The sequence below is a fragment of the Strongylocentrotus purpuratus genome, unplaced genomic scaffold (genome assembly GCF_000002235.5).
Source record: "Strongylocentrotus purpuratus isolate Spur 01 unplaced genomic scaffold, Spur_5.0 spur5_scaffold_20, whole genome shotgun sequence".
Classification (NCBI taxonomy): Eukaryota; Metazoa; Echinodermata; class Echinoidea; order Camarodonta; family Strongylocentrotidae; genus Strongylocentrotus; species Strongylocentrotus purpuratus.
This window is the reverse complement of record NW_022145606.1, coordinates 35,828,164-35,900,252: the sequence shown is the minus strand read 5'-3', so window position 1 is coordinate 35,900,252 and position 72,089 is coordinate 35,828,164. Positions and strand designations below refer to the sequence as shown.

General features: G+C 37.7%; 4 protein-coding genes and 1 long non-coding RNA gene across 5 annotated transcripts; all 5 read right to left on the bottom strand.

The window, feature by feature from the left end:
• Window positions 1-3,020: 3,020 nt before the first annotated feature.
• LOC105446335 lies at window positions 3,021-4,119 on the bottom strand. The gene is made up of 3 exons (XM_030993899.1): window positions 3,940-4,119; window positions 3,509-3,677; window positions 3,021-3,283 (listed from the first exon to the last, which is right to left on the bottom strand). Exons 1-3 carry the CDS (start codon window positions 4,078-4,080, stop codon window positions 3,021-3,023), a joined length of 573 nt encoding a protein of 190 aa, XP_030849759.1. The 5' UTR covers window positions 4,081-4,119.
• A 9,282-nt stretch (window positions 4,120-13,401) lies between these two features.
• Window positions 13,402-15,898, bottom strand: LOC105444619. The gene is made up of 3 exons (XM_011679103.2): window positions 15,803-15,898; window positions 14,670-14,796; window positions 13,402-13,580 (listed from the first exon to the last, which is right to left on the bottom strand). Exons 1-3 carry the CDS (start codon window positions 15,896-15,898, stop codon window positions 13,414-13,416), a joined length of 390 nt encoding a protein of 129 aa, XP_011677405.1. The 3' UTR covers window positions 13,402-13,413.
• Window positions 15,899-15,916: 18 nt separating this feature from the next.
• LOC587525 (thrombospondin-1) lies at window positions 15,917-52,369 on the bottom strand. The gene is made up of 31 exons (XM_030993898.1): window positions 52,358-52,369; window positions 51,226-51,451; window positions 50,519-50,662; window positions 49,443-49,612; window positions 48,758-48,930; window positions 48,170-48,387; window positions 47,588-47,728; window positions 47,021-47,226; window positions 46,409-46,562; window positions 42,441-42,707; window positions 36,170-36,333; window positions 35,540-35,602; window positions 34,918-35,020; window positions 31,181-31,360; window positions 30,136-30,272; window positions 29,330-29,470; window positions 27,347-27,421; window positions 26,690-26,842; window positions 26,084-26,305; window positions 25,086-25,224; window positions 24,032-24,206; window positions 23,287-23,372; window positions 21,986-22,081; window positions 21,162-21,331; window positions 20,539-20,781; window positions 20,157-20,329; window positions 19,369-19,512; window positions 18,820-19,005; window positions 18,245-18,345; window positions 16,238-16,308; window positions 15,917-15,934 (listed from the first exon to the last, which is right to left on the bottom strand). Exons 2-31 carry the CDS (start codon window positions 51,404-51,406, stop codon window positions 15,917-15,919), a joined length of 4,494 nt encoding a protein of 1,497 aa, XP_030849758.1. The 5' UTR covers window positions 51,407-51,451; window positions 52,358-52,369.
• A 9-nt stretch (window positions 52,370-52,378) lies between these two features.
• On the bottom strand, window positions 52,379-54,280 carry LOC115927115. The gene is made up of 3 exons (XR_004065424.1): window positions 54,174-54,280; window positions 53,231-53,400; window positions 52,379-52,455 (listed from the first exon to the last, which is right to left on the bottom strand). It is a non-coding gene; the product is annotated as an uncharacterized LOC115927115 (long non-coding RNA).
• Window positions 54,281-54,686: 406 nt separating this feature from the next.
• Window positions 54,687-70,567, bottom strand: LOC105437952. Its single transcript, XM_030993897.1, has 6 exons — window positions 70,542-70,567; window positions 68,712-68,896; window positions 59,727-59,838; window positions 58,459-58,661; window positions 56,618-56,684; window positions 54,687-54,915 (listed from the first exon to the last, which is right to left on the bottom strand). Exons 1-6 carry the CDS (start codon window positions 70,565-70,567, stop codon window positions 54,687-54,689), a joined length of 822 nt encoding a protein of 273 aa, XP_030849757.1.
• Window positions 70,568-72,089: the final 1,522 nt, after the last annotated feature.

Sequence of the window (72,089 nt, the reverse complement as noted above, 5' to 3'; positions counted from 1 at the left end):
TCATGAAAATATGATACTAGAAGATCAAAGAAAGTCAACACAAAGTCGCTCACACATGTGCGAGGTTACACTTAGATACAGGGGTTGTAACATATGAAACCCACATGAAATGATACCACCGGGATTTGATTTTTTTTTTATCGTAAGAATCTGAAAGATTTTGTATGTGTGTCGAGATATTGAGAAATTGGTGGATTTTCAGGGAGTCTCCCGACAAATCCGGGAGGGTTGGCAGCTCTGTTATTACTATTAAACTTATCATTGCAGTTCTTGTTGTTATTATCATCATTATTATCATCATCATCATCACCATCATTTATACTATTAAAGGCATCGTTTAACAATGTTAAATCTGAGATGCATGGCCCTACGTGTTATCAGTGTCTTTGATATGGTGTAATATTGAAGCTCTATAAAATTGTGCTTAAAAATGATCATGTGCCTCAAAAAATAAAAACCTTTGAGTTTTACCAAACTCTTTTCCCCCAATAGACTGTAGTGTTATAAAAACTGTTAGGAAACGGAAAATTTGATTTCGATTTCCAATCATAAATATCTTGATAATCAGACATGCGACCGGCTTGTAAAAGTCATGGGGTTCCTGACTGACCTAAAGGTTTATAATTATCATTGCAGCATAAGCTAAATCCACGATTTCGTTTCAAAATCTAAGACAATTTTACCGAGTCCCTTTAATGATAAATGCTTACCAGAGCATGCCCCTCCATGTCCTGTTTCATCACGAACACTATGAGGCTCTGAACGTATCGACCCTAAGTCCCCATGATTTTGATATGTCTCGATTTCTCTCGGTTTTTCTAGAGAAATACACTCAGTTTGGTCGGGGAGAATTTGGCGAGGTTCCTCTGATAATTGCTGTGGAAAAAAAAATCAAGATGATAAAACGGGTGAAATACAAAAAAGTCATGTCAATGGACATACATGTTGTAATATTTACACATACTGTAGATGTATGGTAGAAAATGTATACAAGCTGTATAAAATGAACAGTGCACATTAACACTGGTAAAAAAAAAAATGATGTCAGCTTGACCACGGCTGTCGGGTTTAGCCAAAGCCCCCCCCCCCAAAAAAAAAGGAACAAAAAAGAAAGAAAAAAAAGAAAAGAGAAACATTCCACAAAGCTGGGTCACTTTCACTCCTTCCAGCCAATGAACCAAAATTTGTCAGTAGGAAGTTTTGACAACACAAAAAATGTATTTGGTATTATTAAATCGGAAGGGGGTGTTTAATTTCCTCTATGTACACAAAACACTGAAAGGGAATCCAACCTTTAATGATAGCAAACAACTCTAAAAGAAAACAGACTGGTGAACGTTTGAACTAACTTGGACAAAAATTCAGAAAGTTATGAATAATAATAATAATAATAATAGTGGGTTCTTGTATAGCGCTCATGTCAGTCAGATTTGACCCTCCTGGCGCTCCCGATTATTACCCTGGCTTTAGCACGGCTGCCATACGGCGCTCTAGCATATCAAGGAATGAATTCCTACCAGGTACCCAGTTACTTCACCTGGGTGGAGTGTGGCAAATGTAGATCAATGTCTTGCCAAAGGACATTAGTGCGGCGGCGGGACTCGAACCGCGAACTTTGTGATCGACAGTCCGGCGACGTATCCACTCGACCACAACACCTCTACTATTTGAAAGTTGTAAATAATATAATGTACATACGGAAACTCCAAATTGGCTGAATCGGCAATGCCACTGCGATGTAGAGCCGGACAACTTTCCAATTTGTTCCCAAACACAAAATGACTTAAATGTCCATGAAAGAGGATCCATAAAGGTAGAAGGCAGTTGGGAGAACAAAAGAAACAAACGGGAGAGTTGTCTACTAAAGCCCCACTGCACGACTTATAGCTACTTGCGCCCTCTATAGCAAACCATGCCGGTGACCATTGGTCCCCCACGATCCTCTTTTTCTTGTTAATTGAGAGCTGAGTTGATGAGATAACCACATGTAATGTGACCTTGCAGGATGGTCTAATCACTCCTTTACACTAGTACAGATGGGCTTTAATACATGACAATCCACTGACAAAAATGCCATCTTGAGATTCGCATAGCCATATAGTGATCTCATATTTCAAACATTCATAACTCTCTGATTATTAGTCTGTTCTATTGAAAACTTTCGCCATTCAGTTTCTCTTATTTTTCTGCTTTCATAGAAAGAACTTATCACAAGGGTTGGATTGCCCTATGACTTACTTTCTCCTTTACCAGACCCCAAACTTCTCTTTAAATGCCCATATAAAACATGGTGGGGAGCTAAGCTTGGAATTCAACTGGCTATATACAAACCGAGTCTGAGCTCATAGACTACACCCCTAACATGTACCTCCCATGTTAATAGAGTACCGAAGCTGTGACATCATAAAAATGTATTTTTTGAATTTCTCAATTTTTTCTTCATTTTCCGAAAGAGCATAAAAATGATGAACCACAGCAATATAACACTGAGTTCCTATAGGAAATCTATTTATTCAGATGGTAATATATCAGCCAATACTCGACATTTGGACATTATTTTGGATGCTCTTTCGGAAAATGAAGAAAAAATTTGAGAAATGCCAAATATAGATTTTTGATGACGTCACACTTCACTACTCTATGCAAAGGGAAATATGAACAAAACAAAATCACTGTGTGTAGTTGTGGCAAACTGGCAAAGGACTTTGGACCTTGTCTTGACAATAAAACTTTACAAATATTGACTAAAAAAATAATGACATTGTATACACAGCTCTGCCTACGCATAAGGCAGACTCTGTTTGTATATAGCCAATTGAATTCCAAGTTTATACTGCCATGTTTTATGTAAGTGTAAAATCTGGTCAAACCTGTCTACTGAGGCCACCCAAGGGAACAAAAAAGTGGCCACTATGGGCAGATGGCTTTTCTAGAGGGATAACACATGGGGATAACCACTTTAGACCAATGGCCTTTATATGGAGGTAGCAACTATTGCATGTTTAATATTGTAAATAAAATCAGCTTACCGCTCTTGTTGACTTCCTAAAATTCTTTGGACTGTTTGATCCTGGAGTGCTGTCCATGGAGCCGCCACCCCAGCTCTGATCGCCTGAAGTAGATAAATCCGTTCTTATTACCGGCTCCGGATCCAATTTTCTCTTCTCTTGCAGCTGAAAATCTCGTACATTGTACCCTTTTCCGACAAGTAGAACTTCTCCATCACCAAGTGGTATTCGACCAATGGTTCTGGGATAGGACCTGGATTCAACCAATTCTATACCTATAATATCAGACATTGAAGAAAAAAAGGAAGAGGTAGAATTTACAAATATGAAAGGAATTTGTTTGACTTAAGAGGCTACGCATGACATCAAATGGTGAAAAGTTAGCAAATATTAGTTTCATTTTGGGATGAAATGAATGTAAACATGTAATTGTCATTCACCGTACAAAGCACATTGGTCTAAAAATGCCTTGAGTTAATTCTTAAATTCTATTAGCATACCTTGATTTTCATATTCAGCCCTGAGGTCCCAAAGAATATCGTTTCGGCCAATTTCCGCCAAGCTCTTCTTGAGTAGCTCCACGTTGCATCCACCTTCTCGACACTCCCAATTACGCAGGAGAAGTTTAACAGATGACTGGTCTATTTTCAACCCGTCAGACTCCAATTTCTGAAATAAAAGCACAGTAACAAGTAGTAAAGATACTTCATCTCTGTGCCATGTTTCAATTGTTTTCGTCAATCCATGGCAAAGACCCCGGATATGGGGGGGGGGGGATGAGGTTGATGGGGGCAGGGGGGGGGGGGTTTCAGGGAGAGCAGGGGGATCCAACTCCTTGTGCTCATACAGTACCAAAATAACCCAGTCTTTTTTAGGATTAAGATTATTAAAAAGTATTTTTTTGTCGACACCCAGTAAACGCAATACTTACTTCAACATCCATAGAGGTGAAGTCTAATTGTTTACCTAACTGCCTCCATGATACTAAACCACCGGCCAGACGACGATCAAAGAAGTCGAGAACCTTGACCTTCAGGTATCTTCCCTCACTCTCTTCCCTTGGTGCAGTCATGGTGCCTGTGCTTTCAGAGACTCAATGAGCACCACAAGCATTTCCTGTAACAAAAATAATCATGAAATCATTCAGCTCTCATATATTTCCTCAACTATGAAATTTAGGAAAGTTCTAGTTTTTAATACCTGCCGTAGACCTTACGCATCGTAGGAATTGCCTGAAATGTGATACCGGCGTTGATTTTGTTAGTTAAATTGCAAAGGAAAGACTTATTGATGTTAGATCTACATGCAATAATATGGATATTTATATAGCGCCGGTATCCGCCAGGCTCTAACGCTCATGGCGCTGTACATAATTATTACAACCTCGAACATATATCACTTTCTTAACTAAAATACAGGTAAACTAAAACAACACAAAGCATTTACATGTACAGTTTAAAGCTGTTATTTTCTTGAGGGTTATATTTTCGTGAATTATGCGATCGAAAGAACAAAAGCGAATTTAACGCGACGTGAAAATATCCTCACAAATTTTTATACTAGTTTCCTTTAATAGTTGAGGGAGCGTTGGTCACTTGTGTGTACGCTGGTTATTGGGAGCGCAAATTTAACGACACACGAACATGCGAATGGCTGCAGCCTCAATTTCCTAAATTGGCTCCTAAAAGAACCCTTCTGATTTGATATCGCTGGTTGCCATTCGCTCAACGTTATACACTGTCGCTCATACAGTTGGAATGTTTTTTTTTACCCCAATTTATGGAATTATTTTGACAATGATTTATTCCTAATAGATCTAGATAATAGTATACATTCTCAGATTTTATTGAATAATAATTTGCCAGTGTTTGTTTTGCGTGACTGCTAAATTATGTGTATGCTAATATGCTTATCAACTAGGGGACCTACGCCCTTAAGTCATAAATGACAGTAATGAGGATTAATGCCCCCCAAAAGGGCACTAATATAGCACATCGACACGGTTTTGATCCTGGGGCCTCACAGGTACGAGGCCATTGCTTTGTCATTGAACCATGACTGTACGCAGCGGGGGCTAGGGTAGGAGGCAGTTTCCACACATACAAAAAGATAATGCAATAATTAAAAAAAAATTAATTGCATTTTACCCAGGTCCCCAACATAAACAAATCCTCTTTGTGCCCATGCCTTGAGCCATAATGCATTTTTCCCGACAGCAGCACAATATTTTACCCCCATTGAGGTCAGCCAGTGATCAGGGGCGTCGCCAAAGGGGGGGGGGGGGTGTGGGGGGATGCGACACCCCCCCACCTGTCAGGATATTGTCGGTAAAATTGCGCTGCCGTCGGGAAAAAGAGAAAAGGGGGAGGGGAAAAAAGAGAGGGGAAAAAGAGAGGGAAAAAAGAGAGGGAAAAAAGAGAAGGAAAGGGAAAGAAAAGAAAAAAAGAAAAGAAAAGAAAGAAAGGAAAAGAAAGGAAAGAAAGGAAAAGATAGGAAAGAAAAGAGAAGAAAGAAAGAAAAAAAGAAAAAGAAGGAGGAGAGGAAAAAAAGGAAAAGAAAGAAAAGAAAGAAAAGGAAAAAAAAAGAAAAAAGAGTGAAAGGGAAACAAAAGAAATGGGGGTGAAAGAGAGGAGAGACAGGGGAGGTAAGAGTCTGAGAGAGGAGGAGTGGGAGTAAAAGAGAGAAGGGGGTTGTTGGGTGGAGTCGTCTTGTCGAGGGAGCAAGAAAGACACGGGTAAATATGTTGCTGCGTCGGGTCAGCTGTGTCGGTATTCTTGCTCGATCCTCGTGTACTATATCAATGCAGAAGTTTGAAGTCGGTGAGATGTATTGTCGGTCGGCCGACAAGTTTTTTTCCCTACGAACTGTGACTTCTTATCCGCTGTGACGACTTCGAGAGTGACTACAACTACAATACTTGTATTTTCTCGAAGTTTCACTTTCCTATAATATCAGCTAAAGAAATCAGAGGTTTAAAAATTTTCGGGGAAACTAAATTCAAACAAGGTTTAAGAGTCAACAACGGTACGACGAATCGTCTTCCTTTCTTTATATTGTGATGAAACGCCAAAAATTCCGCGCTTTGCGCGGAAGGGGAAACTTCATTTAGACGAGTCGAGAACGGTACAACGAATCGTCTGCTTTCTCTAATAATGTAAGGAAACGTCAAAGCTTCCGCGCTTCGCGCGAAAGTGGGAAACTGAATTCAGACAAATAGGGCTTACTAAAAGTCGAAAACGGTACAACAAATTGTGTTCTTTCTCTAATAATTTGAGGAAACGTCAAAGGGGGAACTGAATTCAGATGAATAGAGCTTAATAAGATCGAAAACGGTACGAGGAATCGTCTTCCTTTCTCTATATATTGTGATGAAACGCCAAAAATTCCGCGCTTCGCGCAGAAGTGGAAAACTTCATCTAGACGAGTCGAGAACGGTACAACGATTCGTGTTCTTTCTCTAATAATTTGAGGAAACGTCAAAGCTTTCGCGCTTCGCGCGAGAGGGGTTAACTGAATTCAGATGAATAGGGCTTAATAAGATTCGAAAACGGTACGAGGAATCGTCTTCCTTTCTCTATATTGTGATGAAACGCCAAAAATTTAGAAGGGTAAAACTTCATTTAGACGAGTCGAGAACGGTACAATGAATCGTCTTCTTTCTCTAATAGTTTAAGGAAACGTCAAAGCTTCCGCGCTTCGCGCGAGAGGGGGAAACTGAATTCAGACAAAATCAATAGGGCTTATTTAGAGTCGAAAACGGAACAACGAATCTTGTTCTTTCTCTAATAATTTAAGTAAACGTCAAAGCTTCCGCGCTTCGCGCGAGAGGGGGAAACTAAATTCAAACAAAATTAATAGGGCTTATTTAGAGTCGAAAACGGTACAACGAATCGTGTTTTTTCTCTAATGATATGAGGAAACGTCAAAGCTTTCGCGCGGGAGGGGATAGCTTCATTCAGATAAGGATTAAGAGTCGAGAACAGTACACCGAATCGTCTGCTTTTCTCATAATTTAATGGAACGTCAAAGCTTCCGCGCTTTGCTCGGGAGGGGGAAACTAAATTCAGATGAACAGGGCTTATTGAGAGTCAAAAACTGGACGACGAATCGTCTTCTTTCTCTAATAATTTAATGAAACGTCAATACTTCCGCGCTTCGCGCGGGAGGGGGATAGCTTTATTCAGATAAGGATTAAGAGTCGAGAACATTACACCGAATCGTCTGCTTTTCTCATAATTTAATGAAACGTCAAAGCTTCCGCGCTTTGCTCGGGAGGAGGGGGGATACTGAATTCAGAAAAGGATATACAGTCGAGAACGGTACAGCAAATCGTCTTCTTTGTTTATAATAATTGAATGAAACGTCAAAGCTTTCGCGCTTTGCGCGGGAGGGAGTGGGGGGGGGGGGAACTTTATCAGCCAAGGATTACCAGTTGAAAGGGTACACTTAATCGTCTTCTTTTCCTAATAATTTAAGGAAACGTCTAAGCTTCCGCGCTTCGCGCGGGAGGCCCATCACCCACCCCCCTCTAATGAGCGCGCTTTTAAGTGATTCTCTTGCTCACTACCGCCCCTCCCTAGAATAAGATCCTAGCTCCGCGCCTGCATTAAAATGTATAGCTATGATGCTGACTAAATTGAAGAAATAATTCGTATATTTATGTCGTCGAGGAAAATGACCATTTTGCGCATATGCAAGTACTATAGATAGTCCATTGGAAAAACAATTTTGCCTTCGGCCCCAGGTTTATAGGGTTGAATTTGTAGATATTGGAAATTTAATTTTGTCGGTAATTGGTGGATAGTTTTGTCGGTAATCGTTGGCCTCTACACCCCCCAACTGAAAAAGGTCTAGCGACGCCCCTGCCAGTGATCCTCTCCGTCTCACATATTCCTAATTCCATATCACTGATTATCACTCACCTAATAAATTCCTTGAGGGTATATCGTCCATAGAAGTGATTCAGGCAGTGTTTGCAGTGGTAGTGTGGTGCTAGCCTATAGTACTCGGGGTGTTAACTTTGGTGGAGCTGGTTGGAAGTTGGAGGGAGTTTTTTTTCTTTTCAGACGAACCAGCGTACCGTATCGTATGCAAACAATTTTCGCTCAATGGGGGGTGTGATAGCAGTGGCGTACGCAGGATTTTTACAATGTTATAATCGCGCCGAAATTTCGCAAAGACTCAGCCAGGCGCTGAATAAGCGAGGGGGGGGGGGGGGGTAAGAGCACATTTGTTTTGGTCCATTTTTTGAGGAAAAATTTCGCAACGACTTCGGGGGTGGGGGGTGTTGAGTAAAAAACAAAACAAAACAACTAAAGTGCTCACTAACCCCCCCCCCCTCCCCCCTCCACGTTGAGCAAAACAAAATTCCATACGATACGATACGCTGGTTCATTTTACGCGTTTGGCGGGAGGTTTATCATAAACCGGGATATTGCGATCATTTTTTATGCAATAATGCCATCTACGGGCCGAATCTCTTTGAAAGAAAAAGTGTTGAGAGACAGCGCTGAAGGGGGGGGGGGGGAAAGCATATGAAAACAACATGAAAACAAAAAAACATGAGGTACCAAAATCTTGTCTCATCCACTATCTTTGACAAAAACTCCCTGGCCTAGGCGCCCCGGCCCCCTACGAAATAATTGAAGTACAATAAATTGTTGTTCACTATAAGCAGCTCGGTACTGATTAAGAGTATCATTTTCAATTCCTTTCTTTTTACCTCGGTCGCCGCGTACTCCTTGCTTGATCCCATAATGTACTGCCCTAATGAGTGCTCCCCAGCATCGAATCTACTATTATTTTCCTGGCCGCGGTAACCCCCCTGCCTGGCCCCCATCGTACTTGTGTTCCCCTGTGCCCCCACATCTTCAAATGCAAACAATAAAAAATCTAGCTCTGCCGCTGCATAAAGGGTGTAACTATATACAACAGGGGTGAATCCAGCCGGCGGCGGGAGCCCAAGAGCGGTCTAATTCGTAAGAAAATCTTTAGCGGCGACTCATCCGACGAGACGAATAAGCAGGGAGGAGGAGGGGGGGGGGGGGGGTAGTGAGCTAAATATTTTATTCAACACCCCCACCCCCTCCCCTTGAGGGAATATATACCTTTCTTTTCTTTTCCAGGGGGGGGGGGGGCGTCTTCTTTTCTTCCCTTTCATCGGAAGGGGGGGGGGGGCGATTAGTATCTGTACTTAACAAATTCAGCTACATTGTTAGGATTTACTTTGTAGGTCAGTTTATCGATGCGGAAACAGGGTAGGGGAATGGGGAGTGGGGAGTGGGGAGGGGTCTATATGAATTACGAGGGCTTACTTACACGGTGATTTCCCGAATTCCAATGTAAGATTTTGACAGTTGACAGATCTTGACAAATAAGAAGGCTAAATATATTACGGAGAAAGAACTAAAGATGACTCTGGTGAGAGGGAGTGAGAGATAGAGAGAGAGAGAGAGAGAGGGGGAGGGAGCGAGAGAGCGAGAGAGAGAGAGAGAGAGAGAGAGAGAGAGAGAGCAAAAGATTTAAATAGAATGATGAAAAAGAGAACGAGATAAAGTGGAAGATTGGGAGGGACTGAGGGAGAGATATAGAATATAGAATGCACCATAAAATGAGAGAACGAAATAAAGTGGAAGATATTGAGAGAGCAGAGATATAACATGAATGATAAAATGAGGGAACGAGAAAAGGTAGAAGATTGAGATAGAGAGGGAGAGAGAGAGAGAGGGAGCAAAAGGTTTAAAATGAATGATAAAATGAGAGAACAAGATAAAGTGGAAGATATTGAGACTTGATGATTGATCGATGTAAGGACTAGACTAGATCTAGTCCATAATCCAAACTAAGTTCAGCGATACGTCCATATCTACCCCCGATTTAGTTGGAACTTATATTCAGGACACTAGCTCCAGTCTACTTCGAAGAGATTGAACGGTTTTAATATTGTACTGGACTGGACAGTAATCGGCTATTCTAAGACTGAGCTGAATCTAAGGACTAAAGGTCAAATGTGGAATTGTTTTGATTATTGTTGATAAGCAATAAACCTTGTTCTGTACAGTACCTGTATAGGTTTGAGAGAGATCTTGCATGATACATTCAACCTATTTTCTGACTAGTAGTACAGATCTATGAAACCTAGATCTAGTTTGATCATTGTCTTCTGTTAGAAGTTTAATAGTCATGTAGAAGAAGTGAGATAGACTTGAATTAGGCCTAAAATAAAAACTTACTGTATTGCCCTTTGGGTGCCAAAACATGGGTCGGTCGGTCGGAATTTTTAATTTAATTTTTTTTTGTCGCCCTCTTTGGGCCGATATTTTTCAGTTTTTAATGTTTTTTTTTTCTTTTCCCGCCCTCTTTTGGCTGATATTTCTCATATTTGATGCTTTAATGCTTTAATACATTGTGTTTCAGCGTCATCATTTCATTCATATCTTTTTCACCTCATAATAATCCATGGTTTGCAATGTTATGCGTTTACTGGGTGTCGACCAAAAAATACTTTTAAATTATCTTAATCCTAATGTAGCAGGATTTTGAAACTAGGGCAGAAGATGAGTGAGAATTTGGGAATGATATGATTTTATGCATTCATATTCCATATATCCCAACAAACAAAAAACTTTTTTTTGGTATTCATTAATAATAAAAAAAATCTAAAAAACGGTTGAAAAAAAAAAACCTTTTTAAAAATGCCGACCGTAGATTTTCAGATTTTTGGGTCGGTCGCAAAGGGCAATACAACAAGTTTTAATTTTAGGCCTTATAAGAGTACATTAGGAAGTCTCATGATGTCATGTCTGTCACGTGTATTCAGTTATTGATGGTATCTAAGTTCATGACTTATTCTAGTATTTCAGATGGCCTAGGCAGGGAGGTTCTTGTCAGTATTTGAGTAGACCTCTGTGATGTGACCTAATTGGTATGAAACTACATAGTCTTGGTTGAAGAATTGTATATATATTGTGTGTACCAAACTGTTTGACATAATATACATGTGTATTTTTCTGTTTACATGTATGTGTTGATATAGGTCTAGTGCATTATACCTGTTGATTGGATCGTACACATAGTACAAACAACATGGATGAAGCTCAACTTCTCTTTCATATTGCACCACCACCATGAATTTATTTACATTTATAAATGTTATAAAAATAGTACCACTGCAATTGTCTTAATCATCTCTAATTAATAAATGTATACAAGAAAACTACGAATGGAATGCTCATTACCTTTTCTGAAAGACTAAGCTTATAAAAATCAACATCACTATATAAAACACAACATATAAACACGAAGACATATAAAAACACAAGCAATGATGTAAACAGCAAAGAATGAGCTTAAATAAGCCATGGTCATTCGATTGACTTGAAGCCTATCTGCACTAGTTTGGCCAAGAGGGATTAGACCACCGTGAGTGGTCACTGGCAGGTATGTGGACCTAAAACAAGCCTCATATTTTTCAGTATACAAGTCTCCTTACTGTTAATTTAAGAAGAAGGTAGGCCTAGAATGAAGAATATATATTCACAACAAACACAACAAATACAAAAATATATATTCAGATAGATGACACCTAATTGAGCAGAGCTAGTACACATGGACGGTATAAAGAGGACGGCTTTTAATCACAGCATAAATTACAAAATGTTTATCTTAGAAATATTTGTAGATAGCACAATAGCCAGGACATTAAATTTCTGCTCAAAGTTCTTTGGAAGCCATAGAGACGTTGTAGAATGTGATATACAAGAACCGAATATTACTATTATTATTATGTCCCGTAAGTGTATGTGCAGGGACCCGTTTCACAATCCCCTTTTTAAATGACAAATGACAAAAATCAATGACAAATCTGCTGATGACCAATCAGAAGCAAGGATTTCACTGGCTTTTAACAAAAACTGTCATTTGTCACTGATGACAAGTTTAGTGAAATGGGGCTCAGGGACCCATTTCACAAAGCCCTTTTTTCAATGACTAATCTGTTGATGACCAATCAGAAGCAAGGATTTCACTGGCTTATAACAAAATCTGTCATTTGACACTGATGACAAGTTTAGTGAAATGGGGCTCAGGGACCCATTTCACAAAGCCTTTTTTTCAATGACTAATCTGCTGATGACCAATAAGAAGCAAGGATTTCACTGGCTCATAACAAAAACTGTAATTTGTCACTTATGACAAGTTTTGTGAAATGGGGCATATATCTTCAGTTTTACATGCTTGTCACACCACTCACTACTCAAGCAACCACTTTTTAATTTCTTATACATGTATGATGGAACCAGCTGGCACCCAGTGTACGATTAATGATACGTCTCTAACGATCATTACTCATACCGAATATTGCATGTTAGATATGGCGCGATACATATCCTTGGATATACATCCAGGGTTCAGTGACACAAAGACGTAACTCCATATTTTGCCAAAATGAGTATTTTGATATCAAAATGTTCAGAAAAATGTAGGCTTTCCAGGAAACACAAAGACTTAACTCCACCCAACACCCCATTGAAGTCAATGGCTAGTGAAACATGGACTTAACTCCTTAAGGCCCACGTACGTGCTCAGTGACACATAAACCACTTTTTTCTGAAAATGGCCAATATGGAGTTACGTCTTTGTGTCACTACCCCTCGACATGCAGTCCTGTTTTCTTTGGCAGGGGATAATATCTGAGCTTGGATCATATTTCTGTAAGAGTATCAACACTTTTTCTTCTCCCTTTCAGTTTCGGGTCAGGATAACAAAAATTCAAGCCCGCCATACCGGTAGACCAATTTTGGAAACGCCCTCCTCTCTCAAAAAAAAGTGGAAGCTCTTATTACCAATCATGTGAAAGAATTAATTTTTAACTAATATGTGATGACACAAATTTTGCCGGGGAACCGCCTACTAATTGATATCTTTGGTAAATTATCATTTTGATCTTGCCAGGATAGATATCGCGAACGCACTTCAACATTGAACTTTTGGGCATATATTTCTCAGAAGGCAATATTTAAACAATATTGAATGTATATTTTGCAGCCAAAACCCTTGAATCGCAAATTGACCACTACCGGCCTTTACCTTTAAACACTGCCTCACCAACGATTATCCAGAATGTTGTTTGTGATGTAAGCCTCGATCAATACATATATCTTTGGCTCAATCACAAAATTCTATGCTCTTGAACAGTTTAATAATATTTTAATATAGTGATCATAATTGTCATGAATAATAACATCTTTCCTTTTCCTCTTCCCTCTCGGGTCCAGGGTATAGCTCACTTCAAACCTTCTGGCTTCCAGCATACATGGTACACATAATGAATCCCCTGTCTTCATACTTAACATTGCTAGTTACTTAAGCTACTTTCTCTAGCCGTTTGTTTACTCTTGAGTTTTGATCATAATTCTGTATGCGTATCAGCGCTTCTCCGTCTTCTTCTCCGCCTTGAATCGGGGTACGTGATTTCAAACCTCCAAGCATCCAGAGTACTTGGAACAAACGCTGCTTCTCCTACGATCAAACCATGGTTATCATAGAGGGAATGGTCAACGAGCATGGTAGAACCTACATAAAAAGATAAGTCAAAGTTTGAATGCAAAGCTGCAGACTTTCATTGGAATATTTAAGTATTCTAATGGTAGAAAATCAGTAAATATGTTGACAAATCATTATTTTCCAGAAATAACAACACAACAGTTCTCAGATGCAGTGCTTTGCCGTTTTGTATCGAGGGGAAAAAATACATAACTGTCTATGACTTCACAAATCATGAATCTATATCCAAACGAAACACTATTCTTTCAAACTAAGGAAATTTAATTTATATTTTGGCAGTTTGATGCCTGCAGCACTGGAAGGGTTAAATTCAGTATTCTGTGTGCAACCCTCAGTATTCTGTGTAATCTTTGGCTCTTTCATATAAAGTCACATCATATTTCTAAGAAGAGCAGAGTGGAACACTGAAGAGTCTTCATCTTGTAAAACCCGGGTCCAGTGAGGACACAGGCATTGAAACCATCTATGCCTTTGGGGGTACAGAGTTCTAAAAGGTATCCCAGTGAAGGTATTCCAGGGAAGGTATTTCAGTGAAGGACACAAGCATTGAAACCCTCTAGGCCTTTGGGGGCACAGAGTTCGAAAAGGTATCCCAGTGAAGGTATTCCAGAGAAGGTATTTCAGTGAAGGACACATGCGTTGAAACCCTCTTTGCCTTTTGGGTGTACAGAGTTCTAAAAGGTATCCCAGTGAAGGTATTCCAGGGAAGGTATTTCAGTGAAGGACACAGGCGTTAAAACCCTCTATGCCTTTTGGGGTACAGATTTCTAAAAGGTATCCCAGTGAAGGTACTCCAGGGAAGGTATTTCAGTGAAGGACACAGGCATTAAACCCTCAAGGTCTTTAGGGGTACAGGGATCTTTGAGGAAGGAGCAGCCTAAAATGTGTTTCGTCTGTTCCTCCCACAGTCGCACAGTTCCTCCATCTTCACTATATAAAGCCCCATGTATGCATGCGAACTCTTCATTGTCCTATTCCAGTCTGAAGAGTCAAACATGCACAACACAAAGTCCCTAGAGCTGTTAATTAGCAACATCATCTAAACTTCATGACGAGGAATCTTGAGTAGGTCCTAGGTTCAAGCCTCATGCTACTTACCATCACTCTCGCTATCCATGGTATAGTGCCCATCAAGCAGCTTCTTGTGTTTCTGCCAGTCCAGCCCAGCAAGCTGCATGTGTTCCTCGATCTCAGAGTCCAGAAGAGCTAGACCCCAGACTCTGACCTAATGCAGAAAGGATTAAAGAGGCAGAAAGGATTAAAGATGCAGAAAGGATTAAAGACGCAGAAAGGATTAAACAGGCAGAATGCTATGCATGTTTCGATCATTCCCCCATATATGAAGCCAGATTTAATGCGTATCTTTGGGGTGAAAGAAACGTTGTGGAATGGATCAGAAAAGGTTGATTTTCTAGCATGTAAGTATTGGTGTGTACTGCAAGGTTCTGGAATTATCAAAATGAATAGAAATTTGGCCCAGTCTTGGTAAAGTTACAAGCACTGTGCACAGAAAGATGTATGGAACTACGCGATATCTATCCAGGCGGGATAGATATGATAATTTACCAAACATATCAATTAGTAGGCGGTTTCCTGGCAAAATTTGTATCATCGCGTATTAGTCAAAACATATACTTTCACATGATTGGTAATAAGAGCTTCCATTTCATTTTTTGAGAGGGGGGCGTTTCCAAAACTGGTCTTTACCTTTACCTTTAAGAATAATTGTATTTCAGTTGTCAGAGTATAAACTCTATTTGCTGTTAGGTAGGGCAAGCCACAATGTTTGTCCAACCTGGCAACAAATACTGTATGCTCTTCGCATTCTTAGTATTGAGATACAACTATTCATAACAGATGAATGAAATAGTTTGCGTGGAGGCACTTCACAAAGACGCATGCATTAAGTTTGGTTACATTACGAAAATAGCATATTGTACTGCCTCTTTGGAACTTTGACCCTTACTTGTATACATTATATGACGGTGTAAACATTGTAAGGGAAATCATTGTTTTTAGAAATAAATATATACATGCCATCCTGTCCCAGCAAAAATTAGGAATCTCTCCAAGGCAAAATTATGAATAAAGTATATTTTCTTTACTTTATACACAGAATATTTCAGAAATAGAGAGGTTGAAGACAATAGCTTGAAGGCCAAAAAATATGAATCATTTCTAAAAAAAAAATAGGAATGGTTGGCAGCTATGTAAAAAATAGTCTTACATACCTCATCCATTGTTCCCTTGAATAGGTTACTGCTGTTATCAGCTCCAACATATAAATCAACATCAGAGTCCTGTAAGACAAAATACGTTACAATCATTTACATTGAAAATCAATGCTACAGGTATCGATCATGCTAGTTTATGATAAGAAGGAGTGAGAAAAAGAAAACAAGGAAAAGGGGGAGATAAGAGTGAGATAAAGACTGAGAAAATGAAGGAGAAAAAGGGGGAAATAAAACATGATTTGGAGACAGAAAGAAAGGAAGAGAGAGAGAGAAGGGGTGGAAGGAGGGAAATAAATTAGAATTAGAAATGGAAAACAAGCAAGATATATAGAGATACGAAAATGTACACAAAGATATAAATTGAAAAAAGATACGTAAGGAAAGAGAAATTTAGACTTTCAGAGAAACAAACGTAGATTTCGATTTACTTACCCATATACGAGCTGGCACACTGGTGGTTTCACCTTCTAACGTTCCATTCACAAACACAGATAAGATGCATTCTGGAGATTAAAAGAAATGAAATAGCATCAAAATCTTTGGACATTAATTCCTCCCTTTGCTTCTAAATCCTAAAGTAGGCTTACTGTTCACTTTATTAACAACGATCTAGATGTAATAACCCATCATCATCACTATAAAGTGCGTCTCAGAAAAAATGAAACCGAGAAGTATCGATGTTTTATCATAACTTAATCACAATTATAATTAGTAAATGACACATATTTGTAAAGCTTAGATCCTTCTCTTTCATTTGATGTAAGTCATATAATACATATTTCACGCATGAGTGATTAAAATGAATTTGAAGAGAGGAAACCAAAAAATCATTTGGCGGACGGTATCTGAATTTCAAAGAGAAAATCGCATTTCTAGAAAGTTGAGTTTCTGCCTTTTCATATGACACGTCAATCAGGAAAAAATGAGCTAGGAATAACAAAGTTCTGTTTGTTTAAAGTAGTGCTTGCATTTCCTTAGTTTTATTAAACGAATTCGTTTTCACTGGCTATCTGCCGTAGCAAGAAAAGGAATTAACAGAAGACTTAACTCCGTTTCGTTGACAATCAGCCGTAGACGACAGACTTAATGCATGGCTGATTGTCAACGAAACGGAGTTAAGTCTTTTGTCAATTTTGCTAGTTGCTACGGCAGGCAGCCAGTGAAAACGAATTCATTTGATAAAATTATGGAAATGCAAGCACTACTTTAAACAAACATAACTTTGTCATTCCTTGCTCATTTTTCCTGATTGAGATGTCATATGAAAGGGCAGAGACTTAACTTTCTAGAAATTTGATTTTCTCTTTGAAATTTAGATACCGTCCGCCAAATGAATTTTTGGTTTCCTCTCTTCAAATTCATTTTAATCACTCATGCGTGCAATATGCATTATATAAGTGGCATCGCATGAAAGAGGATGATCTAAGCTTTCCAAACATGTGTCATTTATTAATTATAAATGTGAATAGATTATGATAAGACATCGATAATTCTCGCTTTCCTTTTTTTTGGGGGACGCAGTGTACATCAAAGTCATTATTTTATCTCTTACAAGTTACTGACTTTTGCGCCATGATGACACTCCCTCCCTCCACTTCTTCTTGTCTTGAGCACCCTCCTCATTTAGACCATCCTCAATGCTTTCTTTTTTCACCATATTTTTCCATAGAATTTTCGGTCTTCCTTTCCCTCTCATGCCATCAACTTCCAGGGAACTGTGAATGCAGCATCTAATAATCTGTTTTCAATCCTCCATGTAAATGTAAATCGCATATCTTCACAATAATATCAAGCAAATTAAAAAATACGTGGGAAAATGTATTTGAACGGCTCCTCCAGTAATATATATGTATATATATATATATATATAGGATTTATTGAAATCAAAGCAAATCACATCAAAAACCAAGAACGAACAGTCCGAAGACGTGACACCTGTCTTGGGTACAATATAAAATTTAAATCAAGTGTACATAATAAAGCAAATAAAGAATTAGGATCAGGCGCAATTTTCGAAGAATGATTTTAGAGGGAGGAGTTTAGGAGGGTGGGGAATTGTGGGTTCTGGCTTTCTTTTTAAAGTGCCTCACATAAATTATTAATAATCAAGTAATTTAATTTATTTGTATATTTATTTAATTATTATTATTATTATTATTTTTTATTTTTTTATAAATATTTATTTATTTATTTATTTATTTATTTATTATTGTTATTATTATTATTATTATTATTTTATTATTATTATTATTTTTTTTTTTATTTATTTATTTATTTATTTATTTATTTATTTATTTTTTTTTTTTTTTGGGGGGGGGGTTAAGGTTCTTGCATTGATGTGCCTTGCTTACATTAATTCATGATTAAGACAATTTGTTGATAAGGGGGACTTGAACCCTGGCCCCCCTCTAGAACAGCTTCTGGTAAAGATGAACATACCCTGTGCGTCTAGTCTGAGAGCTACATGGTTCCAGGCATCTTCTACCAACGGACTGCTTGTAGCATTCACAAAGAAGCTACCGTACCTCCCATAGACATAGCTGAAAGGATATCAAAACAATCAAAGGAAAACATGATTTATCGAGCTAAGAGCAATATCATATCAATGTTCATTGATATCAGTATACTGAAAATACTAACAGTTTCATGGATTTCATTTATCACAATTTCAAAATAGGTAACCACTCAAAGATTTTTCTCAAAAACTAAAACCTACCCTATTTTTGTTATTTGTAGTCATGCTTTGAAGTAATCAACCATAACCTCAGGAACACAATTAATACATGTGAACAATAACGATACCACAAATAATAAATCATTTCACTGTGATATAGGCGTAACACCTTACTTATCTTCAATTGTAAGATAAACAAGTTGTTATCTGCTGCCCCAAACACTGGTACCTTTTTGCTGGCGTATCCTGTCTCTACACTCTTCTTTAATACACACAAACCAGTAGAAACACCTAAACCAAAGGCAAAATTCACTCACTAGACCAGCAATGTAGTACTTACCCATCTTCTATGGTAAGATACACACTGTTATCTGCTGCACTAAACACTGGTAGCTTTGTGCTGGGGTAACCGGCCTCCAGGTAGCACCAGGCTTCCAATGTAAAACTCTCATCGATGTCTAGGGTTTGTATACTAGGCAGTATGACGTAATCATCAGAGCCATCAAACTTGAGAGCTTGATTTAACCTGGTAAATAAAAATATAAGATTTGCATTACTATTATAATTGATGCAAAAAAGCTATCGCATCCAATTCACATAACAATTCAGGTATGAATAAAAAAAAATAGTATCAAGTGCTATAAAAATGTAAATAATTATTATCATTGTGATATATAATACTGATTCAACTTTATATATGCTTTATATATGTCTTTTTCATGTGCAAACACAGTTCAAAACAGAAGTCAGAAAAGTTTGTAATAGAGCTGCAAATATCATATTTAACTCTTTGTTTGCTTTATTCATCTTTCTGCGCGGTTGCTTGTTTGCCACAAGTGCAATTTAGTAGAAAACAATAGAGAACTAATAATAGAGTAGTAATACCTACCTATCTGCACAATCATATTTCATATGAGAGAAGATGATATCGGGCTGATCGTACACAAAGACTCCAAGACGACCTCCTAGGAAGGTCGTGTCATAGAGGTCACCAGTATCTGTCAAGGTCACATCACCAGACTTGATGGTAACCCTGAAACACAAACAGGGAAAGAAAATATGATGATGCCTTTAACCAGATTTCAAAGCATGTGGGACCCTCTCTTGGCTTTAAGATTTTGGATTTGAAATTTGGTGTTAGTTTAAGGGATTGGGTATCTTTCACTCAGATTCTAAACAAAATCGTGGAATTAGCTCATGCTGCAACCATAAACATAAACCTTTAAATTATGCCTCTTATTTTTTTTTACTTATCAAATTATCGCTCTTTTTATCCAACTATTGCCCTTTTCTAGTTATGAATCATAATTAATTAATATACTATTGACAACAAAATAACCTATATTGCTATAATGAATGAATAAGCTTGAGATCTTCTTATATAAACATGACAGGATCGTGTCATACAAACTCATCCGCAAACTCACTATCATATCCATCGTAAACATTCTTACAACCATCATCATCATCTGCATCATCGTAATCAAATCAACATCATCATCATCAGCAGAAGCAACGGCATTGTCATTATCATCATTATTATCATCCCTAACATCATTATCACCACCTTCATCATCATCATCATCATCTGCATCCTCATCATCATCATTATCTTCCTTATCATCACCATCATCATCATCATCATCACCATCACCATCATCATTACTGTAAACATACCTAATAATGCCAATAGATGGTCTATAAGTAAGTCTCCATAGGTAAGCTGTCCTATGTTGCCATCCCTGCATTAACGGGTCGTGCCACATCAATTCTACTTCGTTGGATGTTGTATAAGAATGCCACAAAGCATTTGCTAGAGTTATACCAGGTCCCGTTGTCGAATGAACCTTCTGTTCTTCAAAGAAAAATTCAAAATTGATTTAATCAACTGAAATACATTATTCAATCTGTCAATACAACATTTTGAGGTGGCATTTACTTCGCAATCATGATTATCATTATTAATTATTTGGCGTCACCTGTGCCTGAGAGGCAAAGCAAACTAAATCACTGTAACCCTAATTGGATCTCTCTGAAATGAAAGTGTGGAAAGACTTGCCTTGATCTGCAATCCCTTGATACCAGCATACTGCGTTTCCTTATTGAGGTTGATGTGTTTCCACATCGCTACGTAGAACTTCCTATTGCTCTGGTAGCCAAAGACGAAGCCCATGTAGTTCCCGCCATCATCTCCGTTCACATACATGGTGACCCGGAAGTCGACCGGTCCGAGGGTGTCGGAGCCAATTAGCATCACGGGGGAGGAGATGGAGGAGGAGTTGAAGAGATGTACCTCCTTGCCCTGGGTGAGAGAGAGAGAGAGAGAGAGAAAGAGAGAGGAGACCATTTGAAACGATCATATGTATTATCACTAGAATGAGATAGATAGAGAGAGATAAAGAGAGAGAGAGAGAGAGAAGGAGAAAGAGAGAGCGAATAGAGGAGAAGGTTGAGTGATGGTAGGAGGTAGAACTGTTTAAAAACATAAGAGAAGAAGGAAATGTAAAGAACTAGAGAAAGTAAGTGTTGGAAAAATAGAGATAAATGAACTCCTTAAAGAAGTAACTTATCATTACAAAGTGGTAGAGTTTTTTTCATGAAACTGTTCATTTTTTCATGCCAGATGTTTACACACACAATGCCCCATATTATTTCCTCAAAAATCAAATTGCAATAACTTACTGAATCTGTTAAATACCAAGATGGCGGATCATCAACTGTCTCTAGGTTGACCGAGATGTAGGGGTCAAAGTTCGTTGTGTGGTAGCGATTACTCTTGGGACAGTTTTCATTGCCATCTAGTACACCATCACCATCATAGTCTGTCTCACATACATCTCCAATGAGGTTACCTAAAACATGTCATAGAAACAAATAGATGGGACTGAGATGTAGGGGTCAAAGGTTACCAAGGACACCTAAGACACAACATTAAAATGCAGAGGTCAAGGTTTATTGTGTGTTATCAATTAATAGCTCTTGATCCAGATGTCATCGTCATTTTCTTTATAATCTGTCTCATTCGAATGTCCTATGAGATAACCTAGATCATGACACAGAAACAAATGAATGAGACTTTGAAATATATACACTTTATTAAAATGATTTACAGGCAGCACACAGCTGAAATAATTTGGCTGTCACATATTGATAACTTAGTAGTAAGATGGAAAAATGAAGGTGGGAGACAAGAGAGAAATAACGAGGTGGGGGGGGGGGGGTGGAAGGGAAAGATTATTAGGTACAGAATGATGTACATGTAAGCGAGAGCACAAATGTGTAGAGAGAAAAGGGGAGAGAGCAATATACCAGTTTACGGTTATGAGCGCCATTTTAATAGACGGGCTGTGCGCTCACATCATATTTGCATGGGCGCCGTCTTTATATACGCCTAAACCACTGACCTCTAGAGGTCAATGGTTTGTTTACCCGTCTATTAAAATGGTGCCCATGTCTGCATATGCGCACTGTTGTAACCGTGAACTGGTGTATTTATATGTACATACCATCATCATCAGCCTGGTCAGCATTGGAATACAGAGGGCAGTTGTCAGAGCCGTTTGGAACTCCATCGCCATCTTTATCATCATCACAAATATCACCTTCAATTCATCACAGAAAGAAAAGATTAATATGGATGATCATTTCATTATAGATCATATTCAACCTTTGCCGCGAATGTAAATAAAAACAGACATCATAAATGAAAATTCTATATCCCTACCACTCACTCATTGAGTCTCTCACTCTCTCACTCACTCACAAACTTACTCTCTCTCGGATCTCTCTCTCTTTCTCACACATAAACATACCCATGTACTCACCCAACCCTCCCTTGTTTATGAATAACAAGTTACAATATCTGATAACAGCTCCTGAAAAACGAATGAAGGAATTATATCAGAACGAAGAACAATTCAAACGAATGCACAAAAGCAAAATAAGAAGTAAATAATCGAACAATGAACATTTCAAGGAAAAGCAATAAGATACCATAAAAAACGAATGAAGGAATTATATCGGAACCATGAACAAAATTGTGGCATTTGATTGGCTGAGAGCAAATTAGTCATAGAAATTTAGGATTTGTTATTGATAACAAGTTTTATAAAACGTGGCTCAGGGTCCCCATTTCACAAAACTTGTCATCAGTGACAAATGACAGCTTTTGTTATAAGCTAGTGAAATCCTTGCTTCTGATTGGTTATCAGCGGATTTGTCACTGATTTTCGTAATTTTTTCATTGAAAAGGCTTTGTGAAACAGGTCCTGATCATTTGCTATCTACCATAGATGTGAAACAACTTAGATATAACAAAATCACACTTTTAGAGAAAATGTGTCTTGTTAGGCGCAAGACAGGTTTTAACTCACTCATGTACTTCAGGACTGAGTTGATGCCTCTCCTGCTCTTTATAGACAATGTATCTTATCTCTTCTTAGGTCACATGAATCTCTTTGCAATTACCTCTTTATCAGAAAGCAGTAATTATGAATGTCACACAACCCTCCCTTCTCTCTCTCTACTTCTCTCTCTCTCTCTCTCTCTCTTACTCTCTCCCTCCACCCCTCCCTCTCTCTCGCTCTCTCTCCCTACTTCTCCGAAAGTTCTCTCTCTCTCTCTACTTCTCTCCCTGGTTTTCTCTCTCTATCTCTCTCCCTCTATCTATCCCACCCCTCTCTCTCTCTCCCTCTCTCACCTCCTCTCCCTTTCTCTCACCCCCCTCTCTCTCTCTCTAATCCCCCCTCTTCTCAAGTAAACAAGCTCAATTTGTAATAACATGCAACATGTACTCCAAACAACTCACCTACGCCGTCGCTATCTGTATCTGTTTGGTCTGCATTGGGTATAACCAAGCAATTATCAGCAATATCAATTATCCCATCACCATCACTGAAACAAACAGGATAAAGGGAGCAAATAAGGAATCTTTACACAAGCACATAAATGTTGCATTAAACAAGACAAACATACATGAACCGTTTGCGATTGAGGCACATTCGTATAGATATGGCCAATAAAGACAAGAACATATTGATTTCAACTGACTTAAAATGATTATCGAGTTCATTCCCGATCAAACAAATAACCAAAGAAGCATATACACTGTACCTTGGTTTTAGAATGATTTGTCATCTAAATGTACTAGGAAAGAATATCAATAATTTATCCTCATAGTTATCATTATCTTTATTATTCACTTCAGATTTTATTTGTATGAAAAAAATGAGATAGTCACCTTGTAACCAAAAGGGGAGTGTTTCACAACGACTAAGAGCAACGTTAAGTTGGACTTAAATTATGGCAGGACATGCATGCCACTGTTTGCTCTCAACATTTACTGGCATTGGTCTCTCAAGGGACATACAAATCATTGTCACAAATGAACAGAATTTACATTGGTTGATAATTATTGAAGAACAAATTATTATCTAAAGATCATAATGGTGACAGAAACCAGTGGCATGAATGGCCTGCCATAGTTAAATCCAACTTAAAGTCGACCTTAGTCTTTGTGAAGCACCCCCCCCCCCTGATGCGATTATTCTTACCGGTCTATATTGGTACCATCATAATCATCACACATATCTCCGAAGCCATTTTGATCCGTGTCGGTCTGCGTCGGATTTGAGTTATCTGGGCAGTTGTCACAGACGTCTCCAAATCCGTCAAAATCGGAGTCCCTCTGATCAGTGCTGTTGTACAGAGGACATTTATCTAAGTTGTCTGGAATTCCTATACAAAGAGAAAACAAGGTTTGAAGGTCAAAGAAGGTTTAAAACTGGGTCACTGGTCAGTCATTCCCTACCCCATCAATAACAAATGCTAAATTTATATGGCAAATTATCTCTCAGCCAATCAAATGCCACGATTTCCGTAGCTTATAACAGTGATTGTTATACTTGTTATTGATAACTAGTTCTATGAAACAGGACCCTTATCAGTGGTGCTGAACTGAAGACAGTTATCAGGCTGTAAACGATCCCTATTCATAAAAAGGTGATTATTTTGTATGATGATCTTATTCTTATGTAGGCCTACATCTTCTCAGAGACATTTTTCTTGAAATCCAATCTGTGAAAATTATCCATATGTTACAAAGAAATCAGAAAACAAAATCATTTAATATGAAACCCAGGGGGTTGTTTCACAAAGACTAAGATCGACTTTAAGTTGGACTTAACTATGGTAGGCAATTCATACTATTGGTTGCTCTCACCATTATGATCTTTACATAATATTTTTTCCTTCAATATGGCATTACCCCAAAATGAAAATTCTGTAGATTTGTGACCATGATTTGTACGTCCCTTGAAATACCAATGCCGATAAATGTCGGAAACAGTGGCATGAAAGGCCTGCCATTTTTGAGTCCAACTTAAAGTTGATCTTAGTTTTTGTGAAACACCACCAGGTGATATAAGGGGATAGAAAGAGAATGACAGGGAGGTAGATAAACACCAAGATAGAATTATGTTTATCAAACCCTCTGCATGGAAAATAATATATAGAACTATCACTTTCATGTTAATATAAATCTACAAAACGGTGAGTCAGGATAAAAAAAAAAAATCTTTTTACCATCTCCATCGTCATCATCATCACATTCATCCCCCAATCCGTCACCATCGGTATCGACCTGGTCCCGATCAAAGGTCAAATTACGGCAGACATCACAAGCATCCCCATAGCCGTCTCCATCTTCGTCAACTTGATTCTGATTGGATACATACTGACAGTTATCCTGTAATGGCAAATGATAATAATGAATGTTATTATAACATAATATTAATGACTATTATCATTACAAAAAATTGTGACTATCAATGTAATAGTAGTGAGTATTATCTAGCCATCCATTATACATACCTGGTAGCAAAAATGATCCTGAGAAAAAAAAGTAATTGCAATGACTATTATCTTTGTAATGGTAATTTAAGTATAAAGCCACCACCATCCGTGTAACCTTGATTCTGACTTAATTGCTCACATACTGACAGTTATTTATGATACGCCCATTTTTTAGGAATGATTAAAGAATTGGGCTATAAAGGAAATAAAATTGAATTGAATGGAGTTGAATTCATTCACCACTTCCATAAAAACCTGCAAGCCCAAAGAATAAAATGAAATATTTTCTACAAATATGGATAAGACAATAAAATGGAAAATACGCTAAAGAAGATTACGAGTGGGTGGATCATCGCAAAGTTACAGAAACTTATAGGTACATGATCCTACACAAAACGCAAAAACTAACGCACAAAAATATTTGAAAAAAAAGGGACAAAGAAATAATAAATTGGTAATTACACACATTAAAAATTATGGTTCTCAAATTCAAAGCTTCTGCATCAGGTGAGGTGTTATATTATAATTAAACTGATTAAAGCCTTACTGCACTATTTATAGCTAATTGTGCCCTCTCTATAGCAAACAATGCCTTATCGGTGACCATTGGTCTTCCATGATCCCCTTTTTCTTATGTTAATTGTGAGCTGATTTGATGAGATAACCATATGTCGGTGACCATGGTGGGAGGTCTAATCCCTCCTAGCCAAACTAATACAGAGGGGCTTTAAATAAATGCAAAATTAGCTCACCTTTTGATCATAGATGTGATCATTATCATCATCCCTATCACACTCGTCTCCGATCTGATCACCGTCGGCATCCTCCTGCCCGCTATTCGGTACAAACTCACAATTGTCTGCCTTGCATTCGTTGCTTGAACCATCACTGCATTCAAGCGACACTACAGGTCGGCCGTCCATGTCGATATCGACTCCACAGAACTCACCGTTACCAGCATACCCATCATTGCACTGGGAGAAATTTGAATTCAATTCCATGTTTGTATTCGTCCATATAAAGATGATATAAACATTTTACACTGGATATTTACAAACCAGAAAAGACTTAATAACAACGAGAATAGTAATTATAGAAATACAATATGCATGAAAAATATACATGACCAAAATCTAGAGTGACATTATATATGGGATGACATGATAGTGACAAAGTACATGTTTGCATGAAAGTTTAGATTCTTTTTTGTTCATTGCATTATTTCATATATTTTGTTTTAATTTTATTTGTATTTCCCTTAATTGTCTAAATTAATGTTTTTATTGAGAACGACAAGTCATGAAGGTATGTCAACAAATTATGTCACTTGAAGATGATTTGAAATATATATTTCTTACCTCACAAGTAAATGTATCAGCTCCTGTTGACGTGCAGGTTGCGTTGTCATGGCAATTATCCAAACTCAAAGCACAGAAGTCTCTAGCTGGTGTACAACCAGCCACATTGTTCCCAAGATAGCCAGGTGGACACGTACCACAAGAATAACTCCCCTGCAAATATTTTCAGGAGAACAAAAAAATATGAGAGTGAGAAGAGAAGGGAAGAAAATAGTTGTAGAAGAAAGGAGAGGAGAGGAGAGGAGAAGAGAGGAGAGAATAAAAGATAATAGAAGAGAAGAGAAGAGTTGAAGAAGAGAGGAGAGGAGAGGAGAGGGTAAAAGACAAGAGAAGAGAAGGCAAGATTTGAAGAAGAAGAGTAGAAAATTTGAATCCTATGAACAACAGAATATTTGTGAGCGGAGAAAAAAAAAAAATAGTCAACAATACTCAAGGAGCCTCTATATATATGACACCTTGAATGAAATAATGATGATAATAAAAAAATGGCATCTAACAACATTCTCCCCTTTTGAGTAAAACAATTGGAAAAAGAGGAAAAAATAGGGATAAAATAAGGGGAAATAGAGGTCAAATCGGGAGAAAAAAAATCGGGGAAAAAATATAAATAAATAGGGAAACCGATTTAAATTGGGTAATTATTAGGCCTGATCTTACCACTGTATTAATACATTCCACGTCAGGATCACAGCCTCCGTTGTCTACAGCGCATTCTTCTACATCAGAACACACCTGCAGATTCACAAGACAAACAAAATAATATTAGTTGAAATATATATGGGAAAGGACCATCTAAATGGCTGAATGAATTAACATTAACATTCCTCTTCACATTGTAGATAATATACTACTGTCTTTTTATCGTTTTATACTTATTTAAAAAAATGAATTAGGCGAGGAACGAGGGAGCAGTGGCATAATGGGCAAAAACGTTTTTTTTTGGGGGGGAGAAAAAAAATCCGCATCACCATCACTCTTACACATCACGCAGGCCCTGGAAACGTTTTTCAAAGTGGGGGGGGGGGGGGGGCTAAAGTATTTACGATCAGGTAGAGCAAAGCAAAGTGGAACGTAAATTGGCGTAGGGTCCAGGGGAAAAGCCCCGTCGGGTGTCAAGGGGCGGAGCCTGATGAAGCTCAGGGTTTTTGGGCATCTATTAAGGTCAGATGAGCATCCTTGGGGCGGAGCCCCCGGAAGCTCAGGGGTTTTAGGCATTAAATTACGATCAGATGAGCATCCAGGGGCCGCCTTAGGGCCCTTGGTGGGGTCCAGGGGGCAGGGCACCCGGAAGGTCAGAGAAAAATCAGGCCTTTTTTACAACATTTGTAAATCACTGGTATCGAATTAGAAATAAACCACGTTTGAATTTCATTTGGGGGAACTGCCCCCAAAGCCCCCGCCCCCATCAGTACGCAAATGCGAGGGAGCATAGTGAATGAGAGGGGTGAAGGTGACCGAAGTGACTACCCCCTCACAGGTTTTGTTGTATTAAAGAAATGACATTCCTTAGCAAAACTATAGTATAACGTTAGCAATATACTTTTTTTCACCCTTCAATTTTCTCGGTATTTACTCGTACATTTTGAAGGATATTATGCGAGGGAGCGTAGCTACCGAGTGAGAAGATTTTTTCATTTGTATTTGTTTAAGCGCTGTACTCTTGGGCCCTCCAGAGCCTAAAAGTGTGTTGCAGTCTTTAGTCAGTATTTGCTATACATTTTTGTGTGAGCACTTTTTCAAATTTAGAGGGGGGGGGGGGACGATCCCCTCTAAGAAAAAACAATCGAGGGGGGGGGGAGACATCCCCCTTTCCCCCGCGATCGCTGCCCCTGGTCACATGTCATTTATTTCTAATTTTGAACATTCATTGTAAGTTTTGTTGGATTTTTTGTGAGAATTTATTTTCTATTATTACTAGAACTCAAGCTAAAACATCTAGCACTACATGTATAAGTTGGGTTGTGAAAAAAAAACAGATGCCAAATATGTTTCTAAATTCCTGAACAACATTCCATTATAGATTCAATTTCATTATAGGTAGTATCGAGTAAGGCCAATACAACTACAAAGAAACTGTGCAACATAAATCCAATGCACTCAGTAATCTACTATTGCCTACCTGTATTAAGCATTGGGAATGGCAGAATTCATTAGGTGAGTATGATTGATTTTTTGGTTTTATGATTTAATTTTTTATTGAAATAACATAGTCACAAGGCATAATGACATTTTGTTACAGATAAATAACAAACAAAAGGTAATCATAGCAGTTCTTTTTCTTTTTTTTCTCACCTGTATACAATTTTCACAAAGTATTCACGTACAGATATAACACATCAGGGCCCCGTCTTACAAAGAGTTACGATCGATCCAAATCAATCGTAAGTCCTCCAATCAATCGCAAGTTTGCAGTCTCCTATCTCTTATGTACATAGTTACGATTGATATCAATCGCAAATAAGTTACGATTGATATCAACTCTTTGTAAGACGGGGCCCTGATGTATTCAATAAAATAACAAATTATGTTATTATCGTCTAGTTTCATTATCTTTACAAATCCTTTTTTATTGTTCAAATTTTAAAATTCTTTATTAATGATACAACAATTCAACCGTGGTTCACTTTGAAGCTACCATACCTGAGTATTAGCATTGGCGTAGTCGAGTCCGATCCCATGGGGTGTTTCACCCTCATAACCAAGAGGGCAGGCTCCACATTCGAAGCCGGGTTCAAAGTTCACACAGGCGCTGGTATTGAAACATAGATTAGCTTCTTCACACTGGACAAGGAAAACAAAACACAACCAACAAATTCACATGATATCAAGTGAATATCTCATAGCCTGCCATAAGGCTGCATGCACGCTGCCGTTGTAGTGCTTTGTACATGCGAGCAAGCCAATGCTTTACTGCCTTGTGCATGATTGCACGCATTCGTAATAGCAGTTAATGTTCATGCTCATTGTAGTGTGCTGTGTGTTCCGCACACGCTATTTATAGAACCATCGCGTTAATCAGATTATCTCAAAATAAACTTGGCACGCGGGGATTTGGGGCTTGGCACAATGGGGATTAGCCTTGTGTCACGATAAGAGATATTAAGTCACTGTTTACCGCATTTATATGCACAGAATTTTCTCCAGTCCCGGTATACCTCTTACAATAGCCAAGACATATGTATAAGCTGCTGTTCCCCCAGTCTTCTGCCCTACCCCTCTCTCTATCTCTCCCTCTCCCTCCCCCCTCCCTCCTTCCCAACTAATACCTTCCTTTTCTATTTTCTCTCTCTCTCTCCCACTATTTCTTTACCTCATAAATCTCAACACAATTATCTCTAGTCCCGGTATAACCCTTAGGACAGTCAAACATCTATATGTTCCAGTTTCCTCCTCCTCTCCTCCATCCTATCTCCTCCCCCACCCCTCTCTCTCTCTTCTTTCCTTACCTCATTTATATCCACACAATCATCTCCACTGCCGGTGTAGCCCTTAGGGCAGTCCAGACACCTGTATGTTCCTGCTCCTCCGGTATTAACACATACCACACCCTCCGTACAGGGTCCAGGCTCCGTGAAACATGGACCTAGACCCAAAAGAACATAATATTTATTTAATTCAATTCAATTTAAATCATTTGATTTCTATAAATTGATCAAAACATGAATAAAATGCTTTAAAAAATGTATATCAAATGACGTTTGCAACATAACATAGGAAATGAAACTCGATAAGTATTCAAAGCAATGATTACTTATATGAATAATGACCCTTCTGTGTCACAAACTTTAAATATCATTATTACAAAACCAGTTTCAAGAATAAGGTTTGACATTTCGTGATTTGTTCATTGTTAAAATGTGGAAAAGATTTAATTTCACTCAAAGAAATAGAAATACCCGTTGAATATTATGCTACCCGTATCATACAAACAATAACTCAGCGAAGAGCATGGTCAAATGGCTTCTTCCCTTGTACAATGTCTCTATGGGGAGAACTGACTTTGGAGCATCACGTAATGACTGACCAATCAAAGCAACTTCCTATGACGTCACTATTTCTCTCAACTAGATACATTAAAATGAGGGTGCATTCGAGTGGCCCATAGACATTTCGATGAAAGGAAAGCACAACACTTTTTGATAACAGAAGCAATTTCCAGTGATGTAACTATATCTCTTTCAACTTTAAAAGTATTCCTAAAGATAAGTAGGGCACGGGGAACATTTTAGTGGCCAATAAACAAACGAGTATCCGGTAAAGAGCAGGGTCATAGGTTAAATAAAGGAGCTTCAAATAGTTCCGTCCCTTCACGAAATGACTGACTAATCAGAACCAACTTCCGGTGACGTAACTATCTCTCTCTCAACTAGCTATGGATGAAACTAGCCCTAAAGATACATTGGAAAGAGGGTGCATTTGGTTTGTCATTTAGATGACACAAAATTATGAGACTTTTAGATATCACTGACAACTATTCTAGATTATACTCACAATCAGCTTCTGATAGACACGTCTTACAGAGGTCACATGACCCTTCTGAATATTCACTGATCTCACAGGGGGCGCACTCCGTCTTGCCTTCCGTGCTACCGTACCCGCTGTCACAGCACGCGCACTCAGACTGCTCAGTCTCGTTGTTGAAGGAGCCCGGAGCACATGCTTTACAAAACTCTGTTAATAGAAATGACAAGACTTGCTTTGTTTCTTTATTAATTTCAATTTATTCGCCATTTTCATAGAAACATACAAAGGCAAAGAATACAATAAAGTATTTCTTGTAAACATAGAAAGCCAATACAAGACAATTATCATTATCAAAGGAAGAATTTTCCCTTTTACAAGGAGTTACGTATTTTCCTACTATGATTACACTCCCTCTCTCCATTTCTTCTCCATCCTCCTCATTAAGACCAACCTAATTGATTTGTTTCCTCACTATTCCATGAAATTTTTCTTTCTCTCTTATGCCACCACTTCCAGATACCATGCTATTTTGACACATTCAAGGGTGTCGTTATGTATCCGTGGTTGGGGGGGATGATAGGTGCCAAAATATTTTCGGCAATGGATCAAAGCAATCAAGAGGTAGAAGCGTGTGGCAAGTTAATTGCACCCCTCCCAAGCGCGTAGCCAGGATTTCATTTTAGGGGGGGCGGTAGTGAGCACGCGAAGCACGGTCCCTGGGGGGTTGCGTGCAGGGAGGGGGAGTTCCCCCCTCCGCGAAGCGCGGAAGCTTTGACGTTTCACTAAATTATTAGAGAAAGAAGACGATTCGTTGGACCGTTCTCGACTCTTAATCCTTGTTTGAATCAAGTTCCCCTTCCTCCGCGCGTAGCGCGGAAGCTCTCACGTTTCATCAGATTATTAAAGACAGAAGACGATTCGATGTACCATTCTCGACTCTTAATCCTTGTCTGAATTCATTTTCGCCCATTCCTGCGCGAAGCGCGGAAGCTTTCACATTAGAGAAAGAAGACGATTTGTTGTATCGTGTCCTTCATGAATTCAGTTTCTCCCCTACCGCGCAAAGCGCGGAAGCTTTGACGTTTCACTAAATTATTAGAGAAAGAAGACGATTCGTTGGACCGTTCTCGACTCTTAATCCTTGTTTGAATCAAGTTCCCCTTACTCCGCGCGTAGCGCGGAAGCTCTGACGTTTCATCAGATTATTAAAGAAAGAAGACGATTCGATGTACCATTCTCGACTCTTAATCCTTGTCTGAATTCATTTTCGCCCATTCCTGCGCGAAGCCCGGAAGCTTTCACACTAGTGAAAGAAAGACGATTTGTTTTATCGTGTCCTTCATGAACTCAGTTCCCCCCTACCGGAAGCTTTAACGTTTCAATAAATATTACTCTTAATCCTTGTCTGTATTCATTTTCGCCCATTCCGCGCTTAGCGCGGAAGCTTTCAGGTTTTATTAAATTATTCGTAAAAGAAGACGCTTGTATCGTGTACTTTGACGTTTCATTTGATTATTACGCTTAATCCACGTCTGAATTCAGTTCCTCTTTACAGCTTTGCCCTTTTCATTGAATTATTAGAGAAAGAAGACGATTCGTTGTACTGTTCTCTATATTAATCCTTGTCTGAATTCAGTTTCCCCACTGAAAATAATTTGTTGTGTTACAAATAAGTTGTGACATAATAATCTTTCTCCAAAAATGAAAAATCTTTTAGGAAATATCAGGAAAAAAAATGAGTGAAAAAAACAAAAATAAAGATACAATGACGTGAATTTTAAAAAGGGTGAACGGAAACAACATAACAACTAGAGAATTATTTTATAAGTTATACTAATGTCCGAAAATCTTTCTCCTTGTCTCCGATCTCATCACGAAATCGTCACAGAGTTCATCTATGTTTACACTGTCCAGGATTGTCTGATGTGCATTGCAGATTGCTATTTTTGAGCTTCGCGCTTAACATTTAGCTCGTTGCTTTTTGACGCTGCGTCTTTGCATTTGGCGCACTGCATTTCTATGATGCTGTTGATTGAACAAATTGAATAAATTCATCAATTCCTGATGAAGCCGTATGAGCGAGAATTCAATTTATTCTTGTTTCATATACGGTTGTCTTATTTACTTCGTATATATGTATGTATTATGAAAATGAGATAGCAAAATGTGTATATTGATGGTCATCTTGCGAGTAATAACCATTAACTACTCTCATCGGGCTCTCATCCTTAATTTTTCTCATTTTTTTTTTGATGGTGAATTATTGGGGGGGGGGGGATGATTGTACAGGCCATCCCCCCACCTGAAATATTGGGGGGGGGGATATATCCCCCCATCCCCCCCCCGGGATCGACACCCATGGACACATTCATAATTTTCCCTTTTCAACATATGACCCATCCATCTCGATCCATTTCTTTCTGTTTGCATTTACGTTCTCACACCCTCACGCACTACTTTAAAGTAAATATTAATTGATTTAAAAAAATAACTTTATTTTCATTATTGCAAAGTTGAAACTTTGATTCGACAAGGTTATCAAAATTCAATGCTTGGAAACATTCGAAGTAATGATTATTATAAATTACAAAACGCTTAAATACAGCCCCGGCATAGCACCTGAAGAGCTCTCCGAACGCTGCTGAGATGTGTGAGATCACAGTATGGACATGACTTGCACAAGCAGACGATGTCCCATGACATCTCACACATTTTCAGTGCCTGTGTTTTCATCTTCTCTCGAGTTCTTTCTCTTACTTAACTACCGTCAGGCTAAATGTATAATCTATTGCCTCTCTCTAAACCCCGCACATGGTTTTATTTTGATGAAAAATGCAGCGATACATAAAAAAAGGAATCTGTCGCTGGTAAACAAAATAAGACGCCATTGTATATTAAGCTGCACACACCGGGTTATGTTCGGCGTTTCAAGAGGGAACAAATACCGTCCTTAATATCATTCAGGGTTTTTTTCGAATTTGAAAGTCTGGTTTCTTTGATTGTTAATTAACCCCCTATCCTGTGTATTTACAAGCAAAAGATTTGAGTTATCAGAATCAGGTCATATCCCCTTTTGAATGGTTTGACATGCCATTACATTTATATACACTAAACTCATTATAATTTGAGAAATAATAGCTTTGCAATTATGGTCATTCTCTATGGGATGTCGTCTGCTTGGGCAGTGTTAGTCCATATAGTGACGTCATTAAAACATCGTTATTTTCCGGTAGATCTGTCGTATATTTGAGCTGCTATGAAGGTGGTTGTATTTGTATTTTCATAAATCACCCGATATGTAGTTGACCTAAAACTTGTACGATGGCCATCTGTAAGCTTACCAGTTTCTAGTGATACATTAGTTGAAATATTTGTGATCTTCTTTGAATTTCACCTTTAATAAATATATTTTTGTATATATGACATGTATAAACCTCTCTCTCTCTTTTCTATCCCTTCATTCTTCTCTATTTTCAGATTTCATCTGCATCCTACTCTCTCTCTTTCTCTCTCTCGCTCTTTCTCTTTCTTCTTCATCCTTTCTCTCTTTACGTATTTTACCTCAATCTTTCTTATCTTCATTTTAAAAAAAAATACGTTTTTGAACATTTTATCTGTCTCATCAGTCCCACTTTCCCAATCTTTCCTTCTTACTTTTTCTTTCTTTCTTTATGTTTAATCTTTGTATCTGTCCTTCTCTCTCTCTCTCTCTCTCTCTTTCTCTCTCTCTCTCCTTCCCTAAGACCGTTAGAGTGAGTATTTACCTGTATCATAGCCCTGTGAAAATGTTCCAGTTCCACAGATGGATTTCATACCATCAAAACAGGCTGATCCTGCCTCGCAGGTTGTACACTCACTGGGACAATACTACATGTACAAATGGAAAGAGGGAGAAAAAAGGAAATTAAGACAATAAATTATTGCTATCTCTCTCTCTTTATCTCTCTTTCTTTGATTGGATACCAACAAAACAAAACATTGCACACTCACTAAGAGAAAACGGAAACAGATAATTTATCTCTATTTCTCTCTGGTTCTTTGATTTATGATTTGATACCATCAAAATAAGCCGATCCTGCTTCACTTTGGAAAGTAGTCCCGACACTTCAAAAGTCTTGACAGATCATTAACTTATGCTAATATCAGCAAGCTGATAATTGCATTCACACAAGTCGTTTTGTGCACTGCATGGAAAAAGAGCAACTTTCGAATTAAAAACACTTTGATTTTCTTAATCAGGCACTGTCTTCATTATCAGTATCTACATATAAATAATAAAACATTATATTTCAATAGCCTTTATTACAATGTTTCTAAGCGCTTTACAAAGTTGGCAATACTTAGATAATAATACCGTACATACATTTAATACATCAATCTACTTACCGTTGTATTGCATGTTACATAGGTGTAGGTAGGGCAATGAGTAGCATACCCATTCTCACAGAGCTGGAAGACGAAACAAAACATCATTTAAACTAATCACATCCATAAAGGTACAGCATTGTGTAATATATAATACATGTAACACAATCAATTTCTATTAAAATTATATTGTTCATGGAAATGTGTGGTAAATCATTTGCAGAATCCAATTGAATGTCCATTATTTTCATTAAACTTGTAAATTTCTGTTTAATTCAAGGCTGTGATTATATCGACTCCCAAATACTCCAAAATGTAACCTTCTTATAAATCATTACTTTAAAATGATAAAATATACTGTACTATTGCCTACAATTAATAAAATATTTCATATGAAGTGAAAAAGATAAATGAAGAAATTAGAAATATATGCTATCTTACAGTATACTCATTTCAAATATGCTAATATACAATCAGTTAAGACAAAAATTAAGATTTCGCTCTGTAGCATGAGCAAACTAATGCTACCTTGTAAAATCATTATCAAAAATCTGAAAACATTTCTCATTTCTGCTTGTCTGTATGCAAGGAATAAAACACACTTCAACTTTTTGTTGTCAGAATCTTAGATGTTCCCTTTGAATGCCATACCCATCCTATAGGACATGTAGTACACTCCGAGGCATGACCAAATGAATGTTCAGTAGGAGATCGATCGCAGTCATCTGATGGAGGGTCGCATCGACCGCAAGGGCGCTGAAGACCATCCCCTATACAGTAATTGGTTGTCTCACATCGCTCACACTGTGATAAATCTATACAAAATAAACACAATAATGTTCATAATATGCAGTAGGAATAGTATGTAGTAAAAATAAAATGTGGTAAAAAATAAAATGTAGTAAACTATATGTAGTAAAATTATATGTAGTAAAAATGATATGTAGTAATAAAACAATATTGTCCAATAAGTAAATTAATTTCCACATAATAGGTCAATCTTGCTATCAATTAAGAGTTTAAACTTAATTCAAAATAATACTTAGCACAAATAAAGAGATAGAAGATCGACCCTCGTACAGAATTTAACAGACTGTCGATAATAAGGTCACAAGATTGCCAAAGCAAGCCCCTCCTACTTCACTGATATCCTTTGGAAAGACATTCTTTGGGCATTAAGACATTACTCTACATTTGTCTCTCTTGACCCAGGAGTACTAGGCGGGTATCTGGTGTTAAGAGCATTCCTTGAGAATGGACTGTGCAATGAAACAAATGTTATTGTTGCCTGAGTTAATTAAAAACAGGCCTGGGGGTAATGATACGCAACGTGCTTTGCTGTTATATACTCCATAAATGGAAATATAATTATCTCTTTATTTTAATTAACCTCAAAATATATAAATATAAAGATTTACATTTGTATATGTATTTTACAAAAATGTAGTAAAAAATAGATCTAATATGTAGTAAAAATAATGTGTAGAAAAATTAATATGTAGTCATACCTGCCAACCTGAGACAAGAGAAATTAGGAGTAAATTTTTCTGGATGGACTACGAGGTCGCGAACCACCGAAGGATTGGGGTAGTAGCCCGTAGATTGGGGGGGGGGGGGCAGAGATGCCAACCCTATAGGATGGCTGTCTGTCAGTAACATTTATCATATTTGTCCGTAACAAATGGGGGTCTTTCCGTAACGCAAGACACCGCAGCATAATTTTCGCGCAAAACGTACACAAACACCCAATCACTCTTACTGCATTTCGAACCTACCATATATTCAAGTCCAAAATAAAGATGTGCATAAAAACGTTTTAAAAAATCTGTTTCCAGTCAAAGGATCTCCTTCTCGGGTACTCGCTCTTTTGAGTGAATCCATGATAATATTCAGGAAGAAAACACCTCGTTCAAGCGTCGAATGGCAAATTCGAATCCACAGTCAAATGGCAGAGCTCGTATTCTACACACGCACACGTACACTCACCAGTACCACAGACACACCATACAGCCCAGGCCGCTAGGCCCGGCGTTCATGAACAACAACACACCGTATACCGCACTGCACTTGCAATGCGCCCGCTGAATCACCGAAGTCTTCGCTACTATATTGCGGGCGCCATGCGCACGATCATCTACCCCCATGCTCCCCTCAAAAGGCACGAACGCACGTAGCATACGTAGCGGCCGTGTTGTTTTGGAATTAAACAAGATGGCGGCGGACGGACCATGTGCGCGAAAGTGTCTATCCAGTGTAGTCAAATTCAGTGAACCTATGAGTGAATGCGTGCGACATGCAGCGCTGTGTGCGGAGGCTATGTGATAAGGCGGCATTCGCTATATAAAGTACTTATGTTTATCGTTTCCCCGTATGTTATCAGTCTTCTTCTTCTTGATTTGTTTTTGTTTGGCAATCAGTCACAGTTGACTATTTTTGCCACACACTATTTTATGAATTATTTATATATATACATATATGTACAATTTCATGTCATAAATGACTATTTTTAGGATTCTTTCTCTTTCCATCCTCTTTCCTTCCTCTTTTTTTCTTTTTAGACTCTATAACTTTTTTTTAGAGAGAAAATTCAATAAATTAATAATTTTGGAAAGAGACGACAGCCTAGCAAGTTGTGAATGAAAAACGCCTATAAACTAAAACTAAACGTACGTACTTGTGTTAACGCGCACGTGCGCGTTCAAATATCACCTCACGTATGCACATGTGTACTTCGCACTTACCCCCACCCTTTTTAAAATGCCATCTTACCAGTCTTTGAGGTATATTTCGCAGACTTTCGGTTTTAACCTAGGTCACTCCGGCATAGGTGAGGGGGTGCCAGCTAGCATGTGATGTTGGAGGTGATCACCGAATTGTTAGAAAAAGTAAATGGTCAAATTAGTTACAAGTATTGTGGGCTTTATTGGTGCAAGAAAAAGGAAAAGAGAAGATTTAAAAAAAAAAAAAAAAAAAAAAAAAAAACCTCAACAACAATTTAATTGTTTTGATACAGCCGCTTTGTTCTTAAAACGAAGCGAACTATTGCTTTTTGTTTAACTATTTCTGAAAGTTTAAGTAGTGTCATGATTTCCTGTGGATGTGATAAATCAGTTTCTACGAGTAACATAGCTCTTTCTATTATGTACTTTGGGCATTCAGTGAGAAAGTGGTTTACAGTTTCAGTACGTCCTATGCAGTTATTGCAATGGCCTGTCGAGTGTATATTCAATCTGAAGAGATCTAAGTTCAAACCTATCACTCCTATTCTTAATCTATGGAGAATACTTTCTTCAAATCTGTTCAACTTACATTCATATGGTTGATTTACTGTAGGCAGTATATGTCTAAGAGATCTATCAGAATTATTCCATCTGTCTTGCCAGAGTTTTATATACTTGCTGGTAATAATACTCTTTATTTCAGAAAAGGATAATTTATTACAAATTTCAATGTTATTTTGTAAAGCAGATTTTGCATAAAAATCTGCCATTTCATTTCCGTGTACACCACAATGGCTAGGAATCCATTCTAAGTGTATGTGTTTTCCTTGATACGATAATTTTGTACTTAATGTAATAATTTCAGTTACAAATGTAATATCTTTTTCATCCTTTATGGCGAGCAGGGCGCTTACGGAATCACAAAAAATAACAATGCCAACATACACATTAATGTTCTCTAGCCAATTAAGCGCAAGGACAATTGCAGCCAATTCGGCTCTGAAAGATGAGGTGTGATCCGCCAATCGTTTGGCTTGTTGAAAGGAGAATGCTGGTACATAAAAAGAAGCAGAACTTATTCCAAAACTTGGAACCTTTGACCCATCTGTATAGATGTGTAGTTGTATTGGCCATTTGGTACTGATCAATTCTAAACTGCGTTGACGTAAATAAGATGGGTTTTCATGTTTGTTCACTATTTCGCTTAATTCTATCGACACTTTTGGAGCATTAATTTTCCAAGGGGGGAAACTAGGTATAGTGTAAGGTTCGATAGTACAATGTTTCATTAGTTCTGTTCTGCATCCAAATGGCTTGTTATTCTTTTGGAGCTTCAAAAGTTCCATTTGCCAGCTGGGCTTAACGTTTAATATGACAGGGTGATCTCGATGCATTTCAATCTTTTGTCTGAATCTGTCCGCCAGCATCTGTCTTCTTAAGTCTAAGGGCATTTCACCTAGTTCAACTTGTAGTGAATCTAATGATGTAAGAGGAAGAGCTCCCGCACAAATTCTCAAGGCTTGATATTGAATGGAGTCAAGTGATTTCTTTATACTTTGAGCCGCACTGTCATAGGCTTCACAACCAAAATCTAATAACGATCTTATCAATGCTCTATATACCATTAGCAGGGATTTCGAGGAGCTTCCCCATGTAGTCCCAGTAAGGCACCTAAGAATGTTCAGTTTCTTTTTACATCTAAGGACTACGGCATCTATGTGCGTCTTCCATGAAAGTCTTTTGTCAAATATAAGTCCTAGGAAATGCTTCTTTGATTGGAATAAAAGTGCGTCGTTGTTTAATTTTAGTTCTGGGTATTTTGCTTTATTGTTTTTAGTAAATAACACTGGAAAGGATTTACTCTGTGAAAGGCGAAAGCCCCATTTAGTAAACCATTCACTCAATGTGTTCAGATAGCACTGTATTCTGTTTGAAATAATTTCTATGTTATTACCTGACATCCAGATGACACAGTCATCAGCATAAATAGATGTGGTGATTAATTCATCTGTTGGAATATCACTCATCATGATATTATACAATATAGGACTTAAGACACTCCCCTGGGGGAGGCTGTTGTACATTTCATATAATTTTGATTCTTCTTTACCAATCTTTACTTGGAAAGTCCGCTCTTTCAGATAGTTATAGAGAAACTCGAGCATATTACCTGTAATACCATGTACTGATAGTTTGTAAATAAGGCCTTTGATACAAAGTCTATCATATGCCTTTTCAATATCGAGAAAGATTGCTAAAGTATATTCACCAACATTAATGCTTCTTTGGATGGCATTCTCTAAAAGTACAATGTTATCCGTGACCCCACGTTTACTACGAAAGCCAGTCATGAGGGGGGGAAGTATATTGTTCTTTTCTACATACCATTGGAGTCTATTCTTCACAATCCGTTCTAGTATCTTGGCAAAACATGAGGAAAGTGCTATGGGTCGGTACGACGATACCTTTCGGGGGTCTTTATTCTGTTTTAACACAGGTATTAGGATAGAGTGTTTCAGACTGGGAGGTATGCTACCCGTATCCCATATCAAGTTCATGACCTTTAGCATATATTGTTTTGCTTTCTGAGGAAGTTTTTGGTAAACCTGATAAGGGATCTTGTCTTTTCCAGGAGCTGATTGTTTACATGTGTTTAGAGTTTTTTGCAATTCAAAAAGAGTGAATGGTTCATTCAAGATATGCTCCATTCCCCGCTTCAGTGATTTCGTGACTTGTTGCTCAACATTTTTGTTTTCTTTTATTTCTGGACATTCTTTAACATTACTAATTGATTGGAAGAACTTAGAGAAAGCCTCAGTCTTTTCACTGTTACATGTGATTTCTTTTTCATTTTCTATCAGGACTGACATGTTTTTTGTTTTTTTGACAGATACCCCCTTTAACCGTTTAATGGTAGACCATACCGCTGATTCTGGTACAAAGCGGTTGAGTCTTGAGCAAAATTCTTGCCAGTAATTTCGTTCTGCTTGGCGTAGAGTTTTTTGTACCTCTGATTTTTTCTTCAAATATGTATTTAGATTTTCTATTGAAATGTGTCTTTTTAATCTATTATTAGCCCTGTTTCTTTCTTTGATACTATGTGTACAGTCTTTTGTCCACCAAGGTACAGGGTCATGTTTTTTCTTTCCCCTCTGGGGCATTATTTCTTTAATAGTCTCTGACAAACTTTTCATAAAACATTTATACATTTTCGTAGGGTCGGAATAGTTGCCACTATGTTCAATTTTATGTTCACATTTTTCGGCAAAAGTGTTCCAATCAAAATTTTTAAAAGACCAAGTTGTTTCCTCATTTATCTTCTCGCTGTTGCTGTTTACTTTCCCTGCTCGGTCCAATAATATCTGGGTGGAGATGGGAAAATGGTCACTACCAAGGGTGTGCCGCAAAACTTCCCACGAGCATAGGCAAGATAGTTTGGGGGAGGTGATGCTAAGATCCAAACATGACATTTTCCCAGTGCGTGGATCTATTCTGGTTCCTCTTCCGTCGTTTAAAATTATAAAGTTATTGTCATGTGTGAAATTTTCAATTGTGTGCCCATTTTGGTCTATCTTTGCACTACCCCACACAGGATTATGTGAGTTGAAATCCCCAACTATAAGGAATAGATTGTATTCTAGTTTGTTAATCATCCTGTTCAAAACAATCTCGTTTATTTTTTTGCAAGGGTTATAGAAATTGATTATGGAGATTTTTGATCCAGCAACATGAACTTTAATATGTTGTATTTCGAATTCTTCGTCATTGACAGGATATTCATAGTTGATGGAATCATGTACATAAATGGCACACCCTCCTTTAGATTGATTTTCCCTGTTTCTAATAAAACATGTATATTCAGGGATTTGCAATATTCTATCATCATTGAACCATGTTTCCTGAACACAAATTAAATGGTACTTTACATCTTTATATGAATCTAAGTATTTTATAAGTTCAGGACCGTGATTAAGAAGTCCCTGCGCGTTCCATTGTAATATGGTTAGCGCTGTCATCATCATTACTATGCTATACCAGTACATCTTTAGCGTCATGTTTTACTCTTTGTTTGAGCAGTCTCTCAGCTGCCACTTTCACTAAGGATGAAATCTCCTTCTCGGATTTTCCATCCGTAAAAGTGAGAACAAGTTGCGTAATGAAAGAGATTATTTGCTCATCACTCATTAATGTTACTAGGTTACCTCGAGGGAGGGCTTCTAGTTCTACTTCAGTTTTTCCATCTTTATCTATTAATTTACTGCTCTGTGCGTTTTTTTGCAGCGGGGTGTTCCAGGGCTGGGGATCAAGTTGCGGGGTGGCGTTTTCAGGGCGGATTGCTGTGGATGACCTCACTGGTCGGGGAGGAAGAGGGAGGTTATCTGAGTTGACATCGAGGGAGGGATGTGATTCAGGGAGGTTGGCTTGTGGTTTCTGCTGTGCTTTTTCTTGCTCCGACTGTATTTTTGCAGCTTGTGCGTATGAAAGATTGTTTTTTACTTTTACTATTTGTATCTTTTTGGCTTTCTTAGCTTCAAGACAGCCGTCAAAGGCTGCTGAATGGTTCCCACCACAATTTATACATATCGGTCTTTCTTTTCGGTTACATTCCTCAAATTTGTGGTCTTCCCCGCATCTGACGCATCTCATCTTTGTTCTGCATTGAGCTATGCCGTGGCCGTAGCGTTGGCATTGAAAGCACCTCAAAACGGGGGGAATGTATAGTTTAACCTCAAAATGTTGATAGCACATTGTTATGTTGCTGGGGAGGTTTGTACGGTTGAATGCTATAATAACACTCCTCATTGGGATAAAATTGGGTCTGCTTTCTTCAATTTCAATTGATTTTACATTTGATTTGGACCTTTTCATGATTCTTTTTACATCAATTACTCCTTGGTGTTTCAATTCATTGAGAATTTCGTCATCAGTCATTTCTGTAGGTACTCCATATATGACCCCTCTCACAACTTGCTGCTTTTCTGCAACTTTTACTGGGATGGTTCCTATGTTACTAATTTGAGATAGTGCTTTTACTTGTTTCTGGTTTTTGCATTTGATAAGGAGACCTTGTGCTGTGGGTTTGATAAATTCCACAGGGTTCGGACAAGCTTCACGGATATTTCTAGCTATAGTAATGGGATTCACATTCTTTAGCGATTTTGATTTATCTATGGGGGTAATTAAGACTTTGAGTTCCGATTGGCGGTTCTGGGTTGTATTTTGGTCTTCTGAGGAAGAGGATTCTGTTCTCATTGAAAGATTTTCAATTGCAATGCTTCCTTCGCGCCTGCGTTTATTTCTCGGTTTTTGCTCCCTACGAGAGTATTTTACAGTTCGAAATTCATCTTCTTCATTGGGTTGTAAAAGAGGTGGCTCTTCGCCCTGGCCGGTGTTTGTCACTCCGGCCATGACGTGGTTGGTTGCCTGAAAAGGGCGGGAAATTCAGTTGTGTGCAGTCTACCGTGTAATTAAGGGTGCGGTATGTGTTAGTAGCCCACAAGACTTGCTTACCTTTTGACTCTGATCCTAAGTATAGGCTTGTATGAATCCACTATAGTTTCAATCCAAGTTCAACAGTATAAAGAAGCAAAACAGTCCCAAATTATCCGGTATTGAGGCAATTTTTAACAATATTGGCAAAATTCTACAAGAAATCTACAAGCTCCTAGAGAGCTTCTGAAAAGCACGTCCGCTCATCCGCTCGGACTTCTCAGTCGTGTGTGTGTGTGTGTGTAATTGGGTTTTTACAGACGTGTATCAATCAGATATGATTATTTACGTCTGGGGACCGACCTTTAACGTCACCATCCGAAAGACGTGACTCAGTTTCGAACCTGCGTCCTCTGCTGAATCAGTTTGTAACTTCCACTGTTAGCTGGATTACAGGCGCACGCCACAACGCCACAACGTCGTGCTGTGTTATGCTTTAGTCTTATGCAACAGTCGTTTGTTTTAAAAATATTTTAAAATTACAAAAAATCGGAGTTTTGAGGCATGCAATCGGAATTCGGAGTGGGTATGAAAAAAGCGGAGTAACTCCGCCTAAATCGGAGTGGTTGGCAGGTATGTGTAGTAATGAAATATAATTTGTAGTAAAGATAATATGTAGTAAAATTAATGTGTAGTAAAAAAAATATGTATACACTATCATATGTAGTAAAATTAGTATGTAGTAACAAATAATATGTAGTAAAAATAATATGTAGTAATAAAATAATATGTAGTAATAAAATAATATATGGTAAAAGATAATATGTAGTAAACAAAAACAAGCTTCACGGATATTTCTAGCTATAGTGTAGTAATGAAATATAATTTGTAGTAAAGATAATATGTAGTAAAATTAATGTGTAGTAAAAAAAATATGTATACACTATCATATGTAGTAAAATTAGTATGTAGTAACAAATAATATGTAGTAAAAATAATATGTAGTAATAAAATAATATGTAGTAATAAAATAATATATGGTAAAAGATAATATGTAGTAAACAAAAACAAGCTTCACGGATATTTCTAGCTATAGTAATGGGATTCACATTCTTTAGCGATTTTGATTTATCTATGGGGGTAATTAAGACTTTGAGTTCCGATTGGCGGTTCTGGGTTGTATTTTGGTCTTCTGAGGAAGAGGATTCTGTTCTCATTGAAAGATTTTCAATAATAATATGTAGTAATAAAATAATATATGGTAAAAGATAATATAATAAGATTTTCAAAAATAATATGTAGTAATAAAATAATATATGGTAAAAGATAATATGTAGTAAACAAAAATATGTAGTGAATATAATATGTAGTAAAATTTATATGTAGTAATAAAATAATATGTAGTAATAAAATAATATGTAGTAATAAAATAATATGTAGTATAATATGTTATGTAGTACAATTAATGTGTAGTAAAATAGTATGTAGTAAATATAATATGTAGTAAAAACTAACATGAATTATATACCTCACTTAAGAAATCCAGCCATCTGATTGGTCGAAATTGCATTCATAAACTTTAACTGTTCCCGAAAATTCCCAGTAACCATGGTTAAAACAGTTCAAAATCCCAATAACCATGGTTATTGGGAAAATAGTTCAGTCTCCATAGTTACCCCATAGGTTTACATGTTAAAAAATGGTCTGAGCGATCGAGGATACCGTACGTGTGCGAAGAATTGGTCGGTATTTTCATACAAGACAAGACAATTCCAAACAAGACAAAAGGCTAAAGAAACTGTCCCAAGATTTCAACTTATCAAATGCAAGACTCGCTGACAGCAAGAACAACAAAAAGGGTACGTGAAATTATCCATAAACATGTTCGTTTGAAAATGTAGAACCAGCATAGACGTAGACGAAAATAGATCTAGTTGTCAGGTAACTCCGGGAAGCTCCCGGAGTTAGTTGTCAGGGTGTCTGATCGCGCACCCGATGTTGTGTGCTACATTCTTCCCATAGAGATTACACGCAATGCAGTCTCTATGCAGTCTACGTGCATTGCTCGATCATGCAAAAAAGTCATTTTTTTTTTTCAATTCGAGATTCAAACCTTTATCTGTTGTGATCCTGAAGGTGATACTCAATAAGTGAGGTGTCATATGAAAGCGCAGGTTCTTCTCTCTACTCCCCACAGGGCCGGCCCACCCCCAAAATTGTAAAAATATCCTGCTTAGACTAGAATCTAGATCTAGTCTACTCTCAAAGATACACTCATAAAAGACAACCGTGCAGATAAACTAGAGAAAGGCCAAGGTGGTGTCATTAGTTGACTCTTTTGTTTTCGGCATATAAAAGTATTAATGACTGCTTTAATATTCGAGAAATAGTTGTTTTTATACACTCTCGGGAAGGTTACAATTGGGTTATTGCCCTCGGCACGCCTCGGGGCAATAGCACAATTGTAACCTTCCCTTGAGCGTATAAAAACAACTATTTCTCTCAAACAGTCATTAATACTATAGTAAAAATAACATGTAGTTAAAATAACATGTAATAACACTTCAAGACGCAATTTGATTTCCTAGATTAAAAATCTTGACTCATAAAAACAATGGCTCATACTCACAACTGGGTTTAACCTCGTACAATTTACCAGTGTAAAAACCAGATAGTTGTGTTTTACATCCTACAAAGCAACTAAAAGATATATTATTAATGACTTCAAATATCGACTTACGTTTAAACCTTCTTTCTGTGGTGCATCCTAATAATTCGAACCTGAGAGCAATCTCATCGTTCCATGACTGAGGGTAGATTCGGATATAACGAGCGTAGACTTGATCGAAGGTGTTCCTCTTCACGGTGTTCTGATCAGAGTTCCCCGTGAAATTCTGTGAAAACAAGAAAGACAGTTTTTCTTTAAAAAAATAACAAATGCAAATAAATGCATTCATCTTTTTTCAGGGGTGGAAAGTTCCAAGCCAGTACTCAGTTTTCAACTGAATCATAGTACATGTATAGCGCCTATGTCTGTCAGACTTGACACTCCTGCGCTCTACAACATTATTACCCAGGCTTTAGCATGGCTGCCATTAGGGTGCTCAAATATTTCAAGGAATTAATTCGTGTCAGGTAAGCATGCATTTACCTCACTGCATGGCGTTGGGTGTTGAAAATGTAGGTTAATGTTTTGCTAAAGGACATTAATGAAGCAGTTTTATTATAGATAAAACGCACATGTACCAAGATGCCATTTAATAAAAGTGGAATCGACAGTCTTTTCAGGTGTCGAGGTCTAGTGGATACGTCACTGGACTGTGGATCACATTGTTCACGGTTCAATTCCTACCTTAGCACTCCCATTCTCCGCCGTAGCACTCCCGTTCTCCAAGATGTAAGACCAGCTGGAGGTATCATTACTGAAGGCAACCTGGAATGTTTCCACCCAGTATTCCATGTCATTGCTACCCTGGGTTAAGACTTCAGAGAAGATGGTGACTTCTTCCATGTCTACCTGGATCCAATGATTGGTATTGGATGAGGCTGGTATCCATCCTAAGAACGAAATGATGATGTGGAAGAAAATTTGTAGCATTGTATCCTCCTCCTCCTTCTTCTTCTTCTTCTACTTCTTCATCATCTTCTTCTTCTTTTCCTTCTTCTTCTTCTTCTTCTTCTTCTTCTTCTCCTTCTTCTTTTTCTTCCTCCTCCCCTTCTTCTTCTTCTTCTTATTGTACTTCTACTTCTACTTCTTCTACTTTTTCTTCTTCTGCTGTTTGTTCTTTCTTTTCTTCTGCTTTTTCTTTTTCTTTTTTTTCCTTCATTTTCTTCTGTTCTTCTTCTTCTTCCTCCTCCCTCTTCTCTCCTCCTCCTCCTCCTCCTCCCCCACCCCCTCCTCCTCACCAGTGCATCTTACCTGATCCAGCAGGGATATCGGGATCTGGTTTCAAGTTGAGCCTCGCCCTGTCAGCATCATACTTTTGATTCATCTCACTGGAGGACGAGAGCTGGGCTTCTTGGATCACACCATTAGCCATCCCCCGTGTATCCCTGCAATCTGAGAGACAGATCAAGAGAGGAAAACGCGTAAACAGGGGACTGTTTCACAAAGACTAAGATCGATTTTAAGTTGGACTTAACTGTGCCAGGTTTTTGATGCGCTAGTGCCCTTTGATAAGGCATTATGGTAATCCTCGGAGAGAACTTAAAGAAGTCGGTCCCCTGGTTGCTTACTTATAAGCATAAACATACTTTCTTAGCCGTCAGGGAAAACAAACAAACAATTATTACTAATGTTTCAAACACTGTAATGCAGTAAAACCTGTCTATAGCCACCGTCAAAGGGAAACACAACAAGTAGTCTTTGTAGACAAGTTCCTTTAGTACATGTTTCAATGAGAAACCATTTTCAAGGGAAACAAACAATGTGATCTTTGTAGACAGGTGCTCACTAAAGCAGGTTTGACTGTACTATTATTATTCTGCCAGTAGAACTTACCATACTCATAGAGGTAATACTTGGGGACTCTAAGAAACAGTCCTCCCGTCGTCTCGTTGGTATAGATGATGGTTTCAATGGGTTGATCCAAGACGTCGTAGAGACACGTATCACTGATGGTAAGATTGACATTAGCTATGTCACCTCTGACTGGTACCCCTGCATCTACTACAGCCACGATCATCTCAACCAAGAAGAACGACGAGTTCCCGATACGTCTGGGAAGAAGAACACAAAGATATAATTCATTTTCATTAAGAAACAAAGAGCGTGTACATTGTATATTCAGTTAAGACGATTTCTTAGATATTGGTGAATTATAAGATTGATATAATGTCTCTCTCTCCATATATATATATATATATATATGAGGTTTATTTATTTGTTGTAAGTTTGTATATTTGATGTGATCATCAACCATGCCCTGCACAAGTCATCATGTTGTATTGTTTTAAGACCTAGTGGCAGCAAATGAGAAGGCTTTTCAGTGTGCAAGAGCGTGGCAGAACATTTGAGCTCAGATGATGGACACGAAAGATTCGTTCATATCTGAAAAAGCTTTAAGAATACGTTTTAAGTTTCACTTACTCTTCTGAGAGAGCGTTAGAGAGGTAAGTCAGCTCTGCATTAACTCCTGAATCTTGGTCACTCGCATTGATGACGGCCAGCTCAGCGTTGTTAAGAACAGGGAGAGGGAAGAACTGGAAACTGTCTTCGCCACTGAAGATGGGGCAGTTATCATTGATATCATCAACGTATATCTGGAGAAGAGAAAGTAACAATACATAACACAATAATAATATTCCGCTTTTATATAGCGCTTAATACATCAACGATGTCGCTAAGCGCTTAACAGATATATCATTACCCCTGTCATCGGATTCAGGTTATACCTGAAAACATTACATAGTATAATACTATGTGAGACACATGAGCGAGCCTTGCCCAAGGAATAAATTGATATGATTATTGTTAGCACAAACGTCCATCGCCCATGTCTGTCAGACTTATTGACACTCGTGGCGCTACACAATTATTACTTTGGCTTTAGCATGGCTGCCATTACGGCGCTCCAGGCTTATAAGGAATTAATTCATGCCAAGTTCCCATTTACCTCACCTGGGTAGAGTGTGGCAAATGCAGATAAATATCTTGCCAGAGGACGTTGGTGATGCGGCAAGGATTTGAACCCAGTACCTTGTTGTTCAAAGTCTGGAGACTTATCCACTAGACCACAACACCTCCACGAAAAGTGTCAGCTGTAAGTATATACCTGAACTGCTAGCTCTCCTGAACGAGGCGGAGATGAGTTATTGTCTTCTACGATGATGATGAGAAGGTAGTCGTAGGCGACCTCGTAGTCCACTTCAACGTCGATGGTGAGTAGAGCTTGATCTGTGTAGACATCATATTCCTGGATGTCTGTCTCATTTTGTTCTGGGACTATAGAACAACAGATAGATACAGATTTGAGATTTAGAGGGACACTCATTTTCTAATTGATAACATCGACTAATTCCATACTTTCGACAAACAAGTACTTATTACGTTATTACGTACACAGCTTTTCACACCACGTAACAAAAAGACTTGTGGGTATTTATTTTCATCAATATTATTCTAGAATATAGGTCATGATTACAACGGCCATCACCATCATTATTAAAATCTTAATCAACGTCATGGTGATCACTACAATCATCATCATATCAATTATCCTCGTCCTCATCACCACGTACCGTCACCACCATTGTGATCAACAGTACCACGAAAGTCATCAACATCATCATTGTCATCTCCCTCATCATCACCATCACAACCATCATCATTATCACCATCATCATCACCACAACCATCATCATTATCACCATCATCATCATAACTAGCACCATCATCATCATGATTATCACCACCACCATCACCACCATCATTATCACCATCATCCTCATCATCTGCAACACCACCATCATTACCACTATCACCATCACTATCATCATTACCATCACCATCATCCTCATCACTACCATCATAATTATCACCATCACCATGATCATCACCATGATCATCATTATCACCACCAACATCATCATCACTATCAACATCATCATCATCATAACTACCACCATCATCATCACCATCATCATGATAATCACCACCACCATCATCATCACCATCATCATGATAATCACCACCACCATCATCATCACCATTGTCATTATAATCATCATCATCATCATTATCACCACCACTGTCACCATGCACCAGCACCATCACAACCCTTTCCCTTCTCATCATTGTTCTGAACCTTTTGGACGAATTCGAATAACATGAAGTGTACGCAATACTTACTTTGCACAGGAATGGAAGAGCATGTGACAAAGGACGTTCCATTAATGGTGTAGGTAGGGATAGGTTCCACAGTGGTGGGGATGATCCCAGCATTAATATTCTCTGTCGTGTAGTTCTTTATGGTAAAGTGTCTCGCCTCGTTACCTTGGTTTCAAAAGGAAGAAAATGGCAGATGAAACATGACCATACTACTCAATATCTAAACTATACCTATAGACAAAAAGTGTATATTGCCAGATTAAATATGGTGGTCTGAATTATCCAAATCAATATTGTCAAAATCACGTCTCCTTTGGTTTGTACTGTTCAATAAATTTGTATTACATATTTATAATTATATTTACAAAGAGGTATACCATGGGGTGTAATAATGAAACATAACTCAAACAAAGAGTTCAACATACTCTACACCAGAAAGTGACTTTCATAAAACGATGGAATTGTGAAATTTTAGAAATATACAGACCAAAAACATCATGTTGAGAAAAATATCGTTTGAAAACATTCCCTATTTCAAGAATAATAAATAATATTTTATCACAGTTAATTAAGTATGGACGAAATGAATCTCACTTACAAAAAGAATCATTTTGTGGAAAATCATCACATCACTGCATGGCTTTTAAAACTAAAATGTTCTCATAACAACGCAAATCATTTTGTCAGCAGACATTTTATTTTATATACAAACTCATAGAATATCTCACCACTAATGATGGAAACATTATAGTTGGGGCCAGTTGAGAAATAATCCGCTACTGAGAGAGTTTGCACGATGCCATCGACGTCCAAGCCCTCGTTGATATGAACGGAATCATCGATGATCCTTTCCTCTTCTCCGATCACGTTGAAACTCTTCAGCTCTAGGAAGAAATCTGAAGCACACATCTGTCTCTCCGTATGGAAGATATCGAATCTATACGCATCACCGACCTGAAAATGACGAGATAACAACTTATACACACAGGCGCGGATCCAGGATTTCTTAGGGGAGGGGGCCCAACTTTTTTTTTTTTTTTGCTCCCGAAAATTTAAAATTCGCGCCGGCCGAAAAGTCGCTCAGTGGGGGGGGGGGGGGGGGGGTACAGAGCACAATTTTTTTTTTTTTGCTCCCGAAAATTTGAAAAACGCGCCGGCCAAAAATTCGCTCAGTGGGGGGGGGGGGGGGGGGGGGGGGGGGGGGGGGGGGGGGGGGGGGGGGGTAGTGAGCACATTTTTTTTTTTTTGATCCTCAAAAAAATTTCAATTTGCACCCCCCCCCTTGAGCGCCAGGGGGGGGGCCCAACCCCCAAAAATCGTAAAAATCACGTGATTTTACATGATTTTTTTCTCAAGGGGGGGGGGGGGGCCCGGGCCCCCCGGGCCCCCCCCCCTGGATCCGCCACTGTATACACAGTACATCTGTACACTTAGGTGTCAAATTTAAAGTGTAATTGGGTGCTCCTGAAACAAAGCTGACAACAGAACTTTATACATGCCATGGGATAGTCCTAAAATGTCAGCTATAAATAAAAAGATAATTCAGCAATTGTATTAGGGCTTAACGTTATAATACCCCACCAATTAATGTACATACACATTGAAGACCTAGGGTTAGGGTTATGGTTAGGGTTAGAGTTAGGGTTAGGGTTAGGATTTGGATTAGGATTAGGATTATGATTACTTACTTCCAAAGCTTAAGTCTTGAAATTTAGCTTCATTAGTGAAGTTATTTGGTACCCTACGAACGTTTGGTCAGTTTTGTTGTGGGGGTATTTATGATTGTTGATTTTGATTGTTTTCTCATGAATTCAAAGTTTGTTCTTGAATTGTGAAGTATAAATATCTGTATTTTCTCACCACAAGGTCCAGTGTAATGTTTTCTGTGGGAACACTCCCGGTGATAACACACTCTCCATTCACAATACTGCCCTCTTGTGGTGTAATTGTGCCTCCTCCTGCATTTAAAACAAAGAGACACTTCACATTTATTGCAAACTTCAGCAACTTCTATTCAAAAGATCAAACAATTTATGCATGCTATTTCTATTTTGGGCACTGTAAAGGCCCGCTTAGCTTTGATGCAGCAAAACTGACGTTAAGTGCAAAACGCTTCATATTTCTCATAAACATAGAGCTCAGTGAATACGAAATGGTCCTTTCTTGCGTTTAGATGCCATTCATTTTTATTTTTTAATGTGACAGTTTTGGGGGAAAGGTTTACTTTGCCATATTTGAATAAGCCCCAAGGGTTGAACAGTCCAAAAATGTCAAACAAGCAATGACTCTTTTAAATAATCAAATGTATCGGCGTTTCCTCATAAATTGGCAACAATTTAGCATTTTCGTGTTTACACACTAACCATACAGTGCTACTATAAGATTAAGTTCAATCAGGTTGCATGTGTATATTATCAAATTCTGCCAATTGACTTGCTTCTGATTACAAACTTGAGGATTATGGTGATTAAACATGTCGACAATCGATATTATGATTTTTATAGCTGCATAATAATCTGCAAATTATACAGGTTTCTGATGAATCAATCCATTGCCGGTGTTTCATGCATTAAGCCCAATGATTGGAGAAATTCAGTGGTCATAGAGTTATTTTATGAAAGAAAGAAAGAAAAATATTGTTAGAGGCAGAACTGTAGAGGTGTTGTGGTCTTGTTGATAAGTCACTCGACTGACAAGGTACATGGTTCAAATCCCAGCCCGACACTAACTCACCATTGGCATTAGCCAAGCTGACCTTCTTACATGTAGTAACCGATTGGTATTCTCTCTGAACTTGTAAGACCAGTATCTTATTGACGTAAACAAAGATCTCTTCTCCTCCTCCTACAGCGATCTCCTCCCTGCCCGTGAAATGCATCCCTGTTCGGATCGCACTTGTGAACCTGAATGGTGATGATGGAAATGCACATGATACAGTTTTATTTCATCCAAATATTGAAGGTCCTGTATCAAATGTGACTGCTTTAAAATATGACGTCATTTTCTAGAATGTAATCATTCAAACTTGCCCTAAATATTTAAAATGTATCAAAGTAATAAAAACCTGGGACGGACTTTGAGTAAATTTGTTTAGGGTATTTTGATGTGAACGGCCCACTTAACGGAATAGTTTCATTTATGGTGTTTCATTGATCTACACTTTAGTTGCTTTATTTGCCTCTCTGCGCGGTTCCTTGTTTGCCACACAGTTTGCCTGTAGGATATTTACAAGAAAATTTACATGTTCCATCAAAACATTCAAAATCAGAGGAGTCGTGGTGTGGTGGATAGGTCACCGACTGTAGAGCGCATGGTTTGCGGGTCGAGTCCCGCTGCGGCACTAATGTCTTTTGTCAAAAATTACATTGGCCACACTTCACCGCTACACTGCGCCTTTCCATGGTAGATCTAGTAGTAATACGATTGCAGGGCACTCGGGGAGAACACAATTAATACTGATGATGGTACCATGGGTGAACAAGACATAATAGTATTATGATTATTATAGCAGGGAGTACCAGTTGGTTTTACCCATTAAGCCATTGAGACCCTAACATGTTTTACCCTATATGTTCTGCCCAATAGGACCCTGAATAGTTAACATGAAGAAGCAACAGGGCTTGAAATCGAGCGAAGGCTTAATTTGCAAACTGACATCCATGACTAAATAACTTACCCAAAGTTATGAAGGACATAGGAACAGTCTCTCTGATGTTCAGCAGCATAGCCTAGACCGTCCAGAGGAAAAAAGGATTCTGACCAGTACCTGAAAGATACATCACAAAAAGAATATAAATCACAGTATTTACACTGCAAGCTGAGCCATCAGACATACTTGTCTTTAACAAAAATATGGAATTCATGTAGTGATACTGTGGTCTAGTGGATGAGTCATTGGACTGTGAAGCACAAGGTTCATGGTTCAAATACCTGCTACAGCCCTAACATCCTTTGACAGGAAATTAATCTTCATTTGCCACACTCAACCCAGGTGAGGTGTTGAGGTATTTCGTTTGAACAAAATGATTGCAATTCTAAGACTAAAATTTGAATACTCTAAACTGATATAGTAGACTTATAGTGCTGTATGCATATTGTTATGCATTTATGAAAAATTATGCTATGAATAGTAACATGTATCTAAAAATAAATGAATATACTGTATGATCTTTATTGCAATAAAAAGTTGTTATAGTACATACCTATTAATGGGATCATAAATAGATGATGTATTCAGCCAGGGAATGACAATGTTGGTCTCAAACACGTAGTTATTATCCACATTCCGGAACCAGTCTGAGAAGGTGTCGTTGGACGGGACGTCCGATTCTCGCAGCCAAGCAGGAAAAGGGCTGTCGACATAAGTAGGCGTGGTCTTTAAGGTTTTGGTGGCGTAATCGAAATCATCTTCAGTGGCACTATAGATGGAATGACAAAAAGATATTAATTCCATGGTGGATGGTGGAAATTCTTTCTTTCTCTCTCTCTCTCTGTCTCTCTCTCTCTGCTTCTATCTGCCTCTCTTTGTCTCTCTTTGTCTCTCTTTCCCTCTGCCTCTCTTTATCTCTCTTTCCCTCTGCCTCTCTCTGTCTCTCTTCTTCTTCTTCTTCCTCCTCTCTCTCTCTTTTTCTTTTTCTTCTTCTTCTTCTTCTTCTTCTTCTTCATGTTCAGTGGCATTATAGATGGAATGATGAAACAATATTAATTCCATGGTGGATGGTGGAAATTCTTTCTCTCTCTCTCTCTGTCTCTCTGTCTCTCTCTCTGCTTCTATCTGCCTCTCTTTGTCTCTCTTTGTCTCTCTTTCCCTCTGCCTCACTTTATCTCTCTTTGACTCTGCCTCTCTCTGTCTCTCTTCTTCTTCTTCCTCCTCTCTCTCTCTTTTTCTTTTTCTTCTTCTTCTTCTTCTTCTTCTTCTTCTTCTTCTTCTTCTTCTTCTTCTTCATGTTCAGTGGCATTATAGATGGAATGATGAAACAATATTAATTCCATGGTGGATGGTGTAAATTCTTTCTCTCTCTCCCATTCTCTCTTTCTCTCTCTCTTTCTCTCTCTGTTTCTATCTGCCTCTCTCTTTCTCTCGCCTCTCTCTGTTTTTCTTTTTCTTTGTATATCGATCTTATTCTTCTGGTAATCTACAAAGTGGCACTATAGATGGAATGACAAAACAATATTAATTCCATGGGGGATTGTGGAATTTCTTGCTCTCTCTCTCTCTCTCTCTGCTTCCATCTGCCTCTCTTTGTCTCTCTTTGTCTCTCTCTCTTTGTCTCACTCTGTCTCTCTGTCTCTCTGTCTCTCTATCTCCCTTTCTTTGTCTCTCCTTCTCTGTCTCTTTTTCTCTATTTTTGTCGCTCTTCCTCTCTGCCTTTCTCTCTGTCTCTCTTTTTCTTCTTCTTCTGGTAATCTTCAAAGGGCTATGCATCTTATCATGAAGATGATCTAAAGATTGTAAACCGTGTGAGAAAGACAATTGATTTTGTATGGGAAAAAGGCATTAGATGCTTCGGAAGTAGTCCCTGCAGGGAGGTGTTTTAACTCACATACCCTGGTCCCTGGAAGTTCTCTGGACTGTCAGCGTGCACTAAATTTGCTGGAAGCATGTTCTCTCTGTCTGTTTCTATATATCTCTCTCTCTCTCTGTCTCTCTCTTGTTTGGTTTCTTATATCTGCTCTTCCAGTTCATTCTCAGTGTATCTCTCTCTCTATCTCAAGCCCTTCCACATCATACACACACTCCACCCCTTTCATCTCTTATCATCACTCAATGTGTTAATACTTGAGTATTCCCCTCTCTCTCGCATCCGTACTCCATCTCCCCTCCTCCGGCTCACCCCCTCTCTCTCTCCCTCTTCCGTACACTCTCTCTTTCTTTGTCACCCTCATTCAACATATTCTCAGCCTTTGTGATGCAATAATAAATATCAAAATAATACAGTTAACTCTGCTTAACTCGAAGTCGCACAAATCAAATTTTCATGAAGTCGATTCAATGTTTTTAACCAAGCTATGCAGAAAATGTAAAACTTGACGCTTCCTTAGTTGAATTTTGCATATATGTCATACTATTTGTTGCGGTCCCAGCAAATTAAAAGTGTATTGTACATAAATACTACGTACCTAAAGTCATAATAGAGGATCTGCAGTGAAATGTCCATTCCTTCTGACTTGGTGAGGTTGGTAGAAGCTGAGGAATGAATGATGAAAGTTCGTTAGAAAAGGGGGAGATTTCAATGAAGTAAATGATAATAAAAATATGTTTGTTTACACAGGGTAGCCTCATCAGTATTCATACTGTTTTCCCTGAGGGCCCTGCAATCATATTATTACCCCAGTCATCGGATTCAGGCTTACCCGCACACAATGTACGCACATTTTCCACTCCCTGGGGAGCGTCATTTTTACAAGTGCACACTTGCTAATCTAAGCACATTAGCTTTGGCATCCTACCGGGTACCCATTTAACACCTGGGTGGAGAGTGGTAAATGTAGATCAATGTCTTGCCAAAGGCCGGACATTAGTGCCGCGTTGGGACTTGAACCGCGGACCTTGAAATCCACACTCCGGTGACATATCCACTCGTCCACGACAGCTCTACAGTGATACCTTTAATATAAAAAAGGAGAAAACATCTTCTCCTACTGTTGGGATGGAATGGAAGATAGAAAAAGTCAAATAATTGGGATAGTGTCAGACTTGATACGTGAAAAATCATATGACATAATGAAGAAGGCTACAGAGGGGTGGAGAACGAGCTAATTAGATGGATCATCGATTGCTCGCAGTCAAAAATAATGCCTCCGCCTTATAGAGCGATTTCATAAACCAAAACAGAAGCAACTTTTAAAAATCAAGTTTCAAGTTCAAGTTTATTTTGTTTCACATTTCACAAAAAAGAAATCACATAATTGACAACATTAGAATGTATATGAAATATACTAAAGGTGTCACATCATATAATCAATTCTTTGAAAAGACGTCGAAATTAGTTGTATTGAATAGTAGGTTATACAGGGTGAAATTTGAGGAACCTATTGAAAAGCTCAGCTTGTAGATTATAGGTTCCCATAAATACAACTAACATTTGATTGAAGTGGTTGCAATGGTGAATGACGTAAAAATAATAATAGATGGGCAAGGAGAGTGAAACAAGCAAAAATAGCAAATACAGCAACAAAATTAATGTGTTAGCAAAGAAATGTCACATTAGTCACTTTAAAATATTGAGGTCATTGAACGAGGTCATTGATCGAAGAAGTTTGATAGTAATCCATCCGTCGATTCTCATGATAATACGTTCACAACCTATGTTTGCATACATAATGAGCCACAAAACCTTCGAACTTTGACCCTAAAATCTAATCAGTTTATTGCTCTGCAAGATACATTCATGTCTTGAGTTTGATGGTAATTCGTCAATTGGTTCTAATTATAATGTGATCATAAGTTATGTTTGCATACAGAATGAGCCCTGCGACCTTTGACCCCGTGACCCTAATATATTTAATCAGTTCATTGTCTCTGCAAGACATGAAGATACATACATGATCCAAGTTTGGCAGGAATCCATCAATCGGTTCTTGAGATAACGGGTTCACAAGAACAGGACGTACGGACGGATGGACGACCCGATAGCATTATGTCTCCGGCCACTTCGTGGCGGAGGCATAAAAAGGGCTCTGGTGAGTGCATGGATCTCATAGCATATTGAGAGAGAGATAGTTGTGACTTGCGCATCCATGCATGACGGGTCACAGGTTATATCATGTTGCTCAAAATAGGCAATAAAAGCATTCAATAAATAACTTCCAACAGGTACCCATTTACTACACCTGGGTGGAGAGAAGCAGATGCAGATAATTGTCTTGCCAGACATTAGTGCCGCAGTAAGACTCGATCAATATTAGACTAGAAAAACTCTGCATAAAACAAACTTGATACCAATCAGGAATACACTTACCGATATTTTCTAGTGTTGTTATAGGTATGCCCCGCCCCTCAACGCTGGTATTGCCTAAATATGTTAGTCTGATGGTACAGATGTAGTCTGTTCCATGCTGGACACCGTCGTCCGACTCAAAGAGGATGCTAAGATCCGTTGTGTTGCCGATAAGGCCTGTGATGGTAGGGGCATTGGCACTGGTGCAGTTGATGACATAGGACCTGAGAGGGAAGGAGAGAGAAATTAATTGCATACGGTGTATTATAGAAAAGCAAGACAAAGAGAGAGAGAGAGAGAGGAGGAGAGCAGTAGGGGCATTGGCACCAGTGGAATGGATTACCTAACAGGGGAGGGAGACACACAGAGAGAAATTAAATGCATGTAAATTATGATATATATAGATAGCAAGACAGAGAAAGTGACAGAGAATGAGAGAGAGGGGTGGAGAGCAAAGGCATTGTTACTGGTGCAATTGATTACATAGGACCTGAGAGGGAGGGAGTATAAGAGGGAAATTAAATGCGTTGAATATATATACACAAAAAGAGACATCGAGAGTGAAAGGGAGGGACAGAGAGAAAGAAAGAGAAATAGAGAGAGAGAGAGAGAGAGATAACGAGAGAAAGAAAATTAGAGAGAAGAGATAAAGGGAGAGTGAGATAGATAAATAGAGATAAATAGAGAGAGAGAGAGAGAGAGAGGGAGAGAAATAGCAATATATATATATATATATATACAGAGACAGAAAGGGGTGATAGCTAGAGAAGGAAGTTAAAGGAAAGAAGGGGAGCAAAACAGAAGGGTGAGATAAAAGATGAGCATTGTCCTATCGTAAAAAGATCATGTGCCCCCAAAACATGTACTTTGCAGCATGTTGAAATGTGATACCTTTACAAATATGACATTAGATAAGGAAAAAGGGAAACAAACACAAATGTAAACCTTTTTTTAATCCCACATAATTCTTTAATCTTCATAAGGCATGTATATAGACTGCAAATTGTACATTAGCAAAAAGGTCGGAGAATATAATGACATATTAAAGGTCATATGACCTTGGTAGTCAATGACCTTCGTGAGACCTGAAGGACAATGTCAATGACACTCACCACTCTGTGCTATTAGAAAACAGTTTGGTTTGTGTAAGGTGGGTACAGGTGCACTGACTATACTACTGCAAATTGTACTTTAGCAAAAGGGATGGAGAATAGAATGTCATAAAGTCATATGACCTTGGTAGTCAATGACCTTCATGAGACCTGAAGGACAATGTCAATGAAACTCACCACTCTGTGCTATTAGTTAGGTTCATGTGAGGTGGGTACAGGATGTCTGGTGCCAACCACTCAACCAAGATCTGCTCAAACGCTGGGGCAGTCACATTGATGTCAGAGGGAGCTGGAGGCCGGGGGGAAGAAGACAAGTTCATATTTTGGTTCGACATTTTTCTACTGACATTTGCTCTGTCGACATTTGCTCTTAATACCGAAAGACATATATAGTGCTCCTCTAACTGGTCTTAAATCACTATACTTTTCCTGAAACTACACTCTGGACCCTGGCCCAGCGAAAAGAATCTAAAGAATAGACCATTTTCGTAATGTAATCAAATTTAATGCACATGTCTTTGTGAAGTGCCTCAATACAAATTATGTCATTCACCTGATAAGAATAATAGTAATTCAATAGTCAGGATGCGAACTATATATATATATCAAGTGTTGCTAGGTAGGTCAAGCCATAATGTTAGTCCAACCTGGCAAAAACTAATGTATGCAGATTGAATTATGTCTATTGAAAAGCAATTATTCTTATCAGGTGAATGAAATGATTTGTATTGAGGCACTTCACAAAGACTTATGCATTAAATTTGGTTACATTACGAAAATGGCCCATTGTAAAAGTTCCTTTGTCTGTGATGATGCGTGATTACATAATCAACATTGTGCATCAAATGAATGTCCCATCAACATTCACATTATCAGGTGGCGGTGGTCATGTGATCAAAGATAGATTCTCATTATTAGTCAATCTGTAGTAGGGCCATAATGAAAGTATAAAGCATATCATAGTTAGAGCACGTGCATTACGAGAAATGGCTGTCTCAAATTTGTTCTGTACTATTGAAATCGTCGTGGCTGAAAAGTTAAGTATTAGAAAGAGACAAAGTGAAAAGATAATATCAGGGATGGTAATGGGGGCGGATCATCATCAGAGGCTGGAAAAGGAGGGAGTGGCCTAGAGAATCAGAGTGGATCTGCACGTGATGATGGTGCTCATTTTGTTCGCCTCTACATTAATAGCAACGTCACGGATGAAAAAAATGAGGCAAGGAATGATTGACTTGCCAGTGTGAAGACACGAGATATTATCACAAACGTGTTGAACTACCCCGTAAGTAAACCCAATGCTAAACCTACTAGTATATATAATAATAGATTGGTTGATTGATTGATTTTTATTCGGCAAGCCTCCAACATACAGCAAATTACAATTTACAAAAATAGCAGATCAGATCAGCTTGAATAGTACTCCTTGTATTTAATATGTTCATGTCGATATAGATTTTTTGCTGAACGTGTATTTGATTTGTTTTTGTATAATTTTTGAAAATGTTATGTAGGCCTACCTGAACATGTGGATTATTATCATTTTTATTGTTCGTGTTTTTGTTGCGATTGTTGTGAGTATAATTTGTTTGTATTTTTTGCTCCATTTCTTTCAGGTCATTACGAATGTAAACGAATTTTCTTACAATACAGGCAGTTTTTGAGGTGATAATAGGGACTTTTAGATTCGCACGAAGACAATGGGGATTGCGACGATCGACGTCCTTTTATAGCACTGGCTTGAATGGACGTCACACGTATCAGTCCACGCAAATCTAAAAGTCCCTGTTAGCGATTATGATAAAAGTAGAACCAGGCGGCTGCTTGTAGAAACTGTAATTGTTGAATCGCCCATGTTACACTCTGTAATAAATGTCTTTTCATGTATTTCTTTTGTAGTGATTGGGGAGCAGCCAGTGGCAGACAAATTTGTGTGCATAATATGGTCACTGCATAAAACCCAAATACCTGGCCACGAAAAGTGCACTGTGCATGGATTGTCTGAAGACCGTAGTTTGAATATAAATACCATGCATACATTTAAATAGACGCGTTAACAAATAAGTTCTAATGAATAGGAAATTTTCGTAATGTAATTAATTTTAATGCATAAATCTTTGTGAAGTGCCTCAATGCAAATTATTTCATTCACCTGATAATAATAATAGTATTTCAATAGTCAGAATGCAAACTGCATATATTAAGTGTTGCTAGGTACGTCAAGCCATAATGTTTGTCCTATCTGGAAAAAATAAAGTATGCAGTTCGGATTCTGTCTATTGAAATACTTATGCATTAAATTTGGTTACATTACGAAAATGGCCTATTAGGCTATAATAGGAACAATGAATATGCATGACGTTGGCAGCATATGGAAATATGTCAGGTCATAACATCAGATTACTTGCTCACTTTTGTCACTTTTCGGTGATATTAAGACATTTCAAAATTTGTCTACATTAGATAATCCAGAAGCTTCTTATTGTAGCATACTAAGTGACATTGATGGTAACTCTCTAAAATTCATCTGGAATGAAACAGTATACTAACATTATTGTAGGAAAATATGAAATATTTGAAATTAAATATAATAATACACTCTGAACATAAGAAAATGTAAGTGTGTGGTATTATTTATAACTCACTTATTTGCATGCTGTTGATAATAACTTGATATTATGGATCATAGAAATGTTGTAACTTTGATATTCTACATCAAATTGAAACAAACATTCAACGCTATGCTTTTCAAAATTTGTTGAGTTTAAAGTTATATTTTGTGTGGATTTCTATGTACAGCTTAACGCTGCAAATGTAGAGTTATTCAGTTATAAATGATGTTGTTAAATAATTATATAATATTGACTGGCCTTGAGGGGTATATCAGAAATATTGACCAAGCTCAGATCATATTGCCCCGAGTCGAAAGACGAGGGCAATATGGTCTTAGCGCGGTCAATATTTCTGATATCCCCCGAAAGTAAAGCCAGTCAATATTTTTATTGTTATCCAAATCAGACATCTAGAGCAAATACAGAAATCCACCATGACAATCTCAAGAACTGAACAAACTTTGTCAAACCAACACTGTGCATCCAGTGCTTGACAAAATTTTCGATACACTGCAAACAGTGTGTATTTGGTGTGATTATTACGTCACAATAGAGTGCGCGCAAAGTATACAGGTTCTCGTACGCATAATAGATGCGCAATGAAGATGCCCGGATCGGACGCGAGACCGTGGAAAATACCAAGGTATATTTTCACTCGTCTCTACACGCAAAGTCAATACGCGCAGGGAGACCAAGGAAAATACAAAGATTATACCCCTCCGGTCCCCCTGCTAGTGAAAACTAGGGCAATACGGTTTTGTAAATGACCAGCTCAGATGTCTGATACGGGTAATAATGTGGGGTAAGTATTATTTTCATTATAATTTGTTTTTATTATTCATCTTGATATATAGTTAGGTAGGAGGGTATGTAACGACACCCGAATACTCGAGGAGGTCCATCCAAATAGAAGGGGGTGAAAGCAGCATGGAAGGTGGTGCTGTGGGGCGAGGCGGCAATAAGAGATTACTCTATCACTAAGAAGGTGTCAATCACGGCTCTAATCAAAGAAGAAAGGAGACTATCTTCGACTCCCTCTACTAGTGTGGAGGTAGGTTTTGCTATATTTTGATAATTATTCTTTATTTCTTTCGGTAAAAAATACATGTTCTGTAGAGGAAAAGTCAAATTAAATGTGACATTATAAAAAAAAGCAAGGTTAATTGGATTGTTTTGACATGAACTAGGACTGTTTTTTTTTTTGTAATACTTTTTGCATTTTTGTTTTATAAGCATTGCAGTTCTAACTTGTGTCTTTTTAATGATATTGAGTCGACAAAAAAATATGTGAAAGTAATTTGGAAAGGATGATGCTATACCTAAAATTTTTGTTTGCATTAAGGTTGCGGAATTACCAGATTGATTAAACATTGAATCACTCCTTGTGAAATGCACATTCCCCAAATTCATGACCCCATACCAAAACTTTGTATTACCTTAAAATATGTCAATTCTCAAAGACAATTTACTCTTAATGTCGACTTAGATAAAGCTTAAACCTTAAATGGCTTCCCTGCGCGAATAACAGCTATTATTATTAAATCATGAATATTTAGTCCCAAACATACTCTCTTGCTTTAAGCTTTATCTTAGTCGACATTAAGAGTAAATTGTCTTTGAGTATTGACATATTTTAAGGTAATACAAAGTTTTGGTATGGGGTCATGAATTTGGTTCGAATGAACATATTGGACGCATATGCAGTCCTACAATATTCAGTGATCGTTGTCGCGGTTGAAATCGAGTCTAAAGTTATGAAATTGTAAATATTAAACTCTTTATGTTGTATAGCTCCCTCTCAAGGTCAAGATATAAATTAAGCTATACAACAATGTTTCTTGACTAAAGTCTACCGATTAGTTGTTCCCGTTCGGAAATTACATATCACAACTACATATTCTGAGATTTTCATGGTCGCAGCTTCATTTTTTTGTTTTCATTCTAATTAGGGTCTTGAGAAACTTTTGATTGGTAAGGATGTTTGATATAACACATACTGTAGCTTTTTGACCCAAGACTGTTGTTTTATTTGAATTTTTTGGGGCACCTTTCCACATCTTTTCCTTAAAGCCTCGGTCACAAATGCCATTACGAATTGCTACGAACGCCGTACGAACGATTTTCAGACAATGGAAATTCGGGAAGACAATGGAAAAACAAGGAGATTCGTACGAAATAATCGTTCGTACGAACCTTTGTGACCGTAGCTTTATCCTTTCCTTGTATGAATATGGTGTTATTTAATGTGTCTTTTAAAACATATTTGTTCCTAATTTCTTTATTTTTCAGATATACTCATTTACAGAAGACCAAGGGGAGATCATCGGCATTGGAGACACTAAGAATAGGTATGGATGTTTTCACTATTTTAAAATATTTCTTCATATGATTTAACGGAATTAAGTCGTGACTGCTTGCATTGACATTTTTTGTTATAACATTTGAGCTGCTGCTGCTGCAAATAAACATGAATAATATCATATGGAAATACATGTATCAATGTGGATGTCAGAAGAGCATAGAGAGAAAGAATCTAAAGACAAAGTTAAGTTTGAAAAGTTTCAAATTTGTTTTTATGGAGGTCATAACAATTGTAATATATTTTTGGAAATTGTTGGTTTTGAAGGAGGCCTTAAATAATATTTTGCATGCAAAAATCTTGATATTTGTTTTATAATATAAATATTATGCTGCTTGTCTGTTTTTGTTTTAAGCTCATGAAACTGGTCAGTCAGGTACACTTTTGCATGGATTTTATTGAGCTCATTTGACAACCTGTATTTTGACAGATGAATGCTGAATGATCATGAGATAGCAAACATGGAAAAAGCCTGTTATTTATAATCCTATCAATTAGTTTGCTCATGGATGATAGGTGATGCTCTGTGTTACACCGTAGCTTACTATTTTGGGGGTAAATAGGTTATTGTTGTTATTTTGACTTGTTACAAGTCAGAATAATCTTGATGATAGTGACAGAAATCAGAATTTCAGGTATTATTGTATGATTATTACATTTCAGAAGTAGTGAAAACAAACGCATAAAACATTATAAATACAAATTTCTCAATCAATATTTTATGCTGTATATGCATGTTGGCGATGACTGCATGAATCGTAGTGAACATGCTCTGTACATTACTATAGGTCACAGGAGTGAGCCCATTTCCATTGGTTGCCCTCTGCCTATTCACATTTTCTAAACCACTTCGTGTCTTCAGTTTTTGAGAATATTTTCTTTACTCTGCTATTTTGCCTTTACCATTAATGTGTTTTGGCTGAATAATAAGAGCGTGTTTTTTTTTTTTGGGGGGGGGGGGCGATTTAAGCTTTTTGATGATATAAGTATTATTTGATGAAGAAATCTTAAATGATATTTGAGAAATCGAAAAGTGTGTGTCATGAGATATATTTTTGTGATTGGCATGAATTTCCTGGCACTGCTATTAAGACTGAATATTTCACGTAGCTGTGATGTATGAGAAATGGTCCTTATTTATCATTTGTGGTGATGATTGCTAAATTTATTTAATATGTATAGTGTTTTTTAAATGTAATTTTCGTTCATTTTCAGATATCCTATCGAGGTTATTCTCAAAAATAGGATGTGGACTCTTTGTGAGCGAGCAAGTGCCCTTTAACCTTGAGGTGGTGCTACCTGTTCGCGTGAGGTATAGGGCCACAAAGTCTGGCATCGTGAAGTCAATGACAGCAGAGGAGGAAGATCAAGATGTTTGAATAAATTGTAATTTACTCCATCTTTATAAGGAAATGACACCGTCAGAAAGAAAATGTACCCCTCCCCCTCTGGTCTTGGAATAAATAATAACCCCATACCCGCCACAATAAGTTAAAATTAGCCTCTGCGATTTGTTTCTGCTCATTGCTATATAATATGGTCATTTTCCGGTTACTAATATGACATTTTAGTGATAAAACGTCTATTTTTGACCGTTGACCTCATTTTCGGAGGTCAGGATTTTAATCTATGGGTCAGTAGTTATTTTTTGTCATCTTCTTTTGTAATTCTGTGCATTTTGACACCACGATCATCCATTTACCATATTTTGTTAATGAATTTTTTTGGGGTGTGATTTAGACAGGAGTCAATGACCTTTGACCTCTAATAACAAATTCTCCCCAACCCCCATACCTCCTCCCTTATTTTTGGTAGTTGTCCATACCCATATTTACCCAAATCAGTTGAAATTAGCTTCTTTTAATTTTTTTCACAGATTGGCTAGATACATGGACAATTTAGGGTTACTAATTGCGATATTCTTCTTCTCTAATTACGAATTACTCACTGGGCTTAAAAGTATAACAATGTTTGTCTTGATATCCTTTTTTTTTAAGCACAAATATTTTTTAAGATGTTTTTAGATTTTATGATTGGTATGTAATTATTGTGACTGGAGTTGCCCAGGTATTTCCAAACTTTTGGCTTTTTCTGTATGTTTGAAAATTATTCCCTAAAATAAATATGTTGGAAAAATGTCATGTCAATGATAATCAAGATGATGTTTTTTTTTTAGCCTGGATCAGTCTAGGAAGTGAGTGAAAACGGGGTTTTATACACAACCTCAATATTCATACATCCAATTAACAACTAAATTTGTTTAAGTATGTGAACATTGATTTGTCCTGATTTATGTTTCTTTGAGAATGTGATATATCAAAGGTTACATCTAAAAATATTCAACAAAGGCCTCAATTCAACCAGTCAACCTTTCATTCTTGAGTTACATAAACACAAAAAAACATCTAATTAACAAGGGATATGAATAATTTACATGTTAACTAGAATTCTCCAAAACCTATATTATGTGGTCTGAAGAGTGTTTTACAAAGACTAAGCTCGACTTTAAATCCGACTTAACTATGGCAGGCCTTTCATGCCACTGGTTGCACTTACCATTGGTGTCTCAATTATGATCTTAAGATATTTTTTCTTCAATAATGAACTATCAACTATCAGCTTCAAAAGTGGTTTAGATGCAACAGTGATGAACATTGCTATAACACCCGAAACTCCAAGAATTTGCATAGCCTTTATTACAGAACTGCTACTGGCCAAAGAAGTGTTAAGTATCAGGGTTATCTTGTATGGTCTACTTTAGACGACAGTCTCAAACAATCTGCATCATTACATTAATTTAAGTTGAAATATAAACAATATCTTTGCAATTCTAAATAGTCATATCAATTTAAAAATAATTATTATTATGTTTCAAATCGCAATTATGTTTTCATCGGGTCAATTTAATCTAATTATAAAACCAGACATTTGAAGGGAGAGTCCACCCCGAGGATGGGTTGACTCCACCTTTACTTGGCCACACACATTCTCAGGGTGGACTTCCCCTTCATTTTTCCGGGCTAGACTCGATAAGCTTCGCTGTTTCTAGCCCCATCTACATTACTTACCTTTTTATGTTTTGATGTTGATGTTTGTTAACTGATGTAGATTTTCATTGTTCTTTTATGCTTATGTATCTGCTTTTCATTTTCTCTATGTGTCAAATGTGTACAATGTATTCTGATACCTTGTATATTTTTCTGGTTTTTAATGTGTAAAATAAATGAAATGAACAAATGTAAATACTGTAGATTTATGACCATAATTTTGTATGTCCCTTAAGAAACCAAAGCCAGGAATGGTTAGAGGATCTAGTGGCACTTACAGCCTGTCATAGTTAAGTCCCACTTAAAGTCGATCATAGTCTTTGTGAAACACCCCCTGGTTTGTATTGAAAAGCTTCAATAGACCGGTTTGTTAACATAATCAAATTGTGTGCATACTTTTTAAACAAAGGTTGTTCTTGGCAAGCTTAAAGGTACTATGTCCCATTTGCAGGCCCAAAAAATGAAAAAGTTAAATTCCAACTGCATTTGAAAGATAATACTTATTTAGAACTTCCCTAAAAAAGGTGGGGCTTGAAAATGTCTTTAAGTGGGAAAATAATGACTATTAGTTGTCAAATCGACTTTAGGGCTATAGAGCCCAAACGTAATAGTCTTGATTTTCAAACAATTGTACCCAATGGTCATACGTTTTATGCTGCGCAAAGATTCAATCAGTTTAATCTTGGCCATCACAAGAAGTGGGTTATTGATGTAGACAAATGGTCATGTACCCTTTACAACTTTTTTCATGTATGTTATTACCAAAGAAGAAAAAAGCCAGTCAATCACTCAATAGTGTCTGACAGTGAAGTCTAGCAAGTAAACGGGTTTCCTTGCATAATTTGAATATGAGGACACTGCTAACATTTAAATTTCACAGATAGGACATACATGACATATTCATAATTCCTGCAAAGTTCTACAGAATTTGAGGTTGGCTGCAAAAGGGACATAGTACCTTTAAAGCTTGCCCGAGCTTGTCTGACATAGCAACTATCAACATATGTAGACTGAAACCCGAGTATTGTACTTCATTCGTCAATTACAGGTTAATGGAATAACTCGTCACTATAGATCGCCGGCAGAAAACATCCATAAATTAAAATATGTCAGTAAACCGGCCTATTTGGAAACAACTACTCACTACAATAGAACAAGTAGTCCCCTTGATTTAGGAAGTAGTCTGGCGATGCGGACCGCGATGACGCTAGGAGTGTACCGGTCAGACTGTCCGGTGTGGAACATTCTCCTCCGGTCACTTGATCTTTGATGGCGTAGACTGAGAGATAGATGTTACAGCTGCAAGCTAGGTTGTTGTTTGATAGGTCCCTGCAGAATCGATTGAAAAGTGATTATTCGGGTTATTATTCAGTACACCTTGCCGAAAACTCGGGTGGATATGAAAGAGTATGCGTCAAAGTATGCAGCAATAGGGACTTTTAGATTCGCACGAAGACAATGGGGATTGCTACGATCGACGTCCTTTTAATGCATTGCCTTGAATGGACGTCACACGTATCAGTCCACGCAAATCTAAAAGTCCCTTATGTTGCCACAGGTCTGCTGCTAGAATGCGGCAAGTTGGCGGCAAGTATGCAGTAGGTCTATTTATATAAAATTCGTGAACATTCATGATAAAGAGTATGCGGGAAGTCTGCGGCAGGTCTGCGGCAGGCACGTTTTTTGTTTGCTATGGAGTATTCAGTTAGACTGTATCAGATTGTTCTGATATTTTTGTTACATGATGTAACACGCTCCAAGCTTTGTTGTTATTTTCCTAGGTCCCTTGCTAATTACATAACAAAATAATACTTTGGACTTTCATGATGGTAAAGAGAGTATTCAGAAAAGCCATTATGGCAGATTCTCCTCCTTAGATTTGGGGACGAGAAATCTATGTGACAGCTAGATACTGAAAGAAGGAGTATTCATGTACAGTATTCAGTCAGAGTTCTTGGTGGGTCAGATGTTTTGTTGATAGTCGATTTTCAAATTTCGTCCCCCCCCCCCCTCTCTTCGAAAATCCTGGATCCACCAGGGGCCAACACCCCTCCATTAGCAAAAATCTATATCCACCCCTGATGTATGTATGTATGTGTTATCAGTTCATGTACCCATTTGATCTATCACGATTATAACAGAATCTGCAATTTGGCCATCTGGCCACAAATAATTTTGATCAGTAAATATTTTTACATAAATAAATAAAACAATTTTGAGATCTGACTAAGAAAGACGAGATCATACTTACACTGACGAGACTCTCTCAATATCAAGCTGACTAAAAGCATTCTGTCCCAGCGTTCTGATCTGATTGGCAGACAATGATCTATCAAATAACAGTTATACATTAATGCAGCTCTTGTAATGTAGAGTTTTGTCTACTTCTATGTAGGCCTACTGTACAAAATACTACACAATATGTTAATAAATGTATAAGAATAAAGCATCTTTAACAACTAATTTTAGACTATGATTTCACGCCAAATACAAGTATATTTTCACTGAAATGTTTCATGTTATCCGCAAAGATATTTAAGTAAACCAACATATAGGATTATATTCATAATTGTATATTCGTTTAGTCTAAATGTGAAAATGCCTGTACACACAACGTAATCATATCATTGCAGTACATTGATATGATTTGATTTGATTTACCAACAGCAACACAGTTATACATTTCATACAATGTGTTTCCATATACAAGAAGAGAAACTATTGGTTGGTAAAAGGGGCTAGATAATACCACATGCTCTAGTCGAGCCTATAACCCCTTACACAGCTAAGCAAGTACTTTGGTACAAATCAGTTGAGAAAAACGTTCTTTCAAAGATACTATGTTCCATTTGGAGCCAACATCAAATTCTGCAGAACTTTGCAGGAATTATAAACATGTCACGCATCTCCTATCTGTGAAATTTAAACGTTAGCAGTGTCCTAATATTCAAATTATGCAAGGAAACCCGCTTACTTTCTAGACTTTACTATCAGACCCATATTGAGTGACTGACTGACATCTTTTTTTTCTTCGGTAATAACATACATAAAACGAGCTATAAAGGGTACATGAGCGTTTGTTTACATCAGTAATCCAATTCTTGTAATGGCCAAAATTAAACGCAGCCATTCGGTACAAGGGTCTGAAAATCTGACCATTACTTTAGTGATTGCAATCACTAAAGTCGATTCGACAACTAATGGTCATTATTTCCCACTCAAAGACATTTTTAAGCCCTTTCGTTTTGAGGGAAGTTCTAACTGGAATTTAACCTTTTCATTTTTGGCCTGCAAATGGGACATAGTACCTTTAAGTCACAACCTCAAAATTCAAATTCACATTGATTTTGCTATTTGATATACAGTCACATTTTAAAAGTAATTAAATGACAAAAGTAGTCAGGGCATACATGCATGCAATTATTTCAATTGATGCTAACATAGCCATAATGCTTATTCATATGTTCCAAATTCATATTCATGTATTCAATAGCTATACATGCATAGTTATATAGTGATTTGCATGTACATCAATAGAGTCATAATAGAATATACAGTAATGAAGGATATCAATCTAGCACCACAATGATTACTCATAAATTCTAAATCAAAATTACAATGGGTAGGAAAAACATTGATATTGTTATAATTATTGATAGAGTTATATGTCTAAAAATGGTATGGGCATTTTAAATTTTAATATAGATACAGTGAAAACTGTATATAAAGACTACTCGAAGGAGACATGAAATGTGGTCTTTAAAGATGAAGTTGAGTTCTGGTCATGCGATTGCATTGTGAAAGAAACGGTGTGGAATCGACCAGAAAAGGTTTATCATCTAGCATATAAGAATTTGTGTGTATTGCAAGGTTCTGGAATCATCAAAATGATAAGAAATTTGGCCAAGTCTTGGTAAAGTTACAAACACTGTACACAGAAAGATGTATATGGGACTACACGAACACGTGGCGTACAAATCCCATCCCCGAGTTTTACGATTTTACATGACATATTTTGAATATGAAGGCATTTGAAGAGTCATTCTTTTCAGGGAAAATGTCTCATCTGATGTTCTTCCACACTTGCATAATAAGAATGATAACGCTCACAAATTATTTTTCACCTCTTCCCAGAACTCAACCTTATCTTTAAAGGCGGGTGGTTTTCATGTACAGGTTCTTTTAACACAGGTTTCAATGAGTAACCACTTCCAAGGGAAACGAAAATATGTGGTCTTTAAAGAGAGGTGGTGGCTTAAGCAAGACCCATTGCATAACAGTTAGCATTGGTGGTAAATTTGTCATTAATGATAACTTTCAAGGAAAACTTCATTTGATTGGCTGTTGAGTGATGTTGTCATGGTTGATGACAGCAGGTTATGACAGCAGGTTTGACTGTACAAGGAACATTCATGTTCTGATAAAAGCAGTTTTGACTGAACAAGGAACGTTCATGTTCTGATGAAAGCAGGTTTGACTGTACAAGGAACATTCATGTTCTGATAAAAGCAGGTTTGACTGT

Bases quoted from the DNA above. Each gene is read 5' to 3' on its own strand.
- LOC105437952 (XM_030993897.1), bottom strand. From the start codon at position 70,567: ATGGGTCTGATAGTAAAGTCTAGAAA. The intron at 68,897-70,541 runs GTAAGCGGGTTT...TCGATTCTGCAG, and splicing joins CTGATAGTAAAGTCTAGAAA to GGACCTATCAAACAACAACC. The intron at 58,662-59,726 runs GTGAGTTTCATT...CTTCCCTCTCAG, and splicing joins CTAACTAATAGCACAGAGTG to GTCCTATGTCATCAACTGCA.
- LOC105444619 (XM_011679103.2), bottom strand. From the start codon at position 15,898: ATGATTGTAACGTATTTTGTCTTACAGGACTCTGATGTTGATTTATAT. The intron at 14,797-15,802 runs GTATGTAAGACT...TTTCTGCATTAG, and splicing joins TCAAGGGAACAATGGATGAG to GTCAGAGTCTGGGGTCTAGC. The intron at 13,581-14,669 runs GTAAGTAGCATG...CTTTTTATGTAG, and splicing joins CATGGATAGCGAGAGTGATG to GTTCTACCATGCTCGTTGAC.
- LOC587525 (XM_030993898.1), bottom strand. From the start codon at position 51,406: ATGTGTGCTTCAGATTTCTTCCTAGAGCTGAAGAGTTTCAACGTGATC. The intron at 47,227-47,587 runs GTAAGATGCACT...TTTCGTTCTTAG, and splicing joins CGATATCCCTGCTGGATCAG to GATGGATACCAGCCTCATCC. The intron at 20,330-20,538 runs GCAAGTCTTTCC...TTTGAAGAACAG, and splicing joins TCAAGGGATTGCAGATCAAG to AAGGTTCATTCGACAACGGG.
- LOC105446335 (XM_030993899.1), bottom strand. From the start codon at position 4,080: ATGACTGCACCAAGGGAAGAGAGTGAGGGAAGATACCTGAAGGTCAAG. The intron at 3,678-3,939 runs GTAAGTATTGCG...CTTTTATTTCAG, and splicing joins TCACCTCTATGGATGTTGAA to AAATTGGAGTCTGACGGGTT. The intron at 3,284-3,508 runs GTATGCTAATAG...CTGATATTATAG, and splicing joins GGCTGAATATGAAAATCAAG to GTATAGAATTGGTTGAATCC.